The 72,089-nt window shown below is 46.5% G+C and overlaps 1 pseudogene; it reads left to right on the top strand.

Annotated features, from left to right (window-relative positions):
- The first annotated feature begins 14,018 nt into the window (after nt 1–14,018).
- LOC146829981 (vomeronasal type-2 receptor 26-like) lies at nt 14,019–64,870 on the top strand (annotated as a pseudogene).
- Nucleotides 64,871–72,089: the final 7,219 nt, after the last annotated feature.

Here is a 72,089-nt window from a genome sequence, read left to right as displayed (position 1 = left end):
GATTTGCTGAACAACAACCTTCTTTCTTTAATGGCCCTGCTCCAAGAACCTGACTGATCAAATAAAATCCCCAAGTATGAGAAGGTTTCCGTACACTCTATGGCCCTAGTATTAATATAGACAGAATTTTTCTTTTTGATAGTCCCAATCCCACATTTCATAGAAAATGTTTTTGAGCAATTAATTGTGAGGCCCAGATTGGTCATGAAATCTGTAAAAGAGGTTACTACCCTTTGAAGAGCAACGGGAGTGCGTGCCATCAGGACCGCATCGTCAGCATAAAGGAGTGCAGGGATAGGTCGTGTGGCTACCATCGGTAGGTCCCTGCACTCCTTTACTAAGACACCTTCTAGATTATTTATATATAAAGAAAATAGGAATGGGGCAAGGACACAGCCTTGCCGTACTCCTCTAGAAACCCTAAAGTGCTTAGTGCAATCTCCCCCTTGTCCAAAACGAACCATTGCCTTCGCTCCCGAGTATAACTGCCTTAAAAATAAAATAATGTGATTATCCACCCCCAGCCCCTCTAAAATCTGCCAAAGCTTTTCATGAACTACACAATCGAATGCTGAGGTTAAATCAACAAAAGTCAAGTACAGCTTTTCCTTTTTAGCTTTGATGTATTTGTCTAAAAGAATATGTAGATTTAGACCCTGGTCGATTGTTCCTAGACCCTTACGGAAGCCGTATTGCAGGTCGCTTAGAATAGAATGACCTTCAGCCCACGCATGTAATCTGTCCAAAACCACACGTCCAATGATTTTAACGGTAGAATCCAATAATGAAATTGGACGATAGCAGGCCGGATTCGGTCTGTCACCCTTTTTAAAAATAGGGACTATGGTAGATTCATACCAGGATGATAAAAACCCACAAGAACAACATGCATTAAAAAGTAGTGTTAAAAGTGGTCCCCATAAATCCATATTATTCTTAAAAAGGTCGACCGGGATACCATCCGGCCCCGGCGCCTTACCCCCTAGACTGGCCGATATAGCCAGTTTAACCTCACACAAGGTAAAATTCAATCCACAGTCCTGAAAAAAGGGTGTAGACTCCACAGCAGCCTCATGTAACATATTTCCCTGGGCATCCAATGTTTGATTAGTATAAAGCTTGGAGTAATGAGAAATCCACTCTATCTCGGGAATAGCTATCTCGATAGTGGCTTTAGGTTTGTCTGCCAGAAAGGGCGCATTAACCGCCTTCCAGAAGGCAGAGGAATCCCGATCAATGGAGGCCTCGTGCAAAGCATTCCAAGCTTCTTCTCTTAAAAGATTCCTCCTGACAGCCAGTGTCTTCTTGTAATTTCTTCTGGCTTCCCTAATGAGATCCTGATCCTTCACGATCGCCTTTAGTGTATATTTGAGGTGCGTGTAAGCCTTGGTGCAAGCCTTATCAAACCAGCCTTCTTGATGGTTCACCCTTTTTTTAGGATTAATCCAAAGAATGTCTTTTATTTGCGATGTAATAGTCAAGAAGTTGTCTATAATTACTAGTTGGGAGGAGTTTTCATTGAGGCAAGCTTGGAACATACAGTAGCACCTCTTCACTAACTTAGTAATAAAATCCTCCGGGGCAACTTTTGCCCATTTCACTGCAAAACCATTTTGCCTACTCAGGGTAATATTCGTCAAGGGATGTATGTCTCTACCTTTAGTGTTAAGGTCTTTATAAGGTACCATAATATCAATACTTATTGGGAAGTGGTCACTTAAGGCAATATCGTGGGTAGTAAAACTCACAACACGGGAAGAGTGCCTGCTAGATATCAAAATATAATCTATTGTTGAAAAGGCACCTCGTCCATTAAAAGTAGGATTGAAAGGGACCTCGGTTATACAAAGATTGTTAGCAAACCCCATATCGCAGGAGAATACTATGTTATTCAAGAGGTCTCCATGTGTTATATGGGAAAAGTGCGGAGGACTAGTATCTATACCATGTGATAACCCACAGGTGCCCTTATCAGCATTTGGACATAAAGAGCAATTAAAGTCCCCCCCCCATATAACAAAAGCGTCTTTAGTTGTCTGTTCACGTATTAATAAAGCAACATAAATGCATTCCCGCGTGTAATTCTTTCATTAGTAATGTTGATTAGTCAGAAACTTTAACAAAATTAGTAATTACTAATTAATTATCAGTAATTTTAATTATGACATATAAACATAAAACTGGAATTTAAATCTCAATAATCTCAATTGCCTGGTCTATTTCTAGAGTTGCACCAAGTATGCACTCTTCCTCCTCTCTACGGCACCGTCAATAGTCCCCTTCAGACTCACTCCCCTCATTTTTTAACCAGTACTGCTGTACCGGGTTAGAGCGTCTCGGTTTGTTTACCTGCTCATCATTGTAGAATCCTGAATCCTGGTTATACTTTTGGGACCCTCTATTCTGCGGCAAGGGCGGTTTTGGCTCTTGACTCTGCTGTCTGACAACCTTCTGCTGTTGCTGCTGATGATTACACCCCTCGTTCTGCACCTGTTGATTCAATGATTTATTCTCATTACTCACTAATGGTGGATTGGTACACTCGGATCTCCAATGCCCCAATTGTCCACAGTTGTGACATGGGAACTTCTTCTTGGCCTCCTCTAAATTCCCCTTTCCTTTTCCTGCATATCTGGGCCTATTTCCTGGATTATTTGCTTGTTCCACCATCTGTGCTTCTTGTCTTTCTGCAACTTTCACCTGTGCCCACATTGCTTTTTCTTTCAGCTTTCTCTGTTTTGCCTCAATTTCATCACTGAAGTACTTTGCATGTCTCAAGATTTCATCAATCTTTTTACTCTACCAGTCAACTGTGTGCTCACGAATTCTTTAACTTATTTCAGGTCTCAAGCCATGTACAAACCTGTATACAAAATGACTCAAATCCTTATCACCCAGGTGTTCATCTCCACTAAACTGTTTAAAAGCCAGTATCAGCCTTTCATAGAAAGCATGAACTGATTCTTTTGCTGCCTGATGTGTCCGATCTATCTTAACCCAGTCTGTCTCTTTAGGGGGTACCTTATTTTTCGGGAACACAATAACCTGCTCATACTTCCTCATGACCTCCGGGTCTGGAGCTCCTGTTTTCGGATCTCTTGGATACTCCTTAGCAGGCCAATCTACAACTATTTTACACTCTGCCCACAAGTCTGCTGGAACAATTATATCAAACAGACTATTCAGGTCAATCCACAGCACTTTTGATAATTTCACAAACCTATCTACCTGCCGATACCACTCGACGGGCTTTTCTCTCAGTCGAGGGAAATCATTCGTAAATGACAAAATATCCTGTCTAGTCCATGGGACATGTACATATCCTCCTCCAGGAATCTCTCTCATAGGATAAGCATCCACTGTTTTCTCTTTTTCTCTCATAGGAAAAGCTGAGTAAGTCCTGTCCACTGAATCTTCCCTTTTCTTGTACCATCTATCCTTCCATTTTTCCACATCACCCCATTTTCGCAATAAGGCAATCATTTCCTTAATCTGCCCTGTTCTGCCAACACCATTTAGATTCTCAATGTCCTTATCCGAGAAATCCATCCTGTAAGACTTCTGCAAAGCTTACACCTTATCCATGTCAACTCCTAGTTCACTCGCTATTGCTTTTAACCTATCATGTGTACTCTTAGCCCTCCAGGTAATACTCTTGCACATAAATAACAACTCTCCATCATGATGGTTTTTCAATATTTCTGTAGGAATTGTTCCTGCAATAAGCTCCTCTAATTCTATGCGCAACCTGGCTACATCAATTGCCTGTGAATCTTTATCCTTCTTTTGAAGAACTTTCAACCAATCATTCAAATCCCCAGCTGTTATTTCTTTAGACTTTTTCACTGCACCCACTTGTTCTGCCATCCTCTGTGGTTCCAAAATCGTTCCTCCCAAACAACCAGTATTCAATCCTGAATTAGGCTGTACATCTGATCCTCCACTACATGTGTCATGTCTCAGCTGTCTCAAATTATTTTCTCCTGTCCTCATTCCTGCATCCTCCAAAGAACAAGAACCATCCAAACCATTTCCTACATAGGGAACTGTCAAACCATTCTCACCCATTCTTTGCTTATCAAAAATAGGCACAACCGGACCTATGGTTACAGGCACTGTAACTGCTTCTAGATTTTTCGTCAGCTCTCTAATTTTCTCAGTCAGCTCAGATGTGGTTCTGGCTAATTCTCTTGTTTTCTCATCACCGATTTGATTCTCTCTCTCTCGCTCTCTCTCTCTCTCCCTTTCCGTGAAAGAGCTACCACTTTTCAGATCAGGTGTCACAATTTCTGTTTTAACAATTCGCAAAGTATCTCTTATGGGAGTAGCAACTGGCGTTCTCTCTTCTGGTTCTGGTCTATATGGAGGTGGTCTCTTGTAAATCATGTCATCCAAGACCTCATCTTCATAATCATTAGCCCCATACCTTCTCACTTCTGTATCAGGCACCTTTTCCGTACCCTTCCTCCCTTCCGTCTCTTCAACAGTTCTCATAGGATATAATCCCTCTGACATACTAGCATCTCGCCATCTCCTCATTCGATCATGATGAGTTTCACGATCATATTTTCTCCCGAAAATATACCTATAATTGCCTCCACTCCTCTGCTTTTCTCGCTCATGCACCTCATCTTCCCATTCCACCAACGCCTCGAACTGTGTCGGTCTTGGTCTAGGCTCTAGACACATCATTTTTTCCCGTAAATTTCTCAACACGGCCAAATTAAATGAACCATGTTCCGGGAACGCTAAAACACCATCCTCCTTAGTGTACTTAGCCCAGTTGTCTAACCATATACAGGTATGATACCCATATTTCGCAACCATGAAGGAAGCAGGAGTTCTTGTCGGAGGTAGCAATTCACCTTCTCTAGTTATTATGTTCTTATCTTTGTCGAACCACCTTTTAATTTTACCGAACAAGGATTTCTTTTTCTTTTCCTCCGTTTGGTAATACATTTTAGCGTTTACCACTATTCTCTAGTTCCTTCCGCAACTGTACGATCTTTTGTCCAATAACAGCACGACTCACACCAACGCACCAACACTGGAGCGTCTACGTCACCCTGTACTCCTTCCAATCCCTGCGCGGCTCACACCAACGCACCAATGCCAGCGCGAGCACTGTTCCAATCCACTGTCCAATCACAGCGCGGTCTGTCTCTGACTCCCTGACGTCAGTAGTCGCTGCAGACGGTTCTGCTCTTGTCTCCTATCACTCGTCTACCCCTCCTTTACAAAGTCTTCTCAGTAGACTTCGTTTCAGATTCTACAAAATCTATTAGTTACAACATATAAACATCTCCATTGTCTGCTTCGCTAACCATAGAATAGTAAAGAAAGTCTTTTTCACAAGAATCCCGCTTCTCTCTAGAACAGTGCTTACCTCTGCTCCACTACGGAATTATTACTTTCGTTGACACAGTAGCACATCCCTCTACTCTGCCCTTCTAACATGTATCCATTAACTGCTTACTCCAGGAATGCTCCAAAGAGTCTCACAATCAACTAAATGCTCATACATTCACGCACTTTCACGCCAGAAAATGTAGTACATCCACACAGAATCCTGCCTTTCCCGAGAACAGCGAACAATCTGCTCCACTACAGAATTATAACACAGGTTAACCAAGCAGAGCTTTCCTCTGCCCAGTCCTTCAAACAAACTCAGAGAATACCTATTACTTTTCCAGCAGTAAGCTTTAACGGCAAACCTTACGGATCCCTGGGACTTAAGACCAGAGTTTCACAGATAACCTTCGCTACCATACGCACTCCTTTTATACTGGAAATATGTCCTTAATACTAACACACGACGATGTCACTGATTCCGAACCCAGACAATGTGACGCGCAACTTCAATTGTCACACGTTTTTCCCCGCATACATACAGGGCCAACAATCCCGTCTTTTCCGAGAGCAGCACTCACTTCCCTCTGCCCTACTACGGAACCATCACCAGCTCCCCACGTTCCAGAAGCCGTACACACTACATAGAACTCAATACGACGACTTCAACATATAGTATTAGTACATATACCAACATCAATCAATAAATCAATGAATCAAAAGCCTATGTACAAGCAATCTATCAGATCAAGACAATAATCTAAAACCATCATACTGCTACCAGGAAACTGCTGCAGATCAGAGCATATAAATTCGCCCTACTTCCACGGACAGAGTAATTCCACAGTCATATGCACATACACTCATCATACGCTAGGGCCCATCACACTAACATCCATAACTATTACTCTATCCACACTGAAGATACAAGAGAAAACCTAAACCAATCTGCATCTAATGCGAGGTCAATGCAACCTTAAAGATATGTCTTGAGTCATGATTTTAAACACAGGAAATACATTCGGAACTCAATAAATGACAAAGAAATAACCACCCGACACTGTTATTCAAACAAAGGGTTGTTTATCTAAATTAGTTAAAAAGAAAGTCAATCATTAGCAAAATCATTATCCTCATAGTTACCTATTGTAGCTAAATGGGTCAGGACAGGTCTCTCAGTAAAGTCTCCCGAGTCGCCGTCCCTCAATCAGCGTCGATCCTCTCGAGCATAGGTTCGGGAAGAAGTGGCCTTAGACCCTCTCTAGTCTAACAATATTTATAGTGAAACTAACAAAATAAAAGTAACAAACAAACTCTAAACGTCCGTTGAGCCGCTGAGCAGAGCGAGCAGGAAAGGATGTTGACTTGCAACATTTAAAAAACCTCCGCTCACAAAAATCACAAAAATAAAAACACGGAAGAAGGAAGCTCAAGCTGCAAAATGTTACATCCATGAATGCTCTTCCTCGGAACCATAGTAAAGCCACCACAAGTTTATCAGAGTTCATTGTGGCTTTATTCTTCTCCAAGGGCAATTGGCAGCGAGCCTGGAGCTGCTGTCCTCACGGAAACTTTTAATACAGTCAGAGGCCGTGGTCAGGTGACTTCCAACCATGTTCAGCGAGGCCTCTCGTCAAATTTCAAATGCTCGAATACAGGCTGTAAATATCGGCCATCTTGGATTAGGCCAAAACGGACCATCTTAATTAAAAGAAATACAAAACAACGTTAATACATTGTAATGATTATACAGTGTTAATTCCCACTAATACCCTTATGTGTATGTAATTACCTAGCCATCTGCAATACAAAGAAGCATTAAGGCACGTTATTTCATAGCGCAAACACAAAACAAATAACACTTTAGCCACACATATTTTATTAATTTGCTCACCAACTTAGTTCACGTATTAATAAAGCAACATAAATGCATTCCCGTGTGTAATTCTTTCATTAGTAATGTTGATTAGTCAGAAACTTTAACAAAATTAGTAATTAATAATTATCAGTAATTTTAATTATGACATATAAACATAAAACTGGAGTTTAAATCTCAATACATTTTCAATAGAAAACCCTGCTCCAGCACCCTCCACCTGCTTCGCAAGATCTACAGATGGATCCCCACCAGAACTAGAAGGGTGGTCACCCAGGCCCTCGTCAGCAGCAGATTGGACTACTCCAATGCTCTCTATGCAGGAACCATGGGCAAACTCCTGAAAAGACTACAACACATACAGAACGCCTCCACACACCTCATCCTCGACATTACCCGCCGCACTCACATCACAGCCCACCTGAGAAACCTGCACTGGCTCCCAGTCAACAAGAGGATCACCTTCAAGCTCCTCACACACGCTCACAAAGCACTCTACAACGCCAGCCCAGCATACCTCAACAAACAGCTCACCTTCTATACCCTGAACTGCCAGCTCCGCTCTGCTGACCTCGCCCTCACCACCATTCCACGCATCCACAGGACAACCACCGGCGGCAGATCTTTTTCCTACCTCGCCGCCAAGACATGAAACACCCTCCCCACCCGTCTATGATAGACCCACGACCTGCTGACTTTCAGGAGACTTCTCAAGACCTGGCTGTTCGAGCAGTAGTTGCACCTCTCTCCCCCCCTCAGTGCCTTGAGACCCTCACGGGTGATTAGTGTGCTCTACAAATGAGTGATTGATTGAGGGAGGGGTGTGTGCCAAGATTGATGCATCCTGCTGCATGTATATGCCAGAGAATGACATTGATAATGTGACTCTTGCCATCCAAGCACTACACCATTTACAAAGAGGCATGCGTGAAGAGGGAGGTGCCCCTAAGCAGTAGTGGTTCACAAATTGGTTTTCCTGGCTCACCAGGTGGATATTCGCATTGCATAACATCAGTGTTGCTGGTTTTGATAGTGTTCTTGTTTTTTGTGTGGATACATGCAATTGGAGATTTTTTGCTGGAAAAACCCAGTCCTGGAATTAGGTAGAATGCAAGTGTAGGAAAGTAGGATCTCCTTATTATGGATACCCCCACGTTTTGCTGCATGTTATACTGTTTTTGACTAGTCTGACTGGGATCTTGCTATTCAGGACCCCAGTCTATCTGCTTTTTTCTTAAACTGTCATGTTATGTACTTAGGTACACTTCAGATTGGATACTGGGATACCCTTGGAAGTCACTAGTACTTGGTACCCATGCACCCAGGGCATAAGTACCACAGAGGCCTCCCATGGGCTGAAGCATACATTATGTCACCCATGAGAGGCAATGCAAAATGGAACTAAAGGGCCAGGCATGCCATTGCAGCCTGTGTAATTTGGTGCATGCACCACTTACTTAAGATATAGGTTTCCTATATCTAAGGGTCACTACACTTAAAACCTTTAGGTTAACCATATAGCAGACCTTGACAATACTCAAGGCAGGGTGCTTGGTTCTACGTGGGAGGGTGCCACTGCATGAGCAGACTACCCCTACAGCCTATGGAGCCCATTCTCACAGGTTGTTAGTGCTGCAGCCATTTATGACAAATAGAGTGGCATTATGCGACCGCGTGATGACCAACTCTAAAACGTCTGAGAGTAACCCTATTGTGTTTGGTGTCAAATATTGTGGAATTATACCCTTAACTCAGTAACCGGTGTGGGAGGTAGGATTCCACCCCTCCGAAATGAGCTTTGTGAGGTTCCTGGTGTTCCTGGTACCATCCTTCTAGTCCCGGGCCGCCTAAAATGGTTGCTGCCGAGTAGAGACACATTTCTGCCCTCCTGCTGCTGAGCCAAGCTCAAGCAGGGGAAGGCAGAACAATAGGCATCCTTTCACTGGGAAGTATGACCATTTCCCAGACAGGATTTAGTGTATTAGGCCTGGGTGGGTGCCCTTGCCAGCGACTGAAAGTTTGCATGAGAGGCACATTTGGTGTCCCTGTTCATAGTCCAGTTCAAACAAGTCCTGGGAGCCGTTGGCTCCTGCTCTGGTGCAAAACTGGACAAAGGACATGGGAGTAACCTCCCCACTGTACAGAACCTCCGCTGGGAGGGTCCCCTGAATCTGTCCAAACCTATCCCGTGGGTACAAAAAGGCTTACCTGGCTGTAGGACCCTAGATTTGACATGGACAAGATTCTGATCAAGATACCACTGAACTTCAACTGTCTGGACACTCTGGGCTTCGCTGGACTTTGTTTGGGCCCGACTTCATCTCTCACGCCATCCAAATCATTGTCAGTGCCCGTGCACCATACAGGCTCCATGCAGGACCTGTGGAGCATCAACGACAACTGAAGATATCTCCCTTGGAGTGAAGGAGTCACTCCCCTGCAACCGCAGGCATCACATCATGATTGACCGGTCTGCTGCTCCTGGGCTCTGGCTGACTCATAAATACTCCAGCAACACAGGAGGTGGGTTTCCAAGTCCCTCGAGGTCTGTGCTGCCCTCTCACTAAGTTTGGGGTTAGATTCCCTTGTGGGGCCTGCAATACCAGTACCCTTGTGCACCACACACTTTTGTAAGTGTTTATGCCTTTGGTATTTCCAAAACAAGTGCACTGGGCTCCTAGTAGCCCCAACTTCTGGCACCATATCCTTCAAAGGACTCCAGCCTCCTCACGACAAGTGCTCCCTGGGCTGCTGCTTTGTGAAACTGCTCAAGGTCCCCTTGCAACTCCTGTGCCTCCAGCCTGTGGGTCCTCTTGATGTTCAGCACTGCTTTTTTTGCTCCAGGTCTGCCCTGACTCCCCTGTGTTTGGTGAGTCTTCTGGACCTTGCTGGTCCGCACGTAACCTTCCTTGACCTTATGCATGGGTTGCTTTTGCCAAGGCTTGTAGCTGCTCCAGCCGGTCACCAACCCCTCAGTACTCAACATCCTTTGTGGGACAGCTCCCTTCCGATTCCTGGTCATACTCAATGTTTCCTGGTCCCTGTTACTGCAGGGTAAAGAACCCCCTTAACTCACCTGAAGCACCTGTCATCGGTGGGCATTCGTCTACTGAGCCCCTGGTCACTCCTGAGTGGCCCAGATTCTGTCCCCTCTTCCTTCAGGTACTCTCCAACATGAATTCACCTTTGGATTCCAACAGCCATTTTCCTTCTTTCCAGCAGTGGCTCTTCTCCAAAGTCCTCCACTGAGTTTGACGGTGGTTTCTGACGCCTCTTCAGCCCTATTCACCCAGCTTCCCTGTGATAGGTAACTCTGGTACTATGGTACACATGTGGGGTGGCTCTCCAACCCCGTAATTCCATGGGGTTTCCTCAAAGTCTACTTGTAAGGGTCCTTAAACTTTAAAACTGCAACCGCGACTCTCCCATTGAATTGTATGGCACACACGGTAATGTTCCCATACTGCGCCCGTCCTCCGTGGGGTCCCTACTTACTCAATTTGGGTGGTTCTTTGGGTTCCCAGCGATTCTACCTACTCTAGACACTGTCTTGACTCGAGTTGTGGTTCTTATATCTCTATTTTCGTATATGGTTTTGTCTCCCATGGAACCCACTGTGTATTAGTGCAACTTCCGATTGTTTTATGGTACAGTATTGTGTGCTTTGCAAGCATCTTCGTGTAGAAGATACTGTGTCATACTTTTAGTGTGTTATATACATAAATACATATTTTTATAACTATGTGTGGTTCTCTTTTCATTTAATCAATAGTATAAGTTTGCATCCTGATAAAACAAGCTGCTTAACATTCCTTAAAGACTAAGACTGAAGGCTGCTGTCCACAGCTACCACTTGGACAGCTTTCGAAGGTTATCTTTGACCTCTTAAGTCACAGGATGCCCACTTTAATTAGTGGACAGCATATACCAGGCCAAATTCTCACAGCAAGTAACTGGGAAAGTAGTAAAAGTCAAAACTGAAGAACAACAGGCCCCCAATAAAACTAATTTCATGGAGTATAAGTTCGATAGTGCAGTTGAAAATTCAACTGGCGGGGAAGGTTAATACTGAGAAAGTCTGATGTCTATATAAATAATGATACATTCATGATTAAAAACTGAAATCTCAGTTTTATTGACAAATGCGACCATTATGAACTTCACGTCAACCCTGGATCAGAAATACATAGGCAGGCTCTGAGACCCAGGTCCTAGGTCACTGATTGACATGTCACAGGTGGGGTGGCATGTAGCCGGTAGACAAACATGCAACCCCAATAAAGCACACATGGCTGGAAAGTTTCACATTCTCCCAAAATACCATAAAGTCAGACGCCACATAAATTTAGAGACACATAGCCATTCAGGACATAGCACGCAGAGTACATGCAGTGATTACGCGCACCCCATGCCGTACATCTGGGCATGCAAGGTTAAGGCCCACCTGGATTACTCATCCGATACATTTATTTATGACTCCAAAGACAGTGGTGCACATTCCTTACCACTGTTTATGGCAGTCAGTGAACTGTATATACACTCATCTCAGACTGACTGTAAGTTTAGTCAGTCCTCAGACCCTATGCCTGTAACTGTACTCCGGGCCGCACTGCTTTTTTAAATTCACTGTTCCTGTTTTGCCAAATGCCTCTTTTTTCCGAAGGGATTTCATATTCAAGCAAAATTTATCTACCAATGATTCCTCGCAGTGTGTGAAAATAAACATTTAAATGCGGAACTATGTCAGCACAAAGGTATACTGTCCACATTGTGTATAGTATCTTTTTTTTCAATCAATCAATCAATCAGCACATTTGCAAAGTGCACTACTCACCTGTGTGGGTCTCAAGGCACTGGGGGAGGAGTAGCCTCCTGAAGGTCAGTAGGTCCTGGGTCTGCCTTAGGAGGATGGGGAGAGTGTTTCAGGTCTTTTGCGGCGAGGTAGGAGAACGATCTTCCGCCGGTGGTCGCTTTTCGGATGGGGGGGACGATGGAGAGGGCGAGGTCAGCGGAGCCGAGCTGGCGGTTCGGGGTGTAGAAGGTGAGTTGTCTGTTGAGGTATGCCGGTCCAGTGTTGTGGACTGCTTTGTGTGCGTGGGTGAGGAGATTGAAGGTGATCCTCTTGTTGACGGGGAGCCAGTGCAGGTCTCTTAGGTGGGGTGACATGTGGCTATAGCGAAGGATGTCGAGGATGAGGTGTGCAGAGGCGTTCTGTATGCGTTGCAGTCGTTTCAGGAGTTTGGACGAGGCTCCGGTGTAGAGGGCATTTCCGTAGTTCCGCCTGCTGCTGACGAGGGCCTGGGTGACTGTTTTCTTGTTTCAGTAGGGATCCACCTGTAGATGTTGCTGGGCATTGCGTAGGGTGTTGAATCAGGAGGACGAGACGCGTTGACCTGCTTGGTCATGAAGAGTGTCGAGTCGAGGATGACACCCAGGTTGCGTGCGTGGTTGGTGGGTGTCGGTGCTGCTCTCAGTATGGTTGGCCACCAGGAGTCGTCCCAGGTTAAGACGGGGTGGAGCCAAGGATGAGGACCTGCATCTTGTCCGAGTTTAGCTTCAGTCGGGTATTCTTCATCCACTCAGCGACAGCCTTCATTCCTTCGTGGGGGTTGGCTTTGGCTGTGAGGGGTTCCTTGGTGAGGGAGAGAATCAGCTGGGTGTCGTCGGCATAGGAGATGATGTTAAGGTCGTGCAGTCAGGCGACGTGGGTGAGCGGTGCCATTTAGATGTTGAACAGTGTCGGGCTGAGGGACGATTCTTTCTTAAATCTAGGCCCTAATTTACATTGATTTGGTGTAGGGCAGTCCAGTAAGTCACCTAATTGAGCTTCCCGAAAGTGAAAAGGCAAGAAGACATTTGTATTTATGCAATACAGTGCAATCTTGTCCTTTCCCTCTGCACTGAAGCCATTTCAGCAGCCTCGCACCGACACAGGGAACCTCACACCTTAGTTCAAGTTTGGCTGTGTTGTGGGCAGGATTGTTTTTAAGCAGGAAGGGACTCCTTGCTGCACAAAAACAATCCTGGTTGTCTTTTTCCTCTTTCTATTGTGTTCTGCAGAATGTAGCACACATGGAAATAGAAATAAACAAGGAAAAATACATTTATTTTCATAATTGCTATTTCCTGTGGAGACGTAATGTTTATGTGTACTACCAGGTTTACATGATCTTGTGAATCTGGGGCAGCATCAAAATCCATGGGTGTTGCATGAGAAAACCCACCTCATCGGCCATAAAAAGCCCACGGAGGGCAGAGTAAGGCAAATCAGCAATTTGTGCTGCCTTGATGTACTCCATATCTAAGAGGCCATTCAAAACACTGTGATCGCCTCATAGATACGAGTTTGGAATTTCCCCCACTGGAGCGTCACAGAGAGTGTGATGCAAAATAAAAGCACACTCTGGAACATGCTTATGTTTTCTTATAATGAGGTATGAAATTAAATTTGACTCATAAAAAATGCTTTGTTGCATAAAACCCATTGAAATATTAGTATATTTACCCCGAAAAATACATTTTTAAAACATATATATCTGAAGTTTCAACCAAACAATACAACATTAAATGGATAACACTTAATGATCTCCAAATCTTTGTAAAGCATACTCAAATCAATTAAAAAATCATGCAATTTAAAAAATGTATTTTACAGTTTTGTGCCTAAGCAGATGAGTCTACATGGACATAAGTGCTTGTGGTGAAAGAAGCATTGCGGGGTGGGAAGCAGCTGCCACTCAACAAATGTATCCCAGCTTCTTCTTTCTTTGACTTCACTTCACAGGCTCCTCGCTCTGTCTGCAGTGAGAGCTGTCTCCCAGGGTACCGCAAAGCTCCAAGAGAAGGGAAGCCAGTCTGCTGCTTCGACTGTGTGCCATGTGCAGATGGAGAGTTTTCCAACATGACCGGTATGCAAAAGATTGATGCCTTAAACACTCACAGTAAATAGATGTTCAATACTGGGGAAAATAGTTATGTGTCAGAAGATGACTAGTGACTGCAACACAAAACCTTAAAAGGAAATAAAACAGTTAGTATAGTATGTTAAACGTATTGTCTGCCACCGCAATTTATGTTATGTAAACTCACTTAGTTAGAAGGATAATGATATAACCATTACTAATCATAGTCACATCTAGAAAACAGTACAACATTAAACTACCAAATACAACAGATGTCATCATTTGTGATGATATGATGCACAAATAGAAGGGTGGAAAAGGGTTCCCTGGCACTTACTTGAGAATGATCACAGAATATTTAGACACAGACCAAGTAAATACGGTGAACATAAGGGAAGAATGTTCACCCAACATTAAAAAATTAGAGCCCCACTCGAGTTTCTATGTAAACCTACATGCGTCCATACGGCACACGCAAATTTGTAAATGCATCAGTAATAATGTAGTCTCCGATACATGTTGCTCCTTCAATCTTGTTCTTTACAAGCACTTTATTGTAAATTCCAAATGGTTCTTCACAGTAGTCAACACATGTTTCATCATGATCACAACTTCATCATGGCTACAGATACCAAACAGATAACAGCAAAGAATTGTCTATTCTCAAACAAGCTTATTTGTGCTAATATGATGTTGAACCTCCATCAGCTTGTGGCATGCTTCTTTACTCAAAACACTCCTGGTGGATTGAGTGTGATGTATAGTGTGGTAGATGTGATGTACTTTACTTGCAGGGTTGATGTTGTAAATGTCAGGAGTGTGGGACAATCCTTTACTCAGGGACCCACCATAAATTCCCCAGTGAAAAAACCTTATGCTATACTTGTCTCTTCACTTCCAGTAGCCTAACTACAAGATGTGTGAGATGTGCATTTCTGTTTCTTCTGTCACCCCTTCCTCAAGATTAAACACCGTGGGCATTGCTTATAAACTGATGTCTGAATCAGTGTTTTTAAATGCTTTACATGCGTGTCTCTGAAGTTAAGCCGACCTGCTCGCAGCCAAGCTACCAAGCATTGAGCATGGGAATGATTTTCTGAGACCTATTCTGGGCCCTAGACTGTGTTAGTGGCCTTATTGCCAGTGGTAGATATACCTTTACCACTACTAATAATCCACTTTCCAACAACGCTCCTCATCACATGCACTCCATCATCCCCCGGGGGCATAGGCAGGCATCCACTTCAGTACCAGTGATGACCAGAGCAAAGGTGCTAGTATTAGCAGTGCAGATGCAGAGGCTGGCCGCCAAGGAGCTGGAGGTGGTTACCATGCAGATATGTCTGGGTGCAGGTGGGTGAAACAAGGACAATGTGCCAGAGCACAGATGCACACACTCACAAAACGCACCCTGTTTGGTTGCTGTCCCCGCATATACACAGTGCTGGACTGTTGCACTATCTACTTCTTCTCCCGCACCATGAATGCTCCCCATGTGCCCATGCGTAATGTGTTGCACTATGTACGCCTCACTCTCCCTCTTGGATCTCTGGAGTTTGTACGTAAAACCGGGTGTAGCAGCTATGATATTCATTACCAAGCACTTTGAGTTCAGTTTTTTCATTTGCGTATCATTTCACACTTCTGCACTACATGCTGTCTTGGCCATAGCCTGCCACATTCCAACATATCATTCCACAGTGGTACCAGCCCTCTTGTATTAGCAACCTACCACTTTAAAGTGCCAAGAAGTGTGTGTGACATCTGTGTATTCTTTTGGGATGTACATGAACACATAAATGGTCGTTATTTTGCCATGGTCAAGGCGGGCCACTAGACTTCCATTCACACTTTGGCTGGGGTCTGTGTGATGTGGGGACTTGTGGCTTCATCAGCACTTTCCTCTGCTTTTAATTATCCTGGCTTTTTGTCACTGGTATTGGGTGGTGCGCTGGTACTGGGAGGTGCGGCCATTCCCCTGTTTTGCTATTCTCAGTGGCAAATCGCACCTAGGCGCTGTGTTCAGTCACTTTTGCCCTCTCTAGCTCCATCCTGTGTTTTGTTCTTTTGGTTTACATATGCAACACCAGCGCTGGTGAGATGGACTCCTGGTGCTTCACAACTATCAATCAATCAATCATGTGCTTGTTAAGCACGACTACTCACCCATAAGCGTCTCGCGGTGCTGGGGAGGAGGGGAGGTGCAGGTTCCAGTTTATCAAGGAGGAGGTCTATCGATGTTTTGAGGTTTCTCGTGAAGATGGGGAGTGATGTCGTCTTTCTGAGGTGGAGCGGTAGGGCGTTCCAGGCTCTTGCCGCAAGGAAGGAGCGGCCTCCCGATCTGGTCTTCCTGGTACGGGGGACCACGGCATAGGAAAGCTGGACTGATCGTAGGGTCCTTTGGGGTGCGTGGAATTCGAGTCGGCTGTTCAGGTATGCTGGTCTGGTGTTGTAGAGGGCTTTGTGTGCATGGGTGAGAATCTTGAAGGTGATTCTAGCCCCGATGGGGAGCCAGTGGAGTATGCGCATGTCCTGGGAGATGTGCCAGTGTCTTGGCAGGTTGAGGACCAGTCTTGCGGCGGCGTCCTGGATGTTTTGTATCTTGCTGGTGAGGTTTTTGTTTATCCCGGCATAGACTGCATTGCCGAAGTCCAGTCTGCCGGTAACGAGGGCGTGAGTGACGGTCTTTCTGTGCTTGAGGGGGAACAATTTGAAGGTCTTACGTAGGAGGCAGAGGGTGTAGAAGCAGGAGGATGCGACGGAGTCGATCTGGTGGTCCATTTTGAGTTCGGAGTCCAGGATGATTCCGAGTTTTCGTGTGTAGTCTGTGGGGGTGGGCGGGCTTCCGAGGGCGGGGTGGCCACCAGTTGTCGTTACAGGCCTTGGGTGTGGGCCCATGATGAGTACTTCTGTTATGTCAGTTTTAAGTTGCAGGCAGCTGCTTTTCATCCATTTGGCAACTGCTTCCATGCCTTCTTGAAAGTTGTGTTTGACTGCGTTGGGTTCGTTGAATAGGGAGAGGATGAGTTGAGTGTTGTCAGCATATGAAACAATGTTGAGTCCATGGGTTCTGACGATGGGGTTGAGTGGAGCCATGTAGACGCTGAATAGAGTGGGGCAGAGGGAGGATCCCTGGGAGTCTCCGCATGTCGTTGGTGTAGGGTCCAAGAGGAAAGGAGGGAGTCTGACCTGCTGCGTTCTACCGGAGAGGAAAGAGTGGATCCAGTCGAGGGCCTTGTCCTGGATCCCTGCATCCTGAAGTCTGCATGTTAGGGTGCGGTGAGAAACTGTGTCGAAGGCCACTGAGAGGTCAAGGAGGATGAGGGCTACTGTTTCTCCTCTGTCCAGGTGGGAACGGATGTCGTCTGTTGAGGCGAGGAGGGCAGTTTCTATATTGTGTTTTTTTCTGAAGCCGGATTGGGAGGAATCGAGGATGTTTTGCTCCTCGGTGAAGGTGGCGAGTTGACTGTTGATGGCTTTCTCAATGACTTTCGCTGGGAACGGGAGCAGGGAGATGGGTCTGTAGTTTTTGAGGTCTATGGGGTCCGTCGAGGGCTTCTTCAGGAGGGGGTTGATCTCGGCGTGATTCCAGTCGTTGAGGAAGGAGGCGTTTGCTAGGGAGTGGTTGATGGTGTGAAGAAGCATCAGTGCGATGGTGTTGGCAGCTCTGTTGAAGATGTGGTGGGGACAGGGGTCCGTGGCGGTTCCGGAGAGGATTGACTTCGTCGTCTTCAGTGTGACTTTGGTGATGAGGACTGTCCAGCTGTCAATAGTTGGCTTCAGGGTGTCGGGGGTGGCTGGTGAGGGATCAGTCCATCTCCTGAGGTTGGAAAGCCTGGTCTCATTGATGTGGTTGTGAACGGTCTGGGTCCCCACCCAAGACTCATTCATTGGCGTGCTTTTGCATTTTTGTAGTCAGGGACGGACTGGCATAGTGGGCAATGGGAGTTTTCCCGGTGAGCCGGAGGAATGGGGGTTGGTTTTGGACCTGTGCAGCCCTGTTTGGTACAGGAGGTGGTTTTACTTCAGTGCTATAATATCGGACCCTGTACCAAAAGCAGAAGTCTTTCCCGCCTTCCACGGCCCCTTTCAATTGCCAGGGCTGGTTTGCATTCCGAGTCCAACCCAGTCATTAGTAATGTAAGGTGTACAAACTATTGTTGTGAAGTAAACCAGTGTATTCTGCGTGTGCTATTGTATTTGTGTTTGTCCAACAATTCCAGTTTAGACATGGTCATATGCAAATAAGTCTTGACCCTGTGCCTCATGGGAACAGTCCAGCCCGAACTGCCAAGCCTGGACCGGAACAAGCATCCTAGGACCGGTTTCACCCCTCTTCAGCCAGGATAGCTTGATTCCAGTGACATAGTGAGCACAGGGCCCACGTCTGGGCATACTTGGCACACTTAGAGCGAGAAATAAAAAGACACACAATTAATGGACGGAATGCAGAACACATCAAAACATTCACCCCCAGTCAAGAGATCTGGGTTAAATCCATCATTCTGTTGCTCACCATGCCAATTCAGTTTAAACCTGGCCATATGCAAATCAGTCTTGACCCTGTGCCTCATGGCTTTTCAGTTCAGGCTGGACTGTTCCCATGAGGCACAGGGTCAGATTGATTTGCATTTGGCCATGTCTGAACTGGGGTGGCGGAGTGAGCTAAAGAATGATGATGGATAAGTTGACTGGGGGTGAGTGCTTGCAATGTTCTACAATCTGTCCATCATCCCCTTTGGTTTTGTTTTGTTCGCCCTTAGTTGGCAGGGTATGCCAAGACGTTGGCCCCTTGTGCACTTTGCCACTGGATTCAGGATAGCCTGGCTAATGAGGGTTATGAACCTGAAACCAATCCCAGGATGCTTGTTTCCGGTCCAGAGATGACATGGCTTGGCAGTTTGGACTGGACTGTTCCTATGAGGCACATGGTCAGACTGGTTTGCATATGGCCATATCTGAACTGGGGTGACAAAGTGAGTTAAAGAATGATAATGGATTAAACCCAGATCAGTTGACTGGGGGTGAGTGCTTGCAATGTGCAGCACTCCGTCCATCATCCCCTTTAGTTTTGCTTTGTTCACAATAAGTTGGCAGGGTATGCCCAGACATGGGTCCCTTGCTCACTTTGCCACTAGATTCAAGATAGCCAGGCTGTCGAGGGTTATGAACCCAAAACTGATTCCCGGATGCTTGTTTCCGGTTCAGGGAAGACATGGCTTGGCAGTTTGGGCTGGACTGTTCCCATGAGGCACAGGGTCAGACTGATTTGCATATGGCCATGTCTGAACTGGGGTGGCGGAGTGAGCTAAAGAATGATGATGGATTAAGCCCAGATCAGTTGACTGGGTGTGAGTGCTTGCAATGTTCAACACTCTGACCCTTATCCCCTTAGATTTTGCTTTGATTGCCCGCAGTTGGCAGGGTATGCCCAGACGTGGGTCCCTTGCTCACTTTGCCACTGGATCCAAGATAGCCTGGCTGATGAGGGTTATGAACCCGAAACCGGTCCAAGGATGCTTGTTTCCGGTCCAGGGAAGACATGGCTTGGCAGTTCAGGCTGGACTGTTCCCATGAGGCTCAGGGTCAGACTGATTTGCATATGGCTATGTCTCAATTGGGGTGGCGGAGTGAGCTAAAGAATGATAATGGATTAAACCGAGATCAGTTGACTTGGGGGTGAGTGCTTGCAATGTTCAACACTCAGTCCATCACCCCCTTTGGTTTTGCTTTGTTCGCCCTAAGTTGGCAGGGTATGCCCAGACGTGCGTACCTTGCTCACTTTGCCACTGGATTCAAGATAGCCTGGCTGATGAGGGTAATGAACCCGAAACCGGACCCAGGATGCTTGTTTCCGGTCCAGGGAGGACATGTCTTGGCAGTTCGGGCTGGACTGTTCCCATGAGGCACAGGGTCAGACTGATTTGCATATGGCTATGTCTGAACTGGGGTGGCGGAGTGAGCTAAAGAATGATGATGGATTAAACCCAGATCAGTTGACTGGGGGTGTGTGCTTGCAATGTTCAACACTCCGTCCATCATCCCCTTTGGTTTTGTTTTGTTCGCCCTTAGTTGGCAGGGTATGCCAAGACGTTGGCCCCTTGTGCACTTTGCCACTGGATTCAGGATAGCCTGGCTAATGAGGGTTATGAACCTGAAACCAATCCCAGGATGCTTGTTTCCGGTCCAGAGATGACATGGCTTGGCAGTTTGGACTGGACTGTTCCTATGAGGCACATGGTCAGACTGGTTTGCATATGGCCATATCTGAACTGGGGTGACAAAGTGAGTTAAAGAATGATAATGGATTAAACCCAGATCAGTTGACTGGGGGTGAGTGCTTGCAATGTGCAGCACTCCGTCCATCATCCCCTTTAGTTTTGCTTTGTTCACAATAAGTTGGCAGGGTATGCCCAGACATGGGTCCCTTGCTCACTTTGCCACTAGATTCAAGATAGCCAGGCTGTCGAGGGTTATGAACCCAAAACTGATTCCCGGATGCTTGTTTCCGGTTCAGGGAAGACATGGCTTGGCAGTTTGGGCTGGACTGTTCCCATGAGGCACAGGGTCAGACTGATTTGCATATGGCCATGTCTGAACTGGGGTGGCGGAGTGAGCTAAAGAATGATGATGGATTAAGCCCAGATCAGTTGACTGGGTGTGAGTGCTTGCAATGTTCAACACTCTGACCCTTATCCCCTTAGATTTTGCTTTGATTGCCCGCAGTTGGCAGGGTATGCCCAGACGTGGGTCCCTTGCTCACTTTGCCACTGAATCCAAGATAGCCTGGCTGATGAGGGTTATGAACCCGAAACCGGTCCAAGGATGCTTGTTTCCGGTCCAGGGAAGACATGGCTTGGCAGTTCAGGCTGGACTGTTCCCATGAGGCTCAGGGTCAGACTGATTTGCATATGGCTATGTCTCAATTGGGGTGGCGGAGTGAGCTAAAGAATGATAATGGATTAAACCGAGATCAGTTGACTTGGGGGTGAGTGCTTGCAATGTTCAACACTCAGTCCATCACCCCCTTTGGTTTTGCTTTGTTCGCCCTAAGTTGGCAGGGTATGCCCAGACGTGCGTACCTTGCTCACTTTGCCACTGGATTCAAGATAGCTTGGCTGATGAGGGTTATGAACCCGAAACCGGTCCCTGGATGCTTGTTTCCGGTCCAGGGAGGACATGTCTTGGCAGTTCGGGCTGGACTGTTCCCATGAGGCACAGGGTCAGACTGATTTGCATATGGCCATGTCTGAACTTTGGTGGCGGTGTGAGCTAAAGAATGATGATGGAATAAACCCAGATCAGTTGACTGAGGGTGAGTGCTTGCAATGTTCAACACTCTGTCCATCATCCCCTTTGATTTTGCATGTGTCTGAATAGCACAAACGGGGGGATATTGTGGGCAACCATTTCTTATTCCCATTTTGTGATAATCCATTGAGCACCTACAGTTGAGGCTCAAATGGGAACTGGAACTTTCACCCTCTTCCGATCTTTTAGAAGCATTAGGTCTCCTGGTCATACGTCATGAGTTTTGGTTTTGCTTCCGGTGACCGTCGTAACTATTGCAGCACTTCACCAGTCCTCTGAGCCGTTTCCATTATCAGGGGATCAGCCCAGGTAGGGTGAAAGGGAATGGTATCGGTCATGGCTCGTTCCAGACACAGTAGGCTAGGTGAGACTCATTCGGTCATGTAGGGGGTGGTTGGAAGGTTCTTCATTAGTAAGTGCAGGTAGGTATTAACAGCTAGTTATTAAACCACAACGTCTGGTCAAGTCTAAATAAACTAATCCTTGCTCAACCCATGGCAATTTTACTGATGAACTGTTTAAAGAATGAATTATCACCTGAACAGTAAACAAGAAAGACAAAACACACAATACAAAATTCAACACCAATTTATAAAACTAGAGAATATTTTAATCTTCAAAATGACACTAAAACAACACATTTCCAAGGTAGGGAACCTAGGATATAAATGTTTAAAGATTACATGTAAAAATGTGCTTTATAGCAGCTGAAGGAGAAAACCACCAGCTGTTGCTATTGGGTCATGCAGGACCCTGATTAAAGATAAACTTTCAGGCCACCCTCGATGGAGCGCGGATCGAATGTCATGAGCATTAGGGCCCGGTCAAGTTTTTACCTTCTGACATTGCCTTTTTATGTAGATTTTTATCTTGATGCCACACAATAGGCTTGAGCAAGCCATTGATCAATACAGCAGAGGTGGCCTGCTGTATTGAACAATATGAAATCCATCCACTTTAGAGCACCACCTGACCCATTCCCCTACCGACTCTTCAACCTTAAAAGTGACAAGATAAGTCACCGGCTGAACAAAATCCTCAATCCTTTCATCACCACAGTCACCTTTACTGATGCATGGAAACATGCAAAGGTCAGATACCTCCTCAAGACACCTTTGGCAAACCCCAACGATTTCCAAAACTACAGCTCCATCTTACTTCTCCCGTTTTCCAGGTAAAGTCCTGGAGAAGGCCATCAACCTCCAACTCACTGAACACTTGAAGAGAAACAACCTACTTCACTTCTCCCAATTGTGTTTCAGAGCCAGCCACAGCACTGAGACAGCCCTGATGACCCCAATTGATGACATCTGCACACTACTCGAAAGAGAAGAATCAGCTGTCCTGATATTTTTCAGCAGCCTTCAACACCCTCTCTCACCCCACACTCATCAGCTGACTACACCAGATCAAAATCAAAGACAACACGCTCAGATGGATGGCATCGCTCCTCGCGGAGCACACTCAGTGTTAGGTCCCAAAAGTCCTGTATAGCATTTCAAACTACCTGTCCCACAATGCTTAGCGAGTGAAGGGGGTTGTGTGCTGTCCCATACTGCCCTGGGACAGGTCATGTGACTAGGAGGGTCTTAAGCCGTTCGCTACTCTGCCTCTGTGCTTGGCTTTCATTGTGGACCCTGCCCTGTGCATCGTTATCTGGAAGACTCCTGGTTACAACCTGCTTGCTGAATTGGACGTCAGGTTTCCCCTGCTACCTTTTGGATTGTTTCCCATCGCCCTGAATTTGTAGCCTCCTGAAAGAACGTGTTTTCCTGCAGCCGTTACTAACAAGGTGTGTCACTGGTCACGGACTACAAACCCGGCTTTTCCCTCTCCAGTTAAGCCTTATTTTTCATCTTTTGTCCTCTTTTGTAAAACGAAGTGCCCTAGCAGCCGTACCACACTATTCGCACTGATTCCCCCCCCCCTTCCACGGAGGCTTCTGTATGTTTCTCTTCGTTGAATGTCAAAACTATCCTGAATCTACGAGAGTACGCGCTGATTATTGGGCCCCAGCGGTCAGCACTTAACCCTTCTCCTGCATTTTGGCAACGCGAGGACGCGTTAATTAATGGAACATTGCCATTTCTGGTATTTTGTTTTGCCGCTCGCAGCTCGTTATTTTGTTTGGCTGCGTGTGGCAGTGGTGACTCCTCTTGTAAGATAGAAGCTGATCTCGTTTCCTCCTCTCAGCTCTCCCTATAATAGCCTAACGGAGAAATCATCTGTAAGACAGGCTGAACATTGTTTTTGTTCGTGTGAAGTGAACAGATCATTTTCTTCCTAAAGAGACCAGGGTTATTCATACTCCAGCATCATTAATGAAATTGGCTCCTAAACATTTATAAAGGTAGGTGTGGGATAGTGCACAACCCATTAGTTAAGAGAACAATTGTGGATTGCTGTGTAGGTGTTAAACAGTGTTCTCCTATGTAATATGTCATGTTTTGTCATTATATATATAGATACTACATTCAGTGAACTGGACCCGCTGCTTCTGGCTTCCTTGGACCCTGTCAGATAATCCTCCTTGGTCTCTTCATTTTTTGACGGTAGTTGTCTTCCTCTAGTGTATACAGTTAAATACTGGGGAGGCGGTATCGTTGAGAAAGGAAGAGATTTTCTCTTCGCTCCTGGGGAACGTGGTACTTCTGCTTGGGATTCCCGCCGGCGTCTGACAGAAAGCCAAGCCCACGAAATTGTATTCCCCCCGAGGGAAGACTATAGCCCGCTTTCCGGTACAGTCCTAATGGATGAGGCTATGCCTGCCGAGACTACAGAAAGCACCATGCGAGAGTTAGCGGCTGCTGTAGTCAACCTTCAAACGGAGCTTAAGTTGGTAAAAGGTGAAAACCAGCTCCTTCTCTCCGAAATAAGTGTGTTGAAGATGCACAAACAAGAGGAGGTTAGGGCTACAGAACTCATCCCTAAATATAAACGTAGCTACATACTACCTGCACATTTTCAAGTTCCCGCCCCCGCCTCTGCTTCCGTGCCTGTAGAATCTACCCCTTCTCCTGTAAACGTCACAGTGGTCACCCCTCCTCAGACACCTCTAGCCATGCCCGAGAGATTAAATGGGGATAGTAATAGATATGGGGTGTTCATGAATCAGTGCCATTTGCAATTCCTCTGTAGAGCAGCCTCGTTTCCCGATGACGCAGCAAAAGTAGCTTTTATAATTTCCTATTTGAGTTGCAATGCAGCACTGTGGGCAGTGCCACTGGTTGAAAATGATGACCCCATATTGTACAATTTAGCGTTGTTCAAGGATAAAATGAGGAACCTTTTTGCTAGACATTCCTACATGCAGGCCAGTGACAATGAATTATTGAACCTCAAGCAAGGGTCGAAGGACCTATTGACTTATATTACCACCTTTAATTGTTTGGTCACAGAAACCCACTGGCCTGAAGATAAGAGGACATCTTTGTTTTACAGAGGATTAAAAGACGAACTTAAGGACATACTCTCGCAGATTGTTCACCCCCCGGAAGATTGTTCTGCGTTCATGGATCTGGTGGTTAAGTTAGATCATCGCCTAAATGAGAGAAAAGGAGAAAAGACCAAAGGGGACTATTCTCGATTATTTTTGGCGAGAAGTGAAAAGAAAGAATCTAGGAACACCAGTGAACCCATGCAGATCAGAGGTATTAGAGGTCCACTGACCACGGAAGAAAGAGAGAAACGCAGGAAATTGAACCTCTGTTTGTACTGTGGTAAGGGAGGACATTTCACTAGAAAATGCCCTTCCAAACCCAAGACTGCTCAAAGACCGGTCATCGGTAGAACAGGTATCACGGTGCAGTCGGAAAACTAAAGAACTTGGGGAGTACAGAGGTCGCTCTTCCAAGTCTTCTCGTTTCTCAGACCTCCCATAAACTAGCCACTACGGTGTACCTGCAAGATATGTTAAATAAGGGGTTCATAAGACACTCGACATCCCCTGTTTCCTCCCCTATTTTTTTTATACCCAAGAGGGAAGGTGGCCTAAGAGCCTGTCTGGATTATCGCGCCCTAAACAAGGTCACCGTAAAAAACAAATACCCTCTTCCACTTATCTCCAATCTCTTGGACCAGGTCAGAAAAGCCACCATTTATACTAAACTGGATCTGAGAGGGGCCTATAATTTGATTCGAGTCAGAGAGGGAGATGAGTGGAAGATGACATTTCGTACCAAGTGTGGCCTCTACGAGTATTGCGCTATGCCGTTCGGACTGTGTAACGCTCCGGCGGCCTTTCAGTTTTTTATAAATGAGATTCTGAGAGAGCTGGAACCTAGCACACTCCTGAGGCAGAAGCCGGGAGCTCTACGATCCTGTTTTTAAAATTGAATTGTCACAAATAATCTTTGTATTTTAACATTGCACTGTCTCCTGGCACAATTTGGACTTCAGTGTTTAAACCCCTCACTCACCTCACAGCGGATCTAACGCTGTTTGTAGGATCGAGCGAGGACACAAACAAGATCGCCATTGCCGGCGAGGCGTGAGGCCACGCCCACTCCGAGGCCACGCCCCCCGCCCGCACAGCGTATATAAACACTGACTGAGAGTGTTTTTACCTGGAACCTAGCACACTCCTGAGGCGGAAGCCGGGAGCTCTACGATCCTGTTTTTAAAATTGAATTGTCACAAATAATCTTTGTATTTTAACATTGCACTGTCTCCTGGCACAATTTGGACTTCAGTGTTTAAACGCCTCACTCACCTCACAGCGGATCTAACGCTGTTTGTAGGATCGAGCGAGGACACAAACAAGATCGCCATTGCCGGCGAGGCGCGAGGCCACGCCGACTCCGAGGCCACACCCAGCGCCCACACAGCGTATATAAACACTGACTGAGAGTGTTTTTACCTGGAACCTAGCACACTCCTGAGGCGGAAGCCGGGAGCTCTATGATCCTGTTTTTAAAATTGAATTGTCACAAATAATCTTTGTATTTTAACATTGCACTGTCTCCTGGCACAATTTGGACTTCAGTGTTTAAACCCCTCACTCACCTCACAGCGGATCTAACGCTGTTTGTAGGATCGAGCGAGGACACAAACAAGATCGCCATTGCCGGCGAGGCGCGAGGCCACGCCCACTCCGAGGCCACACACCCCGCCCTCTTTCTCCCCCTCAAATAATGTGCAACCACCGTACGCGCAGCGGACGGGCGCAGCGGGCGCGCCGTTTGCACGCCGAAGGCGCGCCTAAGGCAAGCCCGTCTTTGCCAGTCCTCGCCAAGTCATCGCCTCTCGCCAGTCACCCTGCCCAACAAATACGGACGGCTCATCACTATGACAAAGATCATCTCCTTTCACTCAACCCAGGCCAACGCTGTTACAAGCTAGAGGGCTGCATTGGTCAGACTGCTCTTCAGTGCAACTCCTGTAACTTACACATCCCTGAGCCACAACTTACCCGACACAAAGCCATTAGAAGGAACCAGACCTCGCTCACTATTTCCCAGCTAAATGTCCGGTCCCTGGTCAAACACCATGCGGAGGTAAAAACTCTACTGGTAGACGAAAACGCAGACATTATGTTCTTGAGTGAAACCTGGCTCAAGGACGAACTGACTAGCATTCCTAACCTAACGTTACCGGAGGGGTTCTCTATGACCTCCATTAACAGAGACTCTAGAGGAGGCGGCATTGCCGCCATTTATAGAACATCTTACTCTTGCTCTTTCTTAAAGGAAAACATTACGGGATGTGAATGTGCCCGTTTTAAAATCACCATTAGCCCTCACTTTTCCCTATCTGGCCTTTTTATCTATAGACCCCCTGGACCTTCCTCCAAATTCAATGAGGAGCTCCTAGAGTCAGCTCATGCGTTGGTCGCTAGCTCCGCTAATTTTACGATCTTAGGGGATTTAAACCTTCATTTTGATACCATTTCGGATCCAATCATCAGCAACCTCCTGGCTGACCTAACAGCCTTGCAACTCACCCCCCTTATACAATCTTCTACCCACTCTGCTGGGCACCTACTTGACCCGGTCTTTACCAATATCCCGGGAGCTAATGCGGATCCACCTAAACCCATGGGTTGGACGGACCACTTCCTCGTCACAGTCGCGACCTCGGTCGCTACCCAACCCAACAGGGCGACGCCTACTTCTTGCCTCAAACGACCCTGGCACAAACTCCAGAATTTGGACCTTCCGGCCAGATTAGGAGAACTTAACTTTGAAATCACAAACGACGTTAATGCGTCATATGCCGCTTTCCAAGCATGGATTACTAAAGGACTTGATACTCTCATACCGGCCAAATGGACTAGAGGACGTACTACCCCATCTAATCCATGGTATGACGAGAACTTAAAAACATTGAGAAAAAAATGCAAAAGAGCGGAACGCCAATGGAGGAAAGAATACAAGGACGAGCACAAAAACTCTTATCTGACCTCACTCAAAATATATCACAAAGCTATACGCACTGCCCGCGCTTCCTTCTATGCCAATGAAATTGACTCCAGTTCCAACCCCACAAAAACAATCTTTAAATTAGTTCAAAAGCTACAAACCGGGGGCAACCCTGCCTCGATTATTTCCTTCACCCAACAGTGCGAAGACCTCGCCACGTTCTTTACTGATAAGGTGAGGAAAATTTACAATTCCTTCTCACCAAACCCCTCCGTCTACACCAGCCCTCCTAACTGCCCCTTCAAGGGACCCAGGCTCACCCATCTGCCAGCTATCTCTCACGAGGACCTAGCTAAATTTTGCAGAAGGGTGAAATCTGGCGCCCCCTCATATCCCATGAGACCAGCTTATTTTTTAGGAGCCCTAGACTTTTTTCTCCCCTCGCTGGCCACACTTCTCAATCTTTCCTTTTCATCGGCTACAGTACCCACCTGTTGGAAACAAGCATGGGTAAATCCTATTATCAAGAAACCCACCCTAGACCCCACTAAACCGGAGAACTATAGGCCCGTATCACTGCTCCCCTGGGTATCCAACCTGGCAGAGACCCACGCTAATACAATACTCATGAACCACCTAGCAGAAAATAACATCTTAGACCCCTCCCAACACGGGTTTAGGCCTGGGCACAGTACGGAGTCTGCCCTTCTTTCCACCACCGAACACCTCCGGAAGATTATGGACTCCGGTCAGAGTGCTGCGCTGATACTACTCGATCTCAGCGCAGCCTTTGACACGGTTTCCCATAATATCCTTCTAAGCCGTTTGGAAAGTATTGGAATCCAGGAACTGGCACTTGAGTGGTTCTGATCGTTCCTTACAGGCAGGTCCTTCTGTGTGTCAGCCCCCCCATTTATTTCCCAACCTCAGACTATAGGCCAGGGAGTCCCGCAGGGCTCTTCCCTCAGTCCATCCCTTTTTAATCTGTACATGCAGCCCCTTGCGGCAGTGGCCAGGGAATGGGGTCTCACGCAGGTGTCGTACGCCGACGACATACAGCTGGTAATCACCCTGACGGAGGTGCCCTCCACTTCCGCCACAAGATTTAGGGATGGACTGGCCGCAGTCGCCAACTGGATGACTGCAAACTGTTTACAACTGAATGCAGGGAAAACCGAGGTGCTACTCCTAGGCAAGAACCCCAGCTGCTGGAATGACTACTGGTGGCCCCCCCTGTTGGGCCCTACCCCCCTCCCAAATCTTTGATCAAAAACTTGGGTGTATGGCTCGACTCCGCACTGAACTTTCAGACTCATACAAAAAAAGTAGCGGCTACCTGAATCGGGTTGCTGAGAAGCCTCAATCCTATTCTAGGCTTCTTTGACCACAAAACACGGCAGCTCATTGTCCAATCCACCATCCTGGCTAGATTAGACTACGCAAGCGTCCTACTCCTGGGCGCCAATAAAGCCGAGACAATCAGGTTCCAGCGAATACAGAACGCTGCGGCCAGAGCAATAGTAGGCCTCCCTAGAAGGTGTTCTGCTAGAGCCACCATACACAGACTCCACTGGCTTCCTGTGGAAGCCCGCATCCAATTTAAAGCCCTGACCACGGCTTTTAAAATCCTGAAAATGGATGGCCCCGAACTCCTCCGCCCGCTTTTAACACCGTACACCCCCCAACGCCATTTGCGTTCTTCGGGGCAGCACTTAGTAGTGGTTCCCCGCACGAAATTCTGCCGCATAGGGGGCCGCTCCTTCAGACTGCTGGGAGCAAAACTGTGGAACTCCCTTCCCCTCCACATCCGTTGCCTCGACAACCTGTCCGCTTTTCGCAAAGCAATCAAAACTCACCTCTTCCCACCCCTATAAACCTTTCTCCCCCCACCCACAGGTTATGCTATGGTTCCTAGCGCCGGGACGCCCTGTTGCTGGGGCAGCTGTTGCGCTCAACAAACCTATAACATAACATACCATATTTAGATATATTCGTCATTGTCTATATAGACGATATATTGATTTATTCCCAGAACAAGACAGAACATGTGGAACATGTTAGCTTGATATTGCGTCGGTTACAAGAGAACCATCTCTTTGCCAAACTGGACAAATGTCTTTTCCATACCCGTAAAGTTGCCTTTCTGGAGTTTGTCATCTCACCAGAAGGGATACAGATGGATCCGACCAAAGTGTCTGCCATTACCAACTGGGCAAGCCCTACCACTGTAAGGGAGGTTCAATCATTTTTAGGATTCGCAAACTTCTACAGGAGGTTTATTAGTCATTTTTCTGAACTCATCACTCCCATCACTAAACTTCTAAAAAAAGGAGTGGAGTTCGAGTGGAATCACTCTGCTGAAAAAGCTTTTCACGCTTTAAAAGACAGTTTTAACTCTGCTCCCATTATTCGACATGCAGATGAGACTCAGCCTTATTATGTCGAAGCGGATGCCTCCCAATACGCAGTAGGTGGGGTATTATCACAAAGAGACCCTAACACCGGAACGCTTCACCCCGTAGCCTACTTTTCGAAGACCTTGTCTCAGGCTGAACAAAACTACACGGTTGGGGAGCGGGAACTCTTGTCCATTAAAATGGCCTTTCAGGAATGGCGCCATTATCTGTTAGGGTCACCACATGTAATCGTCATTTATTCCGACCATTGGAATCTGCAGTATTTCAGAACAGCTAAAGCTCTCACTCCTAGACAGATGAGATGGGTAGCCTTTTTTTGTGAATATGATTTTGTGATTTATTTTTGCCCTGGAGTGAAACAAGGAAAAGCAGATGCCTTGTCTCGTTTGGGCAAAGAAAATAGAAGCACTGTGGAGGCACCTGTACCTATTATTCCTGAACATAAAATCATCGCTGTAGGCGAAGGGAGTCATATGGACTCAGATAGCTTTTTTCCTCACTTAGAACAAGCCTTTGCCTCTCTAGATCAGGAAGACTGGCTATCCGACGATCATAATACCATAGCTAACAATCTTTTCTTTCATGACAACCGATTGTTCCTTCCCACAAAGGAAACTCAGACCGTGATTATGAAATGGTGTCATTCCCTGCCATTGGCTGGACACCCTGGAATAGCAAAGACTATACAGACGTGTCAGCGATGGTTCTGGTGGAAAGGCATGACCTAAGACATAGCTGACTACGTCAAAGCCTGTCCCACCTGTGCCCGACAGAAAACCACACATTGTGCTCCTTCGGGACTTTTGCAACCTCTATCTGTGCCCGACAGCCCCTGGTCATCCATCAGCATGGATTTCATAACAGATCTACCAAAGACTAGAGGATATACCGCCATCTTGGTGGTGGTGGATATGTTGTCCAAAATGGCTCATTTTGTTCCCCTCAAAAAATTGCCCTCTGCCATGGAACTCACGGATGCATTTATACAACAAATTGTTCGTCTTCATGGGTTGCCATCTGTGATCGTATCTGATAGGGGCCCCCAATTTATATCCAGGTTCTGGCAAGGATTATGTAAAGCCCTCCACATAGACCACCGCCTCTCTACAGCTTATCATCTACAAACAGACGGCCAAACAGAAAAAATGAATCAAACACTCGAACAGTTCCTGAGATGTTTACTTAGCACTGTCACAGGCGATTGGGTACAAGCCTTACCTTTGGCCGAATTTGCTTACAATAACACTACACACTCAGTATCCATGATTTCGCCCTTTTTCTTTACCACTGGATATCACCCCAAGTTCCTTCCTTTGCAGTTACCCCCTTCTGTTGAAAACGTGCATGTGCCCTTCTTAGTTAGGCGCTTTCATGCATTATATCCCTCCAAACCCAGACCTGTGAGGAGGCCTTTAGGGGGGAGAACTGTTAGGTCCCAAAAGTCCTGTATAGCGTTTCAAACTACCTGTCCCACAATGCTTAGCGAGTGAAGGGGGTTGTGTGCTGTCCCATACTGCCTTGGGAATGGTCATGTGACTAGGAGGGTCTTAAGCCGATCTCTACTCTGCCTCTGTGCTTGGCTTTCATTGTGGACCCTGCCCTGTGCATCGTTATCTGGAAGACTCCTGGTTACAACCTGCTTGCTGAATTGGTCAGGTTTTCCCTGCTATCTTTTGGATTGTTTCCCATCGGCCTGAATTTGTAGCCTCCTGAAAGAACGTGTTTTCCTGCAGCCATTACTAACAAGGTGTGTCACTGGTCACGGACTACAAACCCGGATTTTCCCTCTCCAGCACGAGGACGCGCAACAACAACCAGTTAAGCCATATTTTTCATCTTTTGTCCTCTTTTGTAAAACAAAGTGCCCTAGCAGCCATACCACGCTATACGCACTGATTTCGCCCCCCTTCCACGGAGGCTTCCGTATGTTTCTCTTCGTTGAATGGCAAAACAATCCTGAATCTACAAGAGAACGCGCTGATTATTGGGCCCCAGCGGTCAGCACTTAACCCTTCTCCTGTATTTTGGCAACGCGATGACACGTTAATTAATGGAACATTGCCGTTTCTGGTATTTTGTTTTGCCGCTCGCAGCTCGTTATTTTGTTTGGCTGCGTGAGGCAGTGGGAACTCCTCTTGCAAGATAGAAGCTGATCTCCTCTCAGCTCTCCCTATAATAGCCTAACAGAGAAATCATCTGTAAGACAGGCTGAACATTGTTTTGTTCGTGTGAAGTGAACAGATCATTTTCTTCCTAAAGAGACCAGGGTTATTCATACTTCAGCATCATTAATGATATTGGCTCCTAAACATTTATAAAGGTAGGTGTGGGATAGTGCACAACCCATTAGTTAAGAGAACAATTGTAGATTGCTGTGTAGGTGTTAAACAGTGTTCTCCTATGTAATATGTCATGTTTTGTCATTATATATATAGATACTACATTCAGTGAACTGGACCTGCTGTTTCTGGCTGCCTTGGACCCTATCAGATAATCCTCCTTGGTCTCTTCATTTTTTGACGGTAGTTGTCTTCCTCTAGTGTATACAGTTAGATACTGGGGAGGCGGTATCGTTGAGAAAGGAAGAGATTTTCTCTTCGCTCCTGGGGAACGTGGTACTTCTGCTTGGGATTCCCGCCGGCGTCTGACACTCAGACCATCCACCTACTTCCCTTCACCTCACAGTCCATATGCGGTGTCCCTCAATGTTCATTCCTCGTCCTTACCCACTTCAACATCTACATGACACTGTTAACAGACACAGTTAGAGCCCACAACATCATCTCCTATGCCGACAACACCAAGCTTGTCCTCTCAGTAGACCCACCACGACGAAAGATGACTTCCATGGCTGCATGAGGGGCATCTCAGCCTGGATGAAGGACAACTGGCTGAAGCTCGACAAGACTAAAGTGCATATCTTTGGCAGAAACACTGCTCTCTGGAACAACTCCTGCTGGCTGAAATACCTTGCCTGCAACCTTGCATCATCCTAGATAGTGGAGTCTCCATGAAATGATAGATCAAAGCTGTCTTCTCAGCCTGCTTCTTCACACTCTGCATGCTCTGCAGAATCTTTAAGTTGCTGCCCATCCACAGCAAAAAAAAAACTGTGATGAAGGCCTTCAACACCTAGCTCGCTAGACTAAGGAAATGAAGTCTATGCAGGAACTGCCAACAACTCATGAGAAGGCTCCAGTCGATCCAGAAGATGGCAGCCAGATGGATTCTGAACCTGCCCTAAAGGACCCACATCACTCAGCACCTGAGAGACCTCCACTGGCTTCCTGTCCAGAAGAGATGCCATTTAAAGCTCCTGACACACACCTATAAAGCCCTCCATGATCAGGGAACTGCATATATTCACCACTTCCTCGATTTCCATCTACCATCCAGAAAAACTCTGCTTCGTCCGACTTTCCCTCGTCCAGACACCACACATCCGTGGCTGCCACACCAGAGGACTTTCCTACTCCCACCTCATGGCCAAAGTCTGGAATGTTCTCCCCTCTACCGCCGAACAGCACCATCTCTTGACAGACTTCAGGAAGAGACTCAAGACCTGCCTCTTTGACTGAATTCCCACAGCAAAGTGCCTGGATACCCTTGTGGGTGATAAGTCACGCTTTACAAAAACTGATTGATTGATTGATTCATTCATTGATTAATTGTTTCCTCCTGGTCCTTTTGAGCTGTCTGGGCTGGCTCCCTTACCCCTGTGCTCTCTCTCTGGTTTCTGGAAGCTTAGCCCACTGGTACGGGGTCCAAGTTTCCAGCATCCCCCTGATCTGCAGTCTGTCACCTAGCACTCAGGGAGGCCCAGCATCTGTGCATGGGTCTTCCTTTTCACCACTGACCAGTCAGAAGGTTCAAGATCATTTCCCAGAAGACATTGTATTGGGGGGGCAGGAGACGCAACTACCTTCATAGGGCCAATCACACCTCCCCATTCCAAACTCTCCATTGCCATGAAATGGAGTTTGGCCCTGCTGTCTGCATAGGTTTCCAGGCGATGCACACCAGGTATGATCTACTCTGGAGAAATTTGTTTCTCAGTGACCATAGTAACACTGGCAGAGTCTCACTCTCATCACCTTTGATTTTAGGCCTCTGCCAATACTTCTCCATGCTTGGAGGTAAGGCTACCAGGGCTGCAACTTCCACCCCACCCACAGAAACTATGGTTATCCCTGTGTACCCGACCACAATCTCTGAGTCAACCTCAACTCATGGATAATGGCATCATCACGGAGAACACACATACATTTTTACAGGTTGATACACCGAAAACACCACATATATATATGCTGCCGAAAGAACATAAACATGCAATCATTCCACCCTTGAGACCTATAGTAGCAGGATGCGGATCGATTCACGAACCTATTGGACAATTTCTTGATTTCCACTTACAACCCCTGGTACAGTCGTGGGATACTTATGTTAAGGACACAACTGACTGTCTTTTGAAACTAGAGACCATACGCCAACTTATCACTGAAGATGTTCTACTATGCACCATAGACGTAGTTTCTCTATACACATCCATTGCTCACACCGAAGGACCAGAGGCCGTGGAGTGGAGGCTACTACAATCTACTATCGCACAAGATACAAGTACCTTCCTTTTGGAGTTACTCCATTTCTCACTTTATCACAGTTACTTCCGTTGGAAGGACGCCTTCTACTTGCAAAAAACAGGCACTTCTATGGGCTTTCCGGGGGCACCATCGTATGCCAATACATTCATGGCTTACTTTGAACACAGACATATCTTACAGCACCCGACGTGACGGGATAATACAATTCTTTTTTTGCGCTACATTGATGACATACTTGTCATTTGGAAAGGATCTAAAAACACATTGGAGACTGGTATCCAAGAACTGAATTCTTGTAATCCTAGGATTCAATTTACACACGACATACAATCAGACACCATACATTTTCTAGACATTGAAATCCAAAAAAAGAACAGTCACCTAAACACAGCTGTGTACAGGAAACCCACCAATGTAAATAATGCGCTGCATTACACTAGCGCACACCCTTATTCCTTAAAAAAACACCTTCCTGTGTCACAATTCATCAGGATCAAACGCATCACCTCTGACAATACCTTGAGTACAACTTTCATTGAGGAGCAAAAACTCCGATACAAGGAACGGGGTTACCCCGAAGAAGTGTTGTCTAAAGCATGTATGACAGTCACTCAGAAAAAACGTGAGGATCTTTTACTTCAATATAAGAAATCATCCAACAAACGTGAAGTATTTGTACTCACTCAACACTCAACACAATCATCATGCATCAAAACCATCATCAGAAAACGCTGGGAGATTATAGCACAAGAAGGGGATTTTAAAGACTTGTTTCCTGACCCCCCCACTATTTGCACACAATAGGTCCAAAAATCTCAGAGAACTTCTTAAGATCAAACCCAGCTCCAGTAAGCCTAGCCACAAGGGAATGAGAAAATGTCACAACTGTGGTCAATGCGGCAACGTCATCCTTGGGGATACTTTCATTCATCCTCATACTGGCAGAAAGATCACACTTTGGCATACTTCGGATTGCAACACGGAGAATGTCATTTATGCTATAAAATGCCCTTGTGGGCTAGTATACGTAGGCAGAACGTCTAGAAAAATCAAAACTCATAATAGAACACAAAAGCGCTATACGCAATAGCAACTTAAAATCTTGTCTAGCAGCACACTGGATTCAGTTCACACACACAATACCCCAACTGAGGTACACCATTCTAGAAAAAGTAAACACCGCACTTGGCATAGATCCACACAACACCTAAGCAGGAAAGGAGACCTTTGAGATAAAATACATAGGAACAATCATTCCCGGTGGCCTCAATGATCATTACGAATTAGCATGTTTTTTATAATATAATTTGGGTGTTCATAAATACTTTCTAGTCATCTTCCAATTGTACAGGATTTGCACACACCGCGCATTTGATTTCTTCACAAACTAGATTCTCACGACATTTTGTTTAGAACATAAGACAGTGCATTCTTTCTGCCTTCACACTTGTTGTTACAGTGTGTACCTTTTTCTTCCTATTCACAAAAATTCGGGTGGGTTAGTTCTAGCCATAGTTTAGATTTTTGTTAATTCAGTTCGCATTTCCAACAATTATTTATATACACTTTACGCTTTCACGATGCATAATTAGGGATCGCCCGGAACCTGCGTGCAACCCACAGTTTTATATTAGACTCAGACTGTAGAATCGGGTATTCACATTTGTCACGGGTTTTGGTTTCACTAAAGGTGTATTTAAAAAAAATACTTAGCTTCATTCACGTGACGGGGTCCTCCCGTTTCCAAACCTTAACCATTGGCTGTAGCAGTGACGTTTGTATGCACCAACGCTACATACATTTGGCCAAAGTTAATGATGTTTACTGAGCGCGACTTCGTTTACGCAAACGGTGGTTGTAGTTGGAGCCTCCTGTTGAGATGCTTACATTGTCCCACAGAGGTGAGGAATGGTTGTGTTTACTTTTTATTTCTACTTTTGTATACGCTGACTTTATCACATTGTCGGAGGATTGATTACGTGTCATGTTTAGTTTTTAGTGAGCTCGCTATAGCACGTTCAAAGACTTGGACTCTGGCGTCCCGGTAAGCTTGCTTGTTCACATACTTAACATTGGGTGTCACATTTCGCATTGATTAGAGTTGCTCACTCTCAGTTCCCTCAAGTTATTTTTCAGTGGAACATTGTGATGGAGTAACACCCTATATACAGTCGGGTAAGCGTTGGTTGGGTTTAATCCATTTCAACACGTTTCTCTCAACACAGCACTCTTTTTCTTACTTTCTCTCTCACCTTTGTTCTTCGATCGTTTACACCAGGCACCAATTCTCCACTCGACGGATCTGTTAAGCAGTCACCGTTATTTCGCACCGCGGTTGTTTGGTATCACTCTAGAGCACCTTATCTGAGTCACACTTTTATTATGTTCAGTTCCCACACAAGTTCAGCACGCTAGTTGAATGGTCGCGCTTGGCACTTGCATTGTGCTTGTCGTAGAATCCAGCACACTAAGGGCTAAATCACAGTTCCACCTCACGCATTGAGTGCAAATCCTAAAACTATAAATGTACATAATTTTACTGGACATTGATTCATGAACTTTTTGTTGTAGTTTCCTGTGGAGGATTTCCACTAAGATAACCTTCTTTGATGATATCTTTCCCCTGAAGAAGGGTTGTTAAACCCGAAATTCATTGGGATCTTGTTTAATAATTGGGACTTTTTGTTTTCATCACATTCTCAAATTGTGAAATGGATTTAAGCATTTTATAATGCAACAACAAAAACGAATTGTTAAACTTTCTGTTTTGAACTATGTGACTTACCTTGTTGTTAAATATAAGTCAACTTTTTGTTGATAAGAACACTGTTGTTTATTTCATTCAAAAACTTGTACATTAACTTTTGTATGAAGACCTATGGTCCATCGTTGTGCATCACGCAGGTTTGGATAACTCCGACCCTCTTTTAGTACTCTTGGCTAATTACTGTTATAGCACTTCACAATCTTTGTAGAGGTAAAAAGGTTCTGAAAGTTGGGGGAAGCTTCTAAATAGTGTCTTGTCTTTGAAGAACATGGAAATCCCTTCCGCTAATGTCCTGGCTTCAAGCTGGCTGTTGTGATGATAGAGGGTTGTTTGCAGAGATTGCGAAATTCAGCAACTCTGCGTTCCACAGAGAATGAGGAGTAACTGTTAAACTCCGCACACAGGAGCATATTAGCAAGAACCTCGTTAAAATTATCACCGTTTTTAGCGACAGGAAACTGCCGCTAAAACGGCGATCATGGGCTTGCTAAAATGCATTATAGAATTCCAATAGAAGCCCAGGTTAGATGTCCTGCACATCTAACCTGGGCTTCTATTGGAATTCTATAACGAGCGGAGTGGCCATTCTTTTTAAGGCAGGCTGGTTTGAGGCGAACCCCAAGTGTACAGCTGATGACGGGGGGAGATTTCTCAAAGTCCACATGGTCTTGGGTCGGGGTTCTTGCACTTTTGTTAACATATATGCACCTAACCAGAATCAGGATGTATTTCTTCGTTTGCACCTGGAGACCCTCCACCGCTCTCTCTCTACCCCTGTCGTCCTTGGGGGCAATATTAATTTGGCTGGAACCCTGACTGGGATCGTACTGCACATGCTGCTGGGGCAATGTCAGCGACACTGCGGGATGCCATCACCAACTTTGGTCTAGTCGACGCTTGGAGACACTTACACCCAGACTCTCGTGATTACTCCTTTTTCCTCACGTGCATCGCTCATACTCGCGCATTGACTACTTCTTTCTCTTGATCCCCTTGATCCATATACTATGCAGCGCGGACATCTCTGATATATCTATCTCGGATCATTCACACGTCTTGCTTGCACTCAAACCTCCTGATGCCGGTAGAGAACCTCTTCCTCGGTGGAGACTGCCCCCCCAGGCCTTCCGAGATCCTGTGGATGTGGCAGACATCCGCAAGGAGAATAAGGCCTTCTTTATCACCAATTCCCTCTATGATACCCCTGAAGACACCCTGTGGGACACCTTCAAAGCCACTATTCGGGGGGGTCATCACATCGGTCTCCATCGCCCAGTATAGGGAGGCGCGACTGGTTAAAACCACCCTTTCTAGGTATATCAAAGCTTTAGAACGCACAGACAATCTCCATCCGTCCCTTTGCAACAAGCAGCTCCTCGCTAATCTTCGTGGTCAGCTACGCTTACACCGCACCAATAAGGTGGAGTGACTATTAGTCAATCTCAAACAAAAATTCTACATGGGTGGGGATAAGGTTGGGCCATGCCTTGCACGGTGCCTTTGGGCACAGACTGCCTGATCCCACATCGCTAGGCTTCAATGACCGGATGGTTCTCGGGCCATCTCAGAGGTGGATAAGAGTCTCGCACTGGAAGCCTTCTATAGGGATCTCTACGCATATGCTCCCTATTTTTAAGACTCTGTCAAGGCTTTCCTCGATTCCTGCCCTTGGGATCCTATTGATCCCTATTTCATGAAGCTGCTTGATGATCCTATTTCTCATGAGGAAATTGCTAAAGCGTAAAAGCAGCTCCCAATGGGCAAAACTCCGGGCCCTGATGGCCTGCCGCTTGCTTTCTATCGCGTTTTCTATCCAAAACTACAGGACCATATGCTCCACCTCTTCAATCGCTTCACTGATCTCTCGGGCCTCTCCCCCATGATGAATGAGGTAGAAATAGTGCTTATCTCCAAGCCTGGGAAGGACCCGACCCTGCCCACTTCCTTTCGCCCTATAGCCTTGTTAAACACGGATGCTAAGATATTTACGAAAATCCTGGAGAATCGATTGGAACCACATCTTCCGGGTCTCATTGACCCTGATCAAGTAGGGTTTATCCGCCTCCCTCTTCCCTGATGATCTTCTCCTGTCCCTGTCCTCCCCATCGACTTACCTTACTGCAGTGATGACACTCCTGGATTCCTTTGTAGCTACTTCCTGTTATCGGATCAGCCGTACAAAATCCCATGCTCTTAATCTTACGCTTTCGGCCCTGGAGGTCCAGGGACTGCAGGACCTGATCCTGGTGCAGTGGACCGATGTTTTGATTCGCTATCTGGGCCTTCATCTGACCCCCTCACTTGCATCTTAGACATCGGCTAATTGGCCCAGATATCAGAAGTCTATACGGGAGGAAATGCGTAGATGGGAAGGCCTCCTTCTGGCATGTCTAGGACGACTTAACGCTATCAAAATGTCACTCCTTCCTAAAAATTCTCTATCTTTTCCAATCTCTCCACACCCCCGTACCATGAGCAGACATCTTGGCCCTGCAGCGGGAATTTATCAAATTTATATGGGGAAATCTCGCCCTTGCTTCTCTCACAAGATTCTTATGCTTCCTGGATCCAGGGGAGGTCTTGCCTGTCCCAACTTGCTGGAATACTATTGGGCCTGCCATCTTCGGTTCAAATCTGAATGGTTTGTCCCCAAAAGTGAGAAGCATTGGTTCCACTTGGACCAGCCAGTAGCCTGTACACCCCTGTGGGACCTCATCTGACTCCCACGTGGGGCCCTTCCCCGCAGTGCTTACATAGCTACGCCAACGAGAACGGTCTTGGAGATCTGGGATAGACTGGCAATTCCCCGAAGCCTCACAATGTTTCCTTCCCCAACACACCTCTAACGCATAATCCCCTGTTTCTCCCAGCCTTACAACCTCAAGCTTTTGATGCATGGACTGTGGAGGGTCGACGTGTCATGCATGACTTCTTTCAGGGCACCACCCTCCGTACTTTTGAATAGTGCAAACTCCCTGACATATGTTCAGGAAGTAACTCGACAGCTTACTCCCTTTGAATACTTGGTCCGTCGGATTTCGGGGTCACGGTGCTTGATTTCCAAAACTTACTTGGTCCTACAGCACTCTCAGCAACTCCCACCTCATAGCTCTATCAGACACGTTGGGCTTCTGACCTGGTCCTTGACATCTCCCCAGAGGAGTAGGCTGACTGTGGAGGGACATTCCTAAGGTTTACCGCAGTACACCTTTGATGGAGATGTCAGGGTGATAGAGGGGACGTCTTGCACATCTGGTGGTCCTGCCCTGGTCTCACGTTGTTTTGAAAGGAGGTTCTCAGTCACATATAAAGGGGTGGTTGGTTTCCTGGTCCCATCTACCCCATCATTAGTGATCTTGGGCATTAGACCTGTCACACTGAAAGCCATGACCAACGTTGAATGGCATTTGATCCTTCATTTGCTGGGGGTGGCAAGACAATCCATTGCCCCCTGTTGGAAAAAAAAACATCCTCCTCCCATTGCCGCTTGGTTCCTTCGGCTGTGGGATGTCCTGGCCTTAGAATTACTCACGGCGCGGTTTAACCACACGGACACACAATTTGAGTGCATTTGGCGGCCACTTATATGCCATCTTACCAAGACCGAGCATTCTCGCCTGATGCCCCCTCGGCTGCGTGCCCTGCAGCTGTTTGAAGTCTCCCTGGAGCCCTACTCTCGGGGTCAGAAACCGGAATCCCCAGAATGACTCACTTGAACTAGCAGGCAGGTCTTTCTGCCCCAGAGCGAACTGGCCCCCATCATGGGCCTCGACTCCCCAAAGCACATCCAGCTCCGACTCTCCCCCCTTCTGAAGGGCAAATTCCCTTGCTAGCCTACCCCTTTTCTCTCTGTTCCTCCATTTATTCTGATTTCCTTTTCTTTCTTTCCCCTGTTGTATGTTTTTGCTGTTTTTCAATATGGCAGAGGTTGTTTAATGGTGTTGCAGCACAAGGTTTCTCCTCTTCGTGAGGTGAGGGTTTCATAGATGCTTGGGTACAGCCCATTCAGACCTACTGTATCTGTATCTATGATGCTACCCCACTCTTCCACTGAAAGCCCAGACTATGGACTGGCTTTTGTTTTTTTGTTCCTCCGCTATGCTTTTCCTAGGCTTAGGACCTTCGGCCGTATTGTTTGTGATTTGGGAGGGTCCTATGTTTTACATTGCACTTGTTCCACTATACTTTGTGCATGGGGGGGTTGCTTTGATGGGCTACTTCTACTTTGGTGTCTTGTTTTATCAGTCTCAGCTATGTTGCCTATTTATTAGTGTTCTTACTGTAACATGTGCATCTTATATGCTTGTTTTCAATAAACAGATGTTAAAAAAAAAATATGATGATGTTTCATCAACAATATTCTGAGGATATGGAAGGCCACGAGGAGACCCTAAAAATATTTATAACATGGCTTAATGGATGTGACCCATACTTGAACTTCACTAGTACAGCAGACAAGAAAAAACTCACATTCTGGATTTAACCATTGAGGCAAAAGATAGCTACCTTAAAACAACTATGTTTTACAAACCAACATCAAGAAATGCGCTCCTCAGATTCGACAGCTTCCAGCCACGATCTTTGAGGGAGAATTTACCATATGGCCATTACCCTGCATTAGAAGGATCTGCAGCAACCCAGAGGACTACTGGAACCAATCAAAAGATTTATCTTAGAAACTGTTAAATCGGGGTTACCCCAACAGAATAATAGAGAGGTCCAGAAAGAGCGCCAGGAACCAGAACAGGGACGTACTGTTGGAAGAAAACCAGAGGTGAGATACAATAATCCCTTTAACTTGTGTGACCACCTACAACACGATTTCCAATAAAATGACCAAAATCATTAACAAGCATTGGAAAATACTAAATACGGGCAAACTGAAGTGGGAAAAGCCTTTTTTTCATTTAAACGAGCAGACAGCCTACATGATCGCCTGATCTCGATATTCCCTAGACTGACTACGAAAACTAAAGAAGTATCAGTCCTCAATGTGTGGGGCCTTCCTAGTGTCACAGGCCACTTCCCTGTGGAGGATGCAGTGTATGCCACCTAACTACAGCCACCAAAACCCTGGAACTTGAACCAGGCAAGACCTGGTGCTTGAGGAAATATACCAATTGAAACTCTACACATGTGATATACATGATCGAGTGCCCATGTGGCCTAAGATATATCGGCATGAAAAGCAGAAAAATAAAAATACGAATTTGGGAACACAGAAGTAATACGAGCTGCAATAGGAACACCACCAGAATTACTGACCATTTCCTCAAATCGGGACACACACTGAACAACATGAAATGGGTTGTCATAGAGCAGATCGATGTCACATCTGAAACAGCAGAGAACCTGTTACTAAGCGAGGAACAACGTTGGATCTACCGTCTCTCGAGCCACAAAAAGGGATTGAATGACAACATCCCTTGTAACTCGCTTCATGAAGCATAAAACCACTAAGAAGAGCAAAAGAGACACACGTCCCCATATGAGAGCCTTACCCTATAGTTTTCTGAAAGCCCCTCCCTCAGATTGTCGGACACATAACACCAGAAAATGAACATCCAATTACCTTATGCAGAGCCCATAGGGATCTTACTACCAATAAAATAAATAATAAACACGCTGCTTGCCTACTTATAAGTTAGGCTCTTGGCCGAAAACAGATGCATTCTATCCAAACCTATTTCTCAATATACTGAAACTGCTCTTTTGCTCCCATTTTTATTTCCCCAAATTCATTTTTTTTATTTACTCAAATCTACCAGCATTTATACAGACTCAACTGACATTAAAAATGTTGAGAGAATCCTGTCAGTACAGACACATGGAAGACAGCTCCCGTTAGAGCCTTTCTTTCAGGTCCCACCACAAAACCACGCCCCCGCGTGATGACATCATGACAGGAACACCGGGGACAGGCCTTGGGAAACCGAGCCGACGCACATCTTCGGGATCCCAAAAGCAGGCTGCCACAGGTATAAGTGGAGGGCAGTGGACCTTGATGATGTAAGTAGAGCCCCCGGTCTCACCTACCGGGACTGCACCGCGCTGTGTGTCACTAAGCAGACACCAGCATGCTCATCCTTTACCCTTGCAATTTCAGCGTGTGACTACAGGCACTGGCCCCTGGCGGGATCCATGCTGTAAACGTTAAAACCAGAAGTAGTAAGCATATAGCTACGTTTTCTAGACAAACACACCGCTCTGCTGTAGGCACAGGGTTCAGTCCTCACCGATTACAAAACTTAAACTTTCTTCTCCTCATATATTAAAATGCACGCATGTATGTACATTTTGTCACCACCTCATAGGATCTAATATAGATCAAGCCCGACTCTGCGTGTGGCACACATGAGTGCATGCCTGTCTCTTGTTGTATATTATTTGTTCCATGTGTGACATGACGATTATTCTATGTGTTTTTGTTCTTTTTTTCTTTACAGGATTCACAAAGAAACAGAAGGAGGAAACTAGTAGTTTCCCTCCAATGCATAGCACCTTAGCGCATGCACACTTTTTTGTGCCTCAGTCTTGGGAACCTCCCACTGACTGAGTCAGGCACTTTCTTTCATCCCTGGTCCTGACGAAAGCCAGCATAGGATACAATCTGTCTGAAACATGCAGACCTGTATTTAGGATACTTGAGACAAAACATAATACTCTACACATATCCGCCAATCTTTTTAACCCTGTCATAGGGCCCCACTATTAAAGTTACTTCCACTATCTGAAGGAGACCCTATAGATGGTTTTAACATCACTAATCACTGCACCAATCACAACACAAAACAACCCACCCCGCTGTAGCTCAGGTGTTGAAGCATACCCATGGTGCACTCGCGCTTTGGGTGGGACCCGATGATGAAGCATGCCAACAACTCAGTTGGTGGGTGAGGGTTTTCTTAAGAAATCTATTGGTTTCCCAAGCACAAACTACAGGCTTTAACTATGAGCCAATTCTTCATGATTAAATACTTTGTTCTTGGCCTCCACCTTTCTGTTGTGACCATTTGGCTGGTGGCCATTTTGTGTAGGCAGCCACTGTGCTTTTGCCATAGCCCACCATGCATTTTTTGTTCTAGGTCTCCAACTTCTTGTTGTGACCATGTGGCTGGTGGACATTTTGCGGATCCAGCCAGTGAGCTTTCTCAATAGGCCTAAATGTCTGGACTCTTCTCCTTGTTCCCTATGAATGCCTTCCTGTTGAGTGTTGTTATTGATGACAATGTGGCACTGGTTGGCAGCCATTATGTGCATCCAAACAAATTCAGCAATTTTTTGCCATAGGTTGCATGCATGGTTGAGACAACAACACATCACTCATAGAACTTCCAGAAAGAAGGCCTGTGCATGGTGTGACGCGTGAGTTACCCACACATCAAACATCTCTTCAACTTGTGAAGGTATGGGCCACTGCTAAGTAACAGCTTCAAGATGGCCCAAAGAAAGATGCCACTGCTAAGCCACAAACTGCTACTAAAGTAGTAGCCAGTGAAAAGAAGAAGGAGCCTACTACCACCACCACCACTAGCATGTTGTCGCAGATGTTTTTGTAAAAACATAAAACTGTGGGCCGATTCACAAAAGTAATCTGGGACAAAATCCTAACTTTACAACTTCGGTATTCCCAACTTTTAGTGAATACCGAAAGTTGTAAAGTTAGGATTTTATCTCAGATTACTTTTGTGAATCTGGCCCTGTGACTGGTGCACCGGCCACTGGGAAGCAAGCTGAACCCCCAAATCAGTGGACCCACCCAATCTAGGCACAAGCCCATGTCTGTCACAGAGGCAGCCAGTTTAATCACTGCAACGCCGATGAGCAGTAATGTTGACATTGAGTTCTGTCTATTATAAAGTAGTACCCAATCATTGGAGGATACTCAGAGAAGTGAACAACAATAAGAACAATAGCCACAACCGCCAATAGTATTTACGAGGTAGGAGCAGTTCAAGAGATTGATCTTCATGCTGGGGAAGTAGAGGGATCTGCTCCAGAAGATCCATTGCCTTCCAGATCTACAGCTAGAAAAAGGAGGGTTAGTAATACATCATCTTCTTCTTCAAGCCCTCTTCTGATGATCTACATGCCACTTGGAGTCTCGCCTCAATCTAAGAGTGTGAAACGCCACAAGATGACTCAGATGAGGCTAGAGAAAAGGAAGGTTCTAGAAAGCCTTAGAGTTATGGAGGCAAATGTAGAAGAGGAAGATGACGATGAGCAACTTATCATGGATGTTAGCCCAGCCCCAGTGGAGACCGATGTTACCGCATAGAAATTTCCCGGGGGTATATGGCAGTGGTGCCACTTATCCAATACCCACCAGCTGCCATAAGTATAAAGTCCCGGCAGCATCTACATCCACACCTACTTCAGTAGAAGAAGGTATTGCAGAGCCAGACAAACACATTAAAATGCCCACCTACCACCAGTTCATCTGCCTTTGCTAGTGGCACCAGCGTCAGAAAGTTGAGCTCCTCAGCTTGTGATTTCTTTTCTGTTCAGCCTGAAGAAGGAGAACATTGCCATATGCTTCCTTTAAGGAGCAAGTGTTAGCTTGGTACAAACTATGGTATCAGGGGCCAAACGGCCCATTAGAGAAAGCACCATACGATCCGGTGGGAGGCACACCTTAACAGCCAAAAACTTGCAAGTGTTGTTGGAGAAGGGGGTGAAAGCCACCTGAGTAGGGAATCTGAATCCTATCTAATCATGGTGGAAGGAGAAGAAGAGTAAGACATCTTCATTACGCAAAGCAGCCCTCTCTCCAGCAGTGCTGTAGTATCACCCACATCAGCAACATCACAATGGAACAAGACTCAGGTCGAGACTCCAAGGCAACAGAGGACAGTGACTGCCCCGTTGGAAAGCACATTGAGCCTACCTCCACCTGGCCTCAAGAAGTCACCTGCATCAGTGGCATCAGGAAAGAAAAACATTCAGGCTTCTATTCCTCCCATGTTTAGGCCAGAGGGTCAGTATGAATGCAACACCCAATAGTATGTTTGTACAACGTGAAAGTTGCTAAAATGTTAGTGCTGGACCACCACTCCCTTTTTCTTTTGTGGAAGGGGAGGGTTTTAATTAATTTATGGCAGCCGTCGGCTGAAAATTAAAGGTTCCCAAATGGTCCTATTGTGACAGAGTTGCTGTTCAAGTGCCACATCACAATGTGCTTGAATTGCTTGGACAAGCTTTACAGCAGAGTGGTGTCCACACTATCCACTTGACAACAGACATGTGGACCAGTTTTCAAGTGACTGATTACATGTCCATCACTGCTCACTGGATCTCTTTTGTCAGGGCTTGAGAAAAAATATCTACAAGTGTTGACACTGCAGAGCTTTTTAATGGAGCTAGGAAGCATGTCACAGTAGCGATGTTCACATTGGAGAAATCTCATACAGCTGCAAACATTTTTTAAGACATTAACAACAAGGACTTTGAATGGATGCGACAAAGAGGGCTTAAGATTGGATTTGTTGACACAGATACTGGCAGTAATATCATTAAGGCCATAGCCAATGGTGGTTATTTCAGGGTCCTGTGTTTGGCGCAGTGCATCAACATCATTTTACAGGACTTTCTGAAAAAATAAGACCAAGTAAGTGACATACTGTCCACCTGCAGAAGAATCTGCACTAATTTGAGCCATTGTTTTAAAGCCCAGAAACAGCTGAGGGTCATTCAGCGTGATAATAGAATGCCTGTTAAAGCACTTATACAGGAGGTGCCAACATGCTGGAACTCCACATATTGCATGCATGAACGCCTGTTTGAGCAGTATAAACCTAATGAATATGTCATGCAAAGAGGAGATGCAATTGTAAAAGGCATGATCATTGAGATGGACCAATGGGGACTGGTAAAATGCCGGAGAGTGATGCTGCTTCCTCTTGAGGTGTTCACACGGGAAGACAGCAATGAGGACAATACTATGAGCCAAGCTACCCCATTGTTGCACATGCTACAGGAACAGCTAAAGGAGGAGTCTGCAATGTACACAGGTGTGGAGGGGAAAAAAGATGCGTAGAACTTGGTAGACTGCTGGGGCACTAGGTGGCGCACTAACAAGATGGTCACCAGAGCGTGAAGCTCCAGCAACCTGGTGCCATAATCCTGCTGCTTATCCTGGTAGCGGTGTTCGGTGGGGCCAAGGATACCACCACTCGCTGCGTGAATGCATGCTGCAGCCGCACGGTGAAGATTGGGGACGGGGGCGGCTCGTGGCTCCTGCTATAGCCCCCAGTGGTCGGCGCCGGTGAGAGGTGCGAAGCTGCCGGCAGACTGCGGCCGGCTGCGTGCGGCACTCTGGTCCGCGGCTCACCACGCGGAGGCTAGGCCGCATGCACTGCGGGCCTCGAGGCGGAGACGATCTGGCGGCGGCCTGCCGGGGACCCGGAGCTAGCGGGTGATACCAGTAAGGAGCAGCGGGGCCAGTGGCTGGCTGGCCTGAAGCATCGAGTGGGGGCCGCGCTGAGTACGGGGCTGCCATGGCGGCGCTGCCGGCTACCCGCGGGAGGCGCCGTGCGCCAGAAGTGATGACCCCATGACAGCCCGGTGTGTCGGAATGTCATCTCGGGCCCTAGCCGTCGTTGGAGCACGAGAGGAGCAAACCCTTTACCCCGCCTTCACCAATGTGCTGGATGTTAACGGACATGCTACACCTGGGGTCCAGCCTCTGATGCCACCATTACACGGTGGGGGAATCCTGGAGGGGCGAGAACCATAATTGGACGTAGTGACCGGGGCGACTCCCCGAGGAGCAGACGGACACACTGGTCGGGGCCGGTCTTGGGTGCGGACCGGTGTGTTGACCTTCACAATTGGCGAGTGGTGAAGTCCAGGGGCGGTGGTGAGGAGACCCGAGAGGCACAGCGGTCTCTCTCGCACCCTGGTGGTGCCTGGCTGAGGGTACAGACAGGCAGCGACGGACTACCCGGCTGCTGTTGTGACCGTCCCGGAGCCCTTGGAGTGGCCCGTCGACCGATAGTGGGCCCACAGACCCGGAGAGGACTTTGCAGCAGGCGGCACTCGTGGAGAGGCGGGATGCTACTGCACTGCGGGGGTGACAGTGCCTGGAGGCGACAGAGGCTTTGAAGGTCCTGACTTGGCGCGGTGGGGCCCGGTCCCCGGGCATCTGCCGCGGGCCCGAGGAGGTGCGGAGGCCCCGCGCTACCCGTGGGGAGCTGACGGCGACAAGCTGGCGGGAATGCTGGTTGTGACAGAGGTCCTGCCTGTTTGCAGCGGAGAGGCGAGCCCGGGTGCGGTGTAGTCCGTGGGATCCCCCGGGCTGAGATGTGGTCGTGATCAAGCGGGAAGTGACCCCACCGGCAGACTAGTGGCAGGAGCTGTGCGGTCCCCATTCAGGCTGAGGTGCGGCATGCAGTTGGGAGCGGAGGGCGGCCGCCTGTCAGGGAACACGGACGGGCTGTGAAGCTGCCACGCGGCGGGCCCGCCGGCTACGGAGATCTGGAGGTATTGGCCCATAGGCATCTGTCCGGTGGTGGCAGCGACAATCCCTGAGGAGACGCCGCGGGGGGCTGGCTGCTTCCCCTCATCAACGTTGGTGGTCGGGGTGCGATACAATCTCTTCGGCACCTTGACGGTGCGGAGCCAGGGACTAGGATAGCCTGACAAGTGGACAACGAATGCCGTCGGCACAGCAGTTGGCCATGGGTCGGCTGCGGAACAATGCGAATGAGGTCCGGCTGCGGGGAGAGGGGCCCAGTCCGGCAACAGGATGCACTGGAGCTGGCGTGGACCCACAGGCAACAACACTTGAGACCAAAATGGACGCTATGCTTGCGGCAGTGGACCGATTGGGTACCACCCTGGAACAGACCAGGGCCTCACTGGAGTCTCGCATAGACAAAGTCACTGTGGACTTTACCCTCCTGCATGCGGATCATCGCAAGTTAGTGGATTCAGTTGCACAGCAGCAGCAGGAACTCCAGGAAGTCCAGCCTGTGGTGTGCAGACACCTCATGATGCAATACCTCCACGTCATGGGGCGCGAGCGACACATAACTTGTGGTTTGTTGCCTCCTTGCGCACGCACGCGGCGATTAGTTTAGAGCCGCTGTGTCGTAAATGGGAGGTCGATTTGAATCGACCCATGACTAACGGGGAGTAGGGTAAAGTGCTGCGGAGCCCAATGAGGGTCCCCCAGAACATGCGTTTCCGCCAAATACAACTCTTGCACAGAGCGTATCTTATGCCTGAATCCGTCAACAGGTATTTTCATCGTCTGGACGCGGGCTGTCCCCGCTGTGGGGAGCTCGATGTTGGCCTGGTCCACATGCTGTGGAGTTGTCCCATACTGGCCCTGTACTGGCAGATGGTACATGGGGCGCTCCGCACGTGCACGACTTGTCGACTGCCGTTTGAGTGGCGAGTTTACTTGTTACACCTCTTTCACAGGACTCCCTCCACGAAAGTCGCTTCTCGGTTCATCGATCTGGGGCTGGTGGTGGCAAAACGGCTGCTTACTAAGCGCTGGAAGGCGGCTGATCTGCCCCATGTGCGGGCGTGGCGAAGCTTCATGTTGGCATGGTCAAAGGCGGAGGGCACCGCACTCCTACAGGAAGAAACCCTAGGCCTTAGGAAGACACCAATAGCGAGTCAATGGGAGGGAATGGTACAGGCCCTGGTGCGACTAGATGGGGAAGGCGCAGTGACTAGCTGGGAACACAATGGGGACACCCACCGGGAGGGGCCGGGGGCGGGTCCGCCCAGAGGCGAGACATGAGGGAGCGTACTGGCGTGTACGGTTGGTCGGGGGTACATATTGGGAAGGAGGTCATGTGGCACGAATGACATCCACACAGGACACTGGGGTGGGGAGCTGGAGCGGGGGGAAGGATTGAGAAGTTGATATATTATGGGTCAGAGTTTGCTGTTGTTGCCTCATCTAGGAATTTGATGTTCTGCCTTACTGTTACATAGTTAGCTCACTGCTTATGGGAAACATGCAGGATGTGAGGGGGGGACATGTTAACGTCTCATCTTGGGGAGGCCTCCCAGTGGTGGGATGTTTAGGGGGATTCTGTGACTGTGGCTGCTGGTGGGAGGCTCTCAATATTGCTACGAAACTGGAAGATGTCCCGCCCCTATTAGTTAATATGCAACTGGCTAGATGCATGCCGCTTAACCTATTGCAAATGTGAGACGCTCTGACTACAGAGCGATCTGTGTATCCTGTTATAAGAAATGCCAATAAACAGATTTTATAAATAAATGACTTGGTAGACTGCGTAATCCTGAACTTGTTTGCTAAACAAGGGTACAAAGAGACATTGTGTCTCCCAAACATTACATCTCTGCCACAATTCTTGACCCACGGTACAAACCATTACTGTCCGCTTTTATTCCTTTTTCAGAAGGGGATGTTTAAAAATACAAAACATGGATAGCTGAGCAAGGCAGTGAGCTAGAAAAAGAACAGGGAAGTTCTGTGGTGCAGCCTTCATGTTCAGAGCCTGAGGGCAGTGCTTTTTGCTCACAGCAGCCAAAAACAATGACAAGAACACCATCAACAACACCAAGACCAGGAGCATCAGCCTCCAAATCTACAACTGAATGGTTTCTACTGGCAGGGCTTAAGGTCCAGTGCAGAGGCTAAGGCAAAAGAGGTTGAGCAAAGTGGAGCACCAGCAATGAACAGTGAGCGAATGGTCAGGACTGTATGGATGACACAACAGAAGTCTACCTTGATCAGAACCCATTTGTGTATTGGTATGGGAAGAGGCGCCTATGGCCAGTCTTCCGCAGTCTGGCAATAATCTATCTGGCTTGCCCTGTAGCCAGTGTCTCCGCTGAGCGAGTTTTCAGTGCTGTTGGTGCCGTTGCCACAGTGAGATGGACCAGTCTCTCTCCCCAAAATGTGGTGAGATTAACCATAATCAAAATGAATCAGCACTTTATACCACCAGCTTACACCATACATGCAGTACCACAGGAGGGAAATGACAGAGACTCAGGTCATGGAAGTAGAGTGTTAGATGACCTACTTCTGGGTGAACCACCAGAGTTTGAGGACAGGCTCTATTTCCCTGACTACTAGGCTTTATTACTTTGACGCCTTAAAAAAATATATAGTTGGGAAACATTATTTACTTTAGTATTTGTGTCTGTCTAACTGTCTGCTTAAGCAATTCATCCCCACCTGCATACTCTTAGACACATTTTTATTGCTGGATTGGAGTTTCAACTTTGTGCAGTCAGAGAAGAAGTCTGACTACCGACTGTTCCTCCAAAGCCATTGGCCCTCAAGTCAGACATTGGACGGAGAATAAAAACTAATGTGTGCCTGCTTCCAACCCTGGGCTGCAATGTTCAATGTTTTCCTACCCTAGAGGGACTGCCCCTCCCACATGTGACATTCATAATTATATTTACACTGGCAATTCACTGCATCGTAAACAAATAGAGGGTCTGCTCTCTGCAACGTACCACCAAATGATCACAGTGAGCACTGTAGAAGAATGGGTAAATGCTGCCATGCATTTTTGATAATAATAATAATAATACATTTCATAAAGCGCAACAGCTACCTCAAACAGAGGTGTCCCGGTGCTAACGCAGTCCAGCAGGGCAGATAGAATGTGAGGGGACTAGCCTTGGCTGAATAACCATGTATTTAGTGCTTTCCTGAACTCCAGTTCAGATTGGATTAATCAAAGTCTATCTGGAAGGGAATTCCATAATCTGGTTGTTCTTCCTCCCATGCGGGACTTCGCAAATTGAGGAACGCACAACAGTTTCTGGGAGTTCGATCTTATAGAGCGTTTTTGTTGATAGGGGCGAAACCGGGAACCAATGGAGCTTGCGGAGAGATGTGTTGTCCAAAAGGCACTCTTCTGATTAATCTTGCAGCCACATTCTGCACCATCTGCAGTCCCCTAATCAGATATGCAGGCAGTCTCAGGTAAAGACTATTTGCATAGTCCAGCCTTGAGATCATTGTAGCAAGGACAACCGATCTTCGACAGCTCTCAGGAAGTAAGTGTACAAATGTTCTCAAACCTCTCAGAATGCCGAAGCAGGAGGATGCAATAAAGCATACTTGGATTGAGAAGATAAGGTTGGATTCCCATTTTACGCCCAGAATTTTTGCCGTGGTTGAAGGGCAGGGGGGAGACCCATTTCCTCCGGCCAACACAGTCCTGTCGTCGCTGGGGGATTTTTGCCAAAAAACAGAACCTCGGTTTTCTCTGCATTTAGCTTTAGCTTATTATTGTTCATCCAGCTGTATATATCCCTCAGGCATCCCCTGAACCTCGCAAAGGAATTTGCCAATTGGTCCTTGAAGGAGAACACCAGCTGGATGTCATCCGCATAGGAGATAGTTTTTATTCCCCATTTCACAATGAGCGAAATAGTGGAGCCAGATAGATATTAAAAAGTAAAAGGTTCAGTGCCGACCCCTCTGATACCCCACACCATAGGGGTTTGGCTTCCGATTTGAAAGGGTAAAGAGTGACCCTTTGCATGAGGGTGCTGAGATAAGACTTTATCCAGGTGAGTACCGTTCCCTCCACCCCTGCCCACTTAAGCCTAGCCAGTAGAATTGGGTGGTCCATCATGTCGAAGGCGGCGGACAAATCCAATAACACTAACATGGCTGAGGCTCCACAGTCCACCTCCATTCTTATAGACTCTGCCACCTCGAGCAGAACTGTCTCAGTACTGAAGCCTGCCGAAAGCCGGACTGTGTTTCATGCAAAATGTTGGCAATAAAATTGGTAAGTTGATGTTGGACCAGTCTTTCCAGCATCTTAGCCGGTACACGGAGAAGAGAGATTGGGCGATTAAGATCGCCCTGATCAGCATTGGGCTTCATCAAAAGGGGTGGGAGCATAGCATATTTCCATGACTCTGGAAAGATGCGAGTAGTAAGTGAGCTGTTTCATATAAGCATTGTATGCTGAGTGATTGTTGTGATGTGTGAACTTGTTGTGATATGTCATCATCAATAGTTTGAGAATAGATTGAAAAGAGATGAAATGATTCATGTGCTGGCAGCCAGTGTGATACTGGGTGTTTATTTGCTACACTTAATGTGTAAGTGATGAATTTGAGATTCCCAAAATGTTGGTGGCCTAACGGCAGCTGATCAATAATTTCACATTTTCCCCTGATGGAAATGTATTCCTTTCCCCTTTGAAAGATAGGATAGTGAGATTCTTTCACCAGGTCCAACTCCACTCCACACAGTCCAAACTCCACACTGCTTTGTTTTTTTATTGTTTATTGTTTTTATTTTATATTATATTTTATGACCCGAACAGTCCCTTAGATTATGCAAAGTTTACAAACACAAATCTAGTCTACACAAAAAGTACCTCAATCTTTCCATTCTTGTTGTTCAATAACAAAATTGTACCACTACAAGTCGACCTATTGCATTTTGAGTCAGAACTGAGTCGGGAGACTGTTGGTAGAGATGATGGAATGACTCAGGGCGTGGGTGTGGGCGTGAACGCGACTATTGTGAGGACGGCTACCAGATAAAGATGGAAGCTTTCAAATTTACTGAAACCAACTGATGTTGATGATGATGACTTTGAAGTGGTCTAAAGGTAAACAACAGCACCAGACCTATACAAGTCTGTGTAGTGGTGGTAGTGAGTGGGGTGACTGACAGCAGTGCATTGATTTTCTAATTGATTGGAAAAATGCTATGATGCTGTGTGTGTGAGCAATACCGCTCAGTGCTGTCTGGCTCCAATTCGTCATTTATTCGGAAGCTAAGTGGTGGTTGGATGGGGGGGGGGCCTGTTGTTGAGGTAACTGCCGGAAACAGATAATTAGCCAATTTGTTTTTAATATACAGACCCTGGCCTTTACCCTGTGCCATACTGGAAAAACAATGTAACATACTAACACTTACCTTACCGAATCACATCCGCCAGGCACCCATGATTGACGGACAGTCAGAGAGGAATGCCGATGCAATGCACAAATTGGCAATACAGTATCTTTTTTTCTCTTTAATCATTACAATTTGTGTGTTGTTTATGTTTGTTACTTCACTCCTATAGATATTTTAATTGTATTGGATATTTTTCAAAGTTCGGTACAACAGTTACAGAACATAATGTAACTTGGGTCTCTCTGGGGGCAGAATGACAATTTGATTTGGTTTACCTGCACTAATACTCATCATCATGCATTTCCGTTTCCTCCCATAACAGATTTACGATAGTTGGCTGCCAAGATGAATGTGTTGTCCTTGTGTAGTGTTTGCCTTTGTGAAAAATTTCCCTCAAACCCTCGTTCCCATCTATTCATCGAACCCCTACCCCTCTACCTCTGGGCTGTGAGATTTATTGAGGAAGTGGAACCTCACTTCTGTATCTGGTGCTTTCACTAGTATTCAATGACTAGCCACAAACATGCAGCTACTCTCTACTACCACCACATGACACCTTGAGAAACCATGCAGCCATCGTTTTGCAGGTAAGAAAAGTACTTTGAGGGATTGTTGAGCTACAATAATCTATATACTAGGGAAATTCACACACCCACACCCCCTCTGAGTCCTTAAGGGTTCATATATTTGCAGACTGTAGAGACTAGGAGGAGACAAGTGAGGGTACTGCATAACTATCGGTTGGTGTGTTAAGCATCGGCAGATTTTGAAAACTGGCTGCGGGCTGCATGGCACAGGAAACAGTGCAAAGTGAAAGAGTAACCCCCAAAATAGAATTTAATCATATGTGCAATCATAAAAAGAATATTTCCATAACAAATGAACTAAAGCCCACAACACCTGGACCACCCGACTCCCTAAAACCAACCAATGTCCAAAGTAAAGAAAGTCCAAATTTAAACAAATGTCTGTAATGAATGCCAAAAAACCCAAGATTTTCCCAACTCCCACATTCCCACCCTCTCCCCAACAAGCCGCAACAAACAAAAGATTAAAAAAGGGGCAAAAAAGACCTTGCGGTTGGCTAGGAGCTTCCTCTCCAAACGGCCTAACTACTCCACTATCCTGACTTCCATCTGTGCCATCGTGATGAGCATGCGCTGAAAGGCTCCATAGAGTCAATAGGGGGTGCAGCAGTGGTTGTTGATTGGTGGGGGGTAGCTGCCTGACCCAGCGCCGTATAACTTGAGGTACAGGGCCTGGCTGGGACCCTGGGCATTGAAGGCTGCACCTGCTGCACCTCCTCCTCCTCCTCCTCGGCCACCAGCCGCTGATATTCGGCCCTGATGGCCTTCAGCTTCCATTGCCGGGTCCTGGCTGCTCTCTCTTGCCTGTTGGATAATGGTGGGTTGACAGGAGTAGCTATAACGAGAAAAAAAAACACCTTTTAACCAATAGTCTTAGCAAAACAGTAACACATAAAATGATATAGCTGCAAAGTAGCACTAACGGTACATAACATTTGCTTGTATCCTCGATTCTTCGGCCCATTCGATTTTGATGAGATTACAGTTCCAGGCATTAAGCCCTATGAGAATACAAGTATTCTTCTTCTAACTCATTTAGCTAAATTAATGTAGGCATGCCAGCTCAACTTGATCCCTAGACAGACATACAGAGTTATTTTCCGTTAGGCTTTACTACTGTCTACAGGTGGTGCAGCTGTACCTCACAATTATCTCTTTTCCTATCATTGCAGTGACATTGAGCATTTAACTCTGTTGAGTTAAATGCTCACTGTCACTTTCACCCTGACTACAACATGGCTGATGAGTAGCTACTAATATATGAATGATAAACAGCATGATGTGAGGTACTACTATTGCAGCAATACCAAAGGGGATGGTGGACGGAGTGTTTAACATTGCAAGCACTTGCCCCCAGTCAACTGATCAAGGTTTAATCCATCATCATTCTGTAACTCACTCCGTCACCCAAGTTCAGACATGGCCATATGCAAATCAGTCTGACCCTGTGCCTCATGGGAACAGTCCAGCCCGAACTGCCAAGCCATGCCTTCCCTGGACCGGATGAATCATCCTGGGACCGAAGGTTTCTGACTAATAAGCCATCATCAGCCAGGTTATCTTGAATCCTTTGGTTTTGCTCCGTACTACTATTGAAGCCGGTAGACCACTCATGGCTGACACTGCCAAAATACCAAGGGTAGATAGAGAGTGGGCCACGGAGGGAGGCGATTGGTGATGAAGGGGGGTAGGGGTACATAAATGTTGTGCTTGAAAACTACTTTGGGTCAAGTGAGTTGTCTCAAATACAACCTCACTCATACCTTTTAAACATGAATGGCCCTGCACTCAAGACAACAAGTAAATAGTAAGTGAAGGCAAATCATTGTCCATAATGAAGCATAATTTAAAATACAGCACGCAGTGGACAAGACTGCTGTATTTTAAATGTATCTATGGATTAAAAGAATAAAAGGAACTGCTTCCTACAATCAACACAACCATTGCTCTTTTCATTTGGGAAGACACTGATTGATTCCTTTATGCTTGATTATGGACAGTAATTTGCCTTCACTTGCTATTTACTTGTTGTCTTGAGTGCAGGGCCATTCATGTTTAGTTTGTTTTAGTGTTTTTTTACCACTTTCCGTGGGAGGTCACATCCTAGGCTTATTGCACCTTGTTCTATCCATAATTGTAGCAACATTACATGATAACGCCTGGTGCAGGATTCTTTGCCCTGATCCTCCTTTTTTGTGTTTCTCACTCAAACCTTTGAATCAAAAAACGTCATAAAATAAAACATTCCTTGTTTACTTTTCAACCAGGGAATCTTTTCATTTTTTATGCATTTTTCTTCTAGCATTATTTTTATTCTTCACCCTTGGCTTTGCTACTCAGTCACAGTTTAAGTTTTATATTTTCTTCATCCAGCCTTCCCTATGAATTCTAGTGCCATCCATTCATCCAAACATGGCTATCATTCTCAACAAACTTTTTACCAACATACATTTGTCATTATAACCCCCATGCGTCCTTGCATTGACCCATCAAGCCGCCCGGAGGATTCCTTTCACCCATACACTTTCACCTATGCGGGCAGACATTTCACCCATCCTTCCACCTTCCATCCTTCTTTCCCATCAAGTGGTCAAGGTCATGAAAATGTTCCTGCTGAGTTGAAGATAGAAGAGGCCACCATTAGTTACTCAACTCCCGCTGCATATGCTATGGCCTAGTAAACAGGGGATGTCTTCAGCTGTTCACAACTTAGGGGCTGATTACGATGTAGTGCGAAAAGCATCCAACCGACAGTCAAATTTTCCGAGACCGTGTCTGAACCCATCCACCTGATTCAGTTGGACCAATAACGATGCTCGCGTTCAGAAGGAAATCAGTTGGTTCATACCAAATCGGTTCCGACTGGCACTAAGAGAATCCGACTCAGTCAGAGCCGATACGTACAGATCTACTGGCAGTGTTTCCGACCGAACGATTATGATGTAAGATTCTGACAGCCTTTCCAACTCGGTCTGTCCGACACTAAAAGGCTGTCAGAAACTGACTCTGGGGGCCCCTAGCACGCGCCCTTCATCATTGTAAAACCATGTACTGTGTGGCAGGCACCATGGGGCATCTGTGACAGGGTGCAAGATTTTCACCATAGCAGCCTGTATTGTCGGACAGAACACAGCCTCCCATTAAAGTCACTGGGAGTCCTTCTTAATAGTGAAAGCCAAAAGCGAAACAGAGTGACAGACTTATTGGATAGCACCTCACTTTATTGCTGCAAATACGTTTTTTAGACTCGTGCACAACTTCTTCAGCACTTGTCACCCTTCAGTGCCACTGAGTACAGATTACAATTTTTGTTGAACAAGGAGGTGCACCTAAAAGCTCAAGTTTAGTCCATAGCGGATTTCTTCAAAACAAAGGGGCATATTATCAAAAAACGGCTTTAAAATTATCGCCGCTTTAGCGTCCGAAAACTGCAGCGTAAGCGACGATAATGGGCTTGATAATATGCCCTTGAGAATTCCCATAGAAGCCCATGTTCTGGTGTCAACCTGGGCTTCTATGGGAATTCTCTGCGGCATATTATCAAGCCCATTATCGCCGCTTTAGCGGCAGTTTTCTGCCACTAAAGCGGCGATAATTTTAACACAGTGCTCGATAATATGCCCCCAAAATTCTTTATTTTAAATTACACAAAAACAGCCAACACGTTTTGTTTCCAGAGTAAAACTGTGGAACTTTATCAGGGCTGTAACAAATAGCTGACGGACATAACTGATCACATAAACAAATTACAACACAGACAATGACATCACCTACTAACGTACATTTTATCATCATTTGACAAGGATATACATTACAAGGCACTTAAGAGATACTATAAAGACATAGCTAATAAAAAAATAAAAATAAAATATACAGACTAGTTTTATGGTTGTGTACGACAATAAATATGTGTACAGTATGAATCACATAAATACTCCCACACGAAGACAGGATTTTTTTAATAAGTCTTAGGCCTGTTTATACAAATGTAATTTAATTTAATTCAAATGAGTGCATTATATTTAGATGCTGAAGTGTTTGACTCATCCATTGAAGACAAGAAATTTCCTCTAAAAGTCGCACTACAATATGATGCAAATAATTACTTGGAGAAATCAATAATAATTGAATGAATCACTATAATAAATATAAAAAACTATTTGAGATAGTGTAGAAGAAAATAAACAGAAAAATATGTAAACATCTGATAAGAAAAAGTGACAGACCCTATGACATATAATCCATATATTAAGTTTAATCTTGACATGATATTAACATAGGTGAGAGGAGTAGAGAAACCGAGACTGTTGGACCCGGCCTCGTGGCGTGGTCCTGAACCCTCCTACCAGACTAAACGGGGGCTACCCGAACCATTCGGGGTCCCCCTGGATTGTACCCCGCTACCCTCCAGCCGTCGCAACCCGCCCCGGCCTCGGTCCCCACGAAGCCCTAACCTCAAGGCGCCAAGACCTGACAGGAGGGGGGTCGAGTGGCCACTCCACAGATTCCGGGGGAAGAGAGTTTAGATGGGGCCTCCAGCCGTCCCCCGACGCCTGGTTGCGATCGCCCTCCGGCCTCCCTGGGCGCTGGCTCCACCCCCCGCTGGGTGTCTGGATGCTCTTCTCCCGGCCCCTCCGACCTCCCCAGGCGCGAGGGTCCGGACATCAAAGGGCTCCAGACCTATATCTGGGGCAGCCCAAAACCAGGACGGCAGTTGTATCCTGGAGTCGAGAGCCCTGCTGATTGGATCGCGGCTGACCCTACGGAGAGAGACTCATTGCCTGGAACTTGGAACTCGAGCCCTGCTGACTGCGTCGCGGCTCCCCCTTGCTGAGAAGAAGACCCTCACGGAACCATCGGAGCCCTGCTGACCTCGTCGCGGCTCGACCTCGACGAAATAACCATCGGAGCCCTGCTGATCTCGTCGCGGCTCGACCTCGCAGAAGTACCCTCCCGGAACCCCCCAGCTCGAGGATTGAGAGCTGAGCGCAGGGTGTTCCCGTACCAGGCTGGTACTGAGACTGTCCCGCTACCCCGTCCCTGAACGACCCCGAGACTCTTTGGGATCCCTCGAACCGCCTGTAAATATTGCCACAGAAACCTGCCTTTTACTACCGATAAAGACTTGTGAGAATTGATACCCTTGTTGTGTCCCTTTGTGGTGGTGGGGGTGCTTGGCTGGTACGATCATAGGGGAAGGACCTCGCCCAGGAGGCTTCTCAGCGGCGCTCGGCTACTTTCCTACGGAACGGTGGCTCTCGGGGTGGTCAGTCCGACACCCTCTGACTCCCCGGAGAGCGCCCTTCTAACAGAGACATGTAGGAAAGAGACAGGAAAGTGGAAGGGGAAACAAGTGAGAGGGTAAGACAGATGGGAGTTGATGGGGACCAGTGAAAATGGTGGGATAAAAAAGCAGGCTAGTGCGAGACATGCTCGGAGTGAGCGCAAGAGAAAGGCACCAAGGATGAAGAGACAGACTCGAAAGAGACAATCGCTTGAGGTTGAGAGGATAGACAGACAGAAAATAGATCATAGACTGATGAAGTAGATGTGGAGACATTTTAGGGAGAGGCAATAAACAGGCAGACAGGTAAGAGACAGATGAAAGAGAGACAATGGGGGATGTACAGGTGAGAGAAGGTTGTTAGAAAGAGGAGCAGACAGGTCAGGTCAGGTCAGCCGAGAAAGGGAGAAAGAAGGAAGGACAAATGCAAGAGAGATACAGAAAGAGGCGAAAGTAAAATATAGGTAGGTAGATAGATGAGAAATGTCTCTGAGAGAGCAGGGAAGACATGTCTGAGATAATAAAGAGATCAACGGTTGTGAAACAGATGGCTAATGAAGGAGACATTTGAAAAAGGATTGATACCAGAGGAAGACAGGTGGAACATAGTCAAATGATGTAGAAAATGAAGAGTAGGCAGATGACAACATGGAGTAAAAAGAGAAAGGAAGGCCGGAAAGAGGAAGAGATGGGCCAGGGAGAGCAGTGATATGAGAGATGATGCAGGAGAGTGGACAACAATAGAACAGGATAAGAGAGATGTGAAGCACTGCAGAGAAATAGGCAATATTGAGGAAATGATTGGAAATAAGAGAAGGGGAGAGATAGAAGAGAGAGACGGGGCAAGGAAAGCAGTCTATATGGCACAGTATGACTGTTGTGTGGCACACTAGCATGACCATGGACAGCAGAACAATAATGATGAACGCCAGAGCATTCCATATTTCTGATTGGAATTTCAGGATTTTTTTTTTATGGTTGTGAATTGGGGTGAAATTACTTCCTAGGATAACTTCAGGACAAAGGTTAAATGATGTCCCTTCCTGTGATGTCATTGGGGTCGAAGTTTGTGTGATGTCACAGCTGCTTTCTCTGGAATTTTGGTGAATTGGCATCAATGTGTGCCATTCAGAGGCACAGGTGAGTATTAGGACCTGGAATGAGAGGGAAAATGAATTGGAGATGACCATCAGAGTCCTCATTGTAAGGCTCCCAGAGAGTCACCAGAGAGACACCAGGGGCTTCCCTAGAGACATAATCACCAAGCAGACATCCTCAACACCCTCAAGGGCATAAAATTGAGTGAGGCCAGGAACCTGGATGTGATTAACTTTTCGGGGCAAACTGTGAACCCTTATCAAGCTATCTTGCAACTACAAATGTTTAGAAATGTAGTTGGGAAGAAAGGATGAGTCATTAAATGATCATTGGACCATTGTGCTATTTTGGAGATGGTAGGCTAGACTTTACATCTGAGTGTGATGTGTTCCTCATCTTTCTTTTAAGGACTACATGAGGCATTCTGTTAAATGTTTGAGAAAAAAGAAATTGTTAATCGAGTGCTGGGTCCTATTTGAATGAACTGTAAGTCCCATGCGGTCTCCACAGTAGAGGGAGTGGTGGACTTTGAGATTCATCAGGAAGATTCTACCTTTTATTCCTCTCATCTCCAGAAAAACAGTCACTTCCTCATTAATACTTATGAAACTGGATTACTGTAACAGACTTTTTGTTAAACTCCAAAAACAATTTGTGAGGAAGCTCCAAAGCATGCAGGATGCTGCGGCCAGGCATATTTTTGATCTTCCCAAGTTCCATCCGGATTCAGCCTCCATTAAGGATCTTCACTGGCTGTCAGTGAATAAACTTGTTAAATTCAAGGCATCATGCCTCACCTATAAAGCCTTGCATGATTTAGGTCCTAATTACCTCAATATTTCCTCTCCTGGTACATACCCATCATTTGATCCAAAAACTCCCTGACAGTCACTAGCCCCAGTTTTAAGAGACTCAAATGGGGAGGCAGTTGTTTTTCTTCTGAAGCCCCGGCTCTCTAGAACAGTCTGCCTATAAATATTAAAGCAGCTCTCACATTATTGTGTTTTAGGAAACTAAAAAAAACCTGGCTTTTTAACCTCTATCTTCCCTCTGATCTCACCTATACTGCTATTCGAAACTAGCGCCAAGACACCCATGGGTATTCAAGCACTTTAGAAACATCATAACATAACATAACAAAACATAACATAACCAACCACCACCATTTCACTATTCCACATAGCCCTCAACTGTACTACAGGGAATCTGGTCCCAGCGGTACACAATTCTCTATACATCCATCTATCAATAAACACAAAGGAGGTGATAAACTGTCCTTTTCAGAAGGTATATGACCAGATGAAAATGTCTAGGCCTGATTCCAATTCGAGGTCTCACTCATGGCATTTAAGATTTGGCCTTGACAGTGGAGTATTCAAACAAGGGGAGGGAGATGGGGTTTGTACCATATATGAGTTTCAGTATAATATTTGTGCAGTAGTCACTGTAGTAACGGCATTCTCATTTGACCAGTCTACGTTCAAGAAAATAAGTCACAGTGATGTTCTCTCACTGCCCTGCTTCCAGGCACATTTCAGTGTGTGTTAATGCAGTTGCTGTAGGCTCTGTCTACTTCTTGAGTCAAAGTAATCTACATAATATCTCCCGTAATCCCAGCCATAGGATCATTTTCCTATTGTGCGTCAGCACTACCTCCAGCAGTTTAGGTACAGGCCCTTTGCATTATTTGTACTCAGCAGGATTGCAGTCCAGGTTCTGCTGGTGTGCTGACTTTCTGTTAAGAATTATCCATAGCAATAAGTTGTTGACCTGGACGGTGTAATGTGCAAGCAGGCAGGGAGGTTCCTGCTGTGTTTCGTGTGTGTATATTTGGAATCTGTAGTGACAGTTCTCCACTGCCTCATACTCCATATGGCCTACCTCATACAACGGGAGGAGCAGCAATGTCTTTTTCTTCACTGCTCCACTGTTGATCACTCCATAAGTGAATATGGCAGTCGGCACAGGCTTCACACACATTGTGTCATCCCATCACCAGCTCTGTCCCTGGTGCTGCTCTACATTACTGTGCAGAATGTTTCTGGGGGGTTTGCATCACTCATTTAATTCATCGGACCACACTGCTCGATCACAGTACCCCCTTAGTGTGATGCAGTAGCAAAGGTGGGGACATGTAGCATCCAGTGGCCAGCTAGGATTCTGCAGGTCCTCAGAAGCGATGCTAGCCTATATCCTCACCTCCACTTAATGGTGTTGATTTTTATTAAGGATCTTGGTCTCCTGGGATGGTGCATTTAGGTCATAGGACATGTAATATCAGCATTATTTACTGATGCAATTGAATAGATCCAAATCCTCTTTTCTGGTCATAGTCTAGTGTTAAATTATCTAATGTCAAAGAGAGGTGAAATGTGTGGACATTAAGTGATTTCATTTGAGTAGCATGACTCTAACTCAAACCATGCACCTTACATCTAAAATTTTCTAACAAGTCACTTTTGCATTAATAATAAAATATTTTCTAAACCGTTTGAACCCGTGCAAATGACTGATTGTGTTTGAATTTTATTGTAGACATGGAAAACTGTATGCAGTGCCCGGAGGACCAGTGGCCGGATGTCAAGAAGGCTGGATGCTTCTTAAAGGTCATTGTTTTCCTCTCATACAGTGACATACTCGGCATGATTTTGGCCACTGTGGCCATGATCTTCTCTGCTGTCACTGCTGTAGTGCTGGGAATCTTTCTGAAACACCAGGACACACCAATAGTGAAGGCCAATAACCGGGATCTCAGCTATGCACTCCTCACCGCCCTAATGTTGGCCTTTCTCTGCTCCCTCCTATTTATTGGACGCCCTGCGGCATGGACATGTCTGATCCAACAAGCTGCATTTGGGATCATTTTTACAGTTGCTGTGTCTTGTGTTTTAGCAAAAACTGTCAATGTTGTCATTGCCTTTAATGCCACCAGGCCTGGGAGCAGATTAAATAGATGGCTGGGATCACGGGTGTCCGGCTCTATTGTCCTCTTGTCTGCACTGGGAGAAGTGACAATCTGTCTCTCTTGGTTACTCACCTCTCCACCTCACCCTGGCATTGACACACAGTCTGAGACGGGGAAGATGATCCTGCAGTGTGACCAGGGTTCGGTGACAGCTTTTTACTGTGTGATTGGTTACATGGGGCTGTTGGCCTTTGCCAGCTTCATAGTAGCTTTCTTAGCAAGGAACCTCCCGGATAAATTCAATGAGGCCAAGCTCATCACATTCAGCATGCTGGTGTTCTGCAGTGTCTGGGTCTCTTTCTTCCCTGCATACGTCAGCACTAAAGGCAGGTACATGGTAGCCGTGGAGATCTTCGCCATCTTAGCTTCCAGCGCTGGACTGCTGGGCTGTTTGTTCATTCCCAAATGTTACATCATACTGTTCAGGCCGCATATCAACACCAGAGAACATTTAACTTTACATTGACATTTATAGTTTAATATTTGAGTTCAAAATTTACCCAATTTAATATTAAAATGTTTTTCTGCAGGGTTTGAAAGAAATGTATCATCCTTTTGTATAACCATTTGACTGTCTGCAGGAAAGCATTAATATATCCAGTGATAAAAGATAGTTTTTAAGGACATCCACTATGGATGATTTTGAGTCCTTCCTGTACTAGCATAGTTCCAGTGGTTTTACTACTACTAGTTGGCCTGCAGCACTGATTGTGCCAGCCAGAGGATGTGGTGTAATGGCTAGAGCGGCCCACCTGGCAGCTGGGGAACTGGGTTTGAGTCTCAGCGGGAGGCTCAATACCCTGTGATTCTGGGCAAATGATTGTAATCTCCCCGTGCCTAAAAATTAATGTGCCCATCTGTAACACAACTGGCGCGCAGGTAAAGTTCTCTGATACTTTGAGTTGAGTTCACGTTATATAAAATAGAAAAAACAAAGAAACCCTTTTAAACCTTTCTCAGGCTTGCCACTACAAAGCCTGTTTGTGCAGTTTGACTGCCACCTCGATTTAACATTTAAAACCCTTAGCCTTGCCTTAAACTCACTTTTTATTTCATATGTCATCTCTAAGGTAACCCGGAGGTACCCCAAGGAGTATATGATAATCATGTGCTTTTACATTGTACATGGCCTGATAGTGAAAAACTACTCAACTTATTTTTCACTATTGTTAGGCCTACCCTTCTTATAGGATAACATTGGGGATTCTTTGCATTTAATAAGCTATAATTTCTAATTGGGAGCAGGAAAATGGATCATGTTTGGTAACTATGAAATTGCAAAGATAAACTCTCTTTAATGGTAGAGTAAGATTTTCCAGTACAATTTTGAAAATGCCACTTTTGGAATGTTTGTATGAACAAGTCACCAAAGCTGAAATTATGAAGTTAATACTTTAGATTCTGGGTCAAGTTAATGAATTCTCATGGCCTGTGTATTTATTCACAGTTATTCTCTCTTTTTATGCAAATATTTCATGAGCACTTAAACATATCTGTCAGACCACAATTAAAATATCAGGCACATTATTGCATTGGGCAAACATAAGTAAAAACAGCATTACAAAACATATTATACAATAAATTAACCATTAACTAAAAAACTCAAAAGTTTTCACAAAGTACTTTCCACTTGAAAACTAGTCTAAATCAATCAATCAATCAATCAAAGCATTTATAGAGCGCGCTACTCACCCTTGAGGGTCTCAAGGCGCTGGGGGTAGGAGATGCTACTACTGCTCAAAAAGCCAGGTCTTGAGGAGTCTCCAGAAGGTCAGCAGGTTCTGGGTCTGTCGCAGGTGGATGGGGAGGGTGTTCCAGGTCTTGACGGCGAGGTGGGAGAATGATCTGCTGCCAGAGGTCGTTCGGCAGATGCGTGGGATGCTGGCGAGGGCGAGGTCTGCGGAGCGAAGCTGGTGGTTCGGGGTGTAGAAGGTGAGTCGTTCATTGAGGTATGCCGGTCCGACCTTGTGGAGGGATTTGTGGGCATGGGTGAGGAGCTTGAAGGTGATCCTTGTGTTGATCTGGAGCCAGTGCAGGTCTCTCAGTTGGAAAGTGATGTGGCTGTGGTGGGGGATTCCAAGGATTAGGCATGCGGAGGCATTATGTATGCGTGGGAGTCTTTTCTGGAGTTTGTCCATGCTTCCTGCGTAGAGGGCGTTGCCGTAGTCCAGCCTGCAGATGACGAGGACTTGGGCGACCGTCCTCCTGGTCTCGGTGGGGATCCATCTGTAGATCTTGCGAAGCATGCGGAGGGTGTTGATGCAGGAGGAGGAGACAACATTGACTTGCTGGGCTGTAGAGAGCGTTGAGTCCAGGATGAAACTCAGGTTGCACGCATGGTTGGTGGGTGTCGAGGCAGCTCCCAACATCCCCTCGTGGAGCTTGGATTTGGTGGTGGCCGGCTCCTTGGTGAGGGAGAGGATTAGCTGGGTGTCATTGGCGTGTGAGATGATGTTGAGGTGGTGTGCTTGGACGATGTTGGTGAGCAGTGCCATGTAGATGTTGAAAAGGGTCGGGCTGAGGGATGATCCATGGGGTACACAGCAGGTGATCGTGGTGGCTTTAGATCTGAAAGGGGGAAGACGGACTCTCTGGGTTCTTCAGGTGAGGAAGGAGGTGATCCAGTTTAGGGTTTTGTCATGGGTCCCTGCTTCATGGAGGCATTTACGTAGGGTGTGGTAGCAGAATGTGTTGAAGGTGGCCGAGAGGTCTAGGAGGATGAGGGCCGCAGTTTTGCCGTTGTCCAGTAGTGTCCTGATGTCATCAGTGGTGTCGATGAGGATGCTTTTGGTGCTGTGGTTGCTGCGGAAGCCGGATTGGGTGGAGTCCAGGATGTTGTTCTGATGTCAGTTAGTTGCCTGTTGACGATCTTCTCAGTGACTGTCCCTGGGAACGGGAGCAAGGAGATGGGTCGAAAGTTCTTGAGGTCCTTAGGGTCTGCCTTAGGTTTCTTGAGCAGGGCGTTGATCTCGGAGTGTTTCCAGCTCTCTGGATAGGTGGCGGTCTCGAAGGAGCTGTTGATGATCTTTCGGAGTTGGGGTGCAATGATGGAGCTTGCTTTGTTGAAGCTGTGGTGGGGGCAGGGGTTGGAAGGAGAACCGGAGTGGATGGTGTCCATGATTTTGATGGTGTCTTCGTCGTTGACATGGTTCCAGGAGAGCAGGAGGTTGGTGTGTTCGGTGGGTGTTGGGTCAGGGATGTCGGCGTCTGACGTCAGTGTCTGGGTGTCGAGCTGTTGTGGATGTCTGCAATCTTGCGGTGGAAGAAGGTGGCCAGGTAGTCGCAGAGTTCTTGCGATGGCGGGATGTCATTTGTGCTGGAGATGGGGAGGCGAGTTCTTTCACGATGTTGAAGAGCTCTTTGCTGTTATGTGCGTTGTTGTCGATGCGTTCCTTGAAGGAGGTCCTTTTGGCAGATTGGATGAGTTAGTGGTGCTTGCGTCTGGCATTCTTGAGGGATGCGTGGTTGTCTGGTGTCTGGTCTTGGTGCCACTGCTTCTCGATTCTTCTGCAGGTTTGTTTGGAAGACTGGAGGTCGGCGTTGAACCAGATGGCTCTCGTGTTGGTGCGCCTGTTGGGGGGTTTCTTGATTGGGGCAAGGGTGTTGGCACAGTTGTCGATCCATTGTCTGAAGTTGTGGGCCGCTGCACTTCTGTCAGAGGGCTCAGTTGGAGGGTCTTGGGCAAGGGTGGTGAGGAGCTGGTCTTCGGTGACTTTGTTCCAGCTGCGGTGTGGGATTCATTGCAGTTGGATGTGTGTGGTGTGTTTCTCGAAGGAGAAGTGGATCCAGTGGTCGTCGGTTTAGTGGAGTTCAGTGGTGTGGCTGAAGGGGACGAGGTTGCTGGCGGAGAAGATGGGGACAAGCGTGTGTCTGGCGGAGTGGGTAGGCGTCGTGGTGAGCTGTTTGAGTGCAATGTTTGCTAGGTTGTCAATCAGGGTCGTGGAGTTGCTGTTGGGGTTCTCCAGGTGGAAGCTCAGGTCTCCGAGGAGGATGTAGTCTGTGGAGGCGAGGGCGTGTGAGCTGATGAGGTAGGCGATGGAGTCGCTGAGCTGTGGTCGGATTCCCGGCGGTCTGTAGACAAGGGTCCCTCTGAGGGTGGTGTTGTGATCGACGTGGATCTGGAAGTGTAGGTTGCATGCTGAAGGAGTCTTCGATGTAGGTTGAAATTCTGATGGTGTTCCTGTGGAAGATGGCGATTTCTCCTCCTGGATTGTTGTTTCGATCCCTGCGGGTGATCTTGTAGCCATATGGCTATGGCTATGTCAGGCACCGAGGAGGCGGTCATCCAAGTCTCTGCCAGGAAGGCGACATCAAGGGAGGATGAATCGAGCAGGTCCCAGAGTTCGACGGCGTGCTTGTGGACTGAGCGGGTGTTGAGTAGTATGCATCTGAGACTGTTTTGGCCTATTTTGGTAGGAAGGGCAGGACGTGCTGGTGTGCACTGGCTGGTGTGGCAGGTGAAGGGTCCATGGGTGAACTTCGGGGTGTCCTGGAAGCAGGTGGAGGATCGGCCGGCGTTGAGTGCATGGACGGTGTTGGCATCGCAGCAGCGCCGGGTGTTGCGGCATACGCGGGGCCAGGGGGTCTGGCGCTGAGCACGGACCATGTGCGGATGAGCGCAGACGGGCTTGCCTTAGGCGCGCCTTCAGCGTGCCCGCTGAGCGTGTCACGCAGCGGTCGCCATATAAAGGGGAGAGGGCGGGAGCAGAGGTCGGGAGGCAGGAGCGGGGCTGAGTAGGGGATGGGGCCGCAGAGGCATCAGCGGCGATAAAGTGGGCAGAGGCGGGGGAGTCAAAAAACACCAGGGAACAGTGGCGAGGGGCCAAGTAATGAGTCTAAGACCCAAGCAGAAGTAAAAAAGCCCAAAAGAAGAATAAAACAGTGCGGGCAATGCAGGGGCAGCAGGAAAGCAGAGAAGGATAAAACGTACACAGAACAGGCAGATAGCGGGACCTGACGAGCAGCAGGCTCGAACCCTGTACGGCGTTAGGACTTTTGTGCTGGCACGGTGCACGGAGCGGCTGAGCTGCTGGGGAGGGTCCTGGCCTTGTCCAGGAGGGCAATGTTTCACGCTCTCTCCCCCGCAGCGGTCGCTATATAAAGGGGTGGGGGGCAGGAGCAAAGATTGGGAGGCGGGTGCGGGGCTGAGTAGGGGGTGGGGCCACAGGGCAGCAGCGGTGGGAAAGCAGGCAGAGCAGTCAAAAAACACCAGGGAACAGTGTCGAGGGGCCAAGTAATAATCAATGATAATCAATGACATGGAGAGGTTATAACCATTATTATTGTTTGGAAAATGAACGTCTTGATTGAAACGTCTCATGGGGGTTAGAAATTCACTCTTTTAGAGTAGGCCTTCTAATTCTTTTTGATTGGTTGCTATAAGGTTTCTGGTCAAAATATAGCTCTCCCCAAGTGTGTCCATCAATGAGATTCAAACCCATTTTTCGTTTTGGGTTTTCCTCAAGACCCTGACTAGTTAGGTTTTGAGAAACAATAAATCAAATTTCTTTTAGAACACTAGTTGCTGTTAAGTTCTATTCTTTATTGGGTCTCTTCAGCCACTCTGATTATTCAATTACCTCATTCTACTTTTAGTTCAACATATGTGTTAGGCATAATAGGGTGAGGTTTTTAACACAAGTGTGCATGGGAAGACACACAACTACATGGGAGAAAAAATGTGCAATACATTAAAAAATAGATAATGTATTACTGCATAATGTTATTGATTCTCTCTCCCACGGCTCAGACCAATGCAAAAAGGAAAAAGTCCAAAATACTGGTCTGTATGATTTGCATGCATGCCTTACTTAAATGGTTTAAACAAAAGACGTTTAGACACAGCAATGAAGGCCATTTATACTTGTGGGGATTATCACAAAACACTGACCGACCCACATGGACAATTCTAATGGCAGAAACATGTTGACTTCAGATGTATAGGGCCACCACTCCCCTATGACATCCCACTGTTTTTAACTATGCCAATTGACCAACCATTAAAAAAGTAGTAGGAACCAGCAGGCAAATTTAATTTCTTCTCACCTTTCCTACAACCACATAAACAAGGTACTCCACTTATTAATGTGTTGAGGTCATCTCCCCACACTAGGTGAGCTGGACGAGGGTCCGATGGTGAAGCAAGCCATAGGTGGTACCTGTGGGCGAGGACCCTACAATATATCCCACAAGGGCACAGTGATTTTTACCGGTTTACCTGGGTGAACAATCTTACACTCGAGTGAGATAGCTTCAACGCAACATTCTGTCTTGTGGATAGTAATAGGATCCAACAAAATAAGGTAACCCTCTTCAAGGATCGTTGTATATGAAAAGGGAAGCTGGAGGTAAAACCTTACACATAATTCTCACCCCTCCTAATTGTTGTACTTAATAGGGCATTTTCCACCACATTTGGTAGGATTAGCTTCTGTATTCTAAAGTTTTTCTTCTTCTGTAAGTTTAATATTAAGAGAAATGTAATTAAGTCAACTCTGCTCGCGCTTCTATTCCTATTTCTTAGTAGTCTATTTTCCCATGGTGGAGTGTTTTTTGGGCTGTTGCATGCAGCGGGAATGGTGGATTTCAAAGCTTATCATTTTTTATAAAAAAAATATAGAAAAAGGGGCTCTTCTTGCTTTCCATTTTATTGAGTACTTTTTCAGTTTTTTTTAATTCAATTGTCTTCCTCTTTAGGAGCTGGCCATGTGTATTTTGACCTTGTGTGGGGTGCATTTTCCATTAAAAGCTCACCTCATTTTAAAGTTACACAAGCAGATATAATTAAAAAACCCACTGTGATGGTATTTTCCTGTCCTTAGTCCATTGTGCCTGCAGCCTCCCTTGGGTCGCATGGTGTAGCTGACAGTTGGACTTTGTGAATTTGTCCCGGAGAGTCACACAATAGAGGGACTAGATGTGCCTCAAAGGGCCATCTGCTGGCAGGATGGGGGTGCGGAGCTGAGCACAGCTCGACTTATACCTCAAGTTTACCCCTGGTTTTTTAAATGAAGTATTTGTGCAACACATCAAAAACACCATGCACGACAATTCCACACCAAGTTAGAAAAATAGCTCTTACTTTAATACATAAAGCAAGACCAAAACAACAAAAATCCAATATGAAGTCAAGGTATGGATTTTAAATGAATAAAAGTGAAACTTTGAAGCAATAAGTGCCTATGGGGTTATCTGGTCACACTGTACGGCTGCAAAGTCGAATGTTCAGACCGACCACGGTGGAGCACGTGCCAGATACAGGGACCTTACAAGGCCCACTCAGCAAAAGTACTTCGATCCTGGTTGCGACAGCAATATGTGGGGTGCAGCCGATGCATGCCTCTGTGTGGATCCTGCAGTTGAGGTGAATAGTTGATTTTCTCCATGCAATGATGGTGATATGCCGGTTCTGGAGATGAGATGCAGTGGTTCCAAAGCCGGTGCTCCTGGTTTCTCCACACAGTCAAGCAGATGCGCCGATTGTCTCCCTGTAGTGATCGCGACGCAGTGGTTTTGATGCTTTTGTTCCGATGCAATGTGATGCTTCCAAGTGCATAGTGATTCTGCTGTCACAGAAGTGGATGCATCAGTCCTGACAGAGCAATCACCTGAGTCCACTTCCAATTGAGCAATCACAGGAGCAGGATGGCAGACGTTGATGGCCCTGAATCTTGAAGCAGGAGTTTAGCCAGCAA

This window comes from Triturus cristatus, chromosome 5_1 (assembly GCF_964204655.1).
Source record: "Triturus cristatus chromosome 5_1, aTriCri1.1, whole genome shotgun sequence".
In the NCBI taxonomy this organism is placed as follows: Eukaryota; Metazoa; Chordata; class Amphibia; order Caudata; family Salamandridae; genus Triturus; species Triturus cristatus.
Note: the sequence above shows the minus strand (reverse complement) of the source record. Positions and strands in the feature narration are given on the sequence as shown.